Here is a 72,089-nt window from a genome sequence, read left to right on the forward strand (position 1 = left end):
CAATGTAATTGCTCCAGGAAAATAGGTTCCACAGGCTAATCTCGAGGGAGCACCGGTTGCCAATCCAGTCGATATTAGTTCGCATGTTGCTTTAAACGCGGGCCTAGGTGGGTACCCTGAAGGGAGTGTATGCAGAGAAGGCCGATCTAGTGGCCAAGGTACACATGGCAGAGGAGACGAAGGAGTTAGTCTCCAAGTGATATTCAAGATGCTACAGGCTCAACAAGCTGCTATTGCTCAGCTACAAAATCAACATAGAACTCCGAGTGGGGTCGAGACAGAAATCACTCGTCGTACCGACTGATCGTATCGAGCCAGTGCAAGAGAGGTTGAATGGTAATAAATCGGGGATCAATCCTGCAATAATGAAAATGCTCGAGGAGCTCACCAAAAGAATCGAGTCAGGAGAGTAGAAAATCGAAGATAGTGATAAAAAAGTGGAAACATACAACTCCCGAGATAATCACATACCAGGGGCACCACCAATCTTGAAAGAGATGGATTTAAAGAAATTTGTGCAAAAGTCGTTCCCTCCGAGTGTGGCTCCAAAACCCATTCCAAAGAAGTTTCGTATGTCGGACATACCTAAATACAATGGGACCATCGATCCCAATGAGCATGTCACCTCCTACACATGCGCCATCAAGGGTAACGATTTGGAAGATGATGAGATTTAATCTGTTTTATTGAAGAAGTTCGGGGAAACCCTATCGAAGGGAGCAATGATTTGGTACCATAATCTACCACCAAATTCCATTAACTCATTTGCCATGGTGGTGGACTCTTTCATAAAGTCACATGCCGGAGCCATAAAGGTTGCGACAAGGAAATCGGACCTTTTCAAAGTAAGACAGAGGGATAATGAAATGTTGAGGGAGTTTGTATCCCGATTTCAAATAGAACGCATGGAGTTGCCATCGGTCATAGATGATTGGGCCGTTCAAGATTTCACTCAGGGATTGAATGAATGAAATTCGATAGCATCACGTCAGCTGAAGCAAAATTTGATCGAGTATCCGACTGTAACTTGGGCAGATGTACACAATCGGTACCAATCGAAGAATAGGGTCGAGGATGACCAATTAGGAGCTCCTTTCATTCAGTGCACCCAAACAGGTCAACAACCAAAAATCAGAGGGACATCGACATGGATCCAAGATCGAACAAAGATCGATATCAACCGTACACCTCAGATCGCAGGAACAATGGTCCAGGACGCAATTCCGCTCGGAACGATCGAAGAAGCGATCGAGGATAGAATTCTCGGGGACTCATGAGCAAAAGTGGTTTTGATAAGTATGCTAATCCCACAGAGGCACCTCGATTGTCGGAATATAATTTTAGTGTCGATGCGTCATGCATTGTATTGGCAATTGGAAGAATCAAAGATACCAGATGGCCTAGGCCCATACAGACCGATCATTCCCAAAGGAACCCCAATCTAATGTGTAAATATCATGGCACGCATGGTCACAGGACTGAGGATTGCATAAAATTGAGAGAATAGGTAGCCCATTTTAATGAGGGCCACCTTCGAGAATTCCTAAGTGATCGAGCCAAGATTCATTTCAAGGAAAGGGACGCCAACAGGAAAAATGAACAGGAGGAGCTGCAGCATGCAATTCATATGATCGTCGGAGGGGTCAATATTCCACAAGGGCCCGTGTTCAAATGTACTAAGTATCAATTACTAGGGAGAAACAGACCTGGGACTATGTGCCAGAAGGCACCGTATCATTCAATGACGAGGAAGAAGAAGGAATCTCTCAGCCTCACATCGACGCTCTAGTAATTTCTATCTTATTAAATAAAGCTCAAGTTAAGCGTGTTTAAGTGGATCTAGGTAGCTCGACAAATATCATCTGATCAAGGGTCGTGGAACAGCTCGGCCTACAAGATCAGATTGTGCCCATAGCTCGGGTCTTGAATGGTTTCAATATGGCCAGTGAAACAACTAAAGAAGAGATTATCCTACTGGTGAACATGGTTGGAACTATCCAAGATACCAAGTTTCACGTAATCGAGGGCGACATGAGGTACAATGCCCTGCTCGGGAGGCCTTGGATCCAAAATGAGGGCAGTCCCTTCGACTCTCAACCAAATGATAAAATTCCCAACTTCGGACGGGGTAAAAATAGTGTATGGGGAGCAGCATGCTGCAAAAGAAATATTCGTGGTCGATGAGGTAATACCGACATCGGTGCTATCAACTCGGAAGGATCGAGCATCAAGGGTAAATAGGAAGCCAAATAGCAATCACTGCCACCAGCCTCAATCGAATTGGAGAAGCATAAAATGGAAGAGGAAGTGGAAGAGGAAGAGGAAGATTTTTTGACCCCTCGAACTTTTGTTGTTCCCGAAGATTCCGACGCCACCAAATCAACGGTCGAAGAGCTAGAACAAGTTATATTGATCGAGTACCTGCCCGAGTGAAAGGTAAACCTAGGAACGGGGTTAACCCCCCGAACTCAGGAAAAAAACTTATTCAATTTCTTATTGATAACATAGATTGTTTTGCTTGGTCCCACCTAGACATGACAAGGATCCCGCCGGAGATAACAAGACATCGACTAAGCCTGGACCCAAAGTTCAGACTGGTAAAACAAAAGAGAAGGCCTCAGTCTGAGGTAAAGCATGCACTCAGAAAGGACGAGGTAACTAAACTTCTCAAAATAGGGTCCATTCGGGAAGTGAAGTAACCCAAATGGTAAGCCAATATAGTCGGAGTTCCTAAAAAAGGAAACAAACTTAGGATGTATGTAGATTATAAGGATTTAAACAAGGCATGTCCCAAAGATTCTTTTCCACTGCTTAACATCGATCGCATGATCGACGCCACGACCGACCACGAGATCCTTAGTTTTCTTGATGCCTATTTTGGGTACAATCAAATTCAAATAAACCTGGAAGACCAAGAAAAGACTTCATTTATCATCAAGTATGGAACATATTGTTATAATGTAATGCCCTTTGGGCTAAAAAATGCAGGAGCTACCTACCAACACCTAGTAAATAAAATATTCGAAGAACAGATAGGTAAGTCAATGGAAGTATATATTGATGACATGCTAGTTAAATCTTTGCGCGCAGAGAACTATTTGACACATTTGCAGGTAACATTCAAGATACTAAGAAAATACAACATGAAGCTGAACCTCGAGATATGCATTTTTGGGGTCGGTTCGGGCAAGTTCCTTGGTTTCATGGTGTCGAATTGGGGAATCGAGATCAACCCCGATAAAATCAAGGCTATCGAAGACATCACCGTCATGGACAATGTTAAAGCTGTGCAAAGGCTGATAGGGCGGATAGCTGCATTAGGCCGATTCATCTCAAGATCATCAGATTGGAGTCATAGATTCTTCTCTCTACTCAAAAAGAAGAACGGTTTTTCTTGGACCCCGGAATGCCAACAAGCGTTAGAGGAATTGAAGCGATACATCTCGAGCCCACCATTGCTTCATACTCCAAAGGCAGATGAAAAACTCTACTTGTACTTAGTAGTCTCAGAGATCACGGTAAGTGGTGTCCTGGTACGGAGAAGAGCAAGGTATGAGATTTCCTGTTTATTATGTAAGTCGAACTCTAGGAGAAGCAGAAACTAGATATACACACTTAGAGAAATTGGCACTTGCACTTATAAGCGCCTCTAGGAAGCTAAAACTGTATTTTTAATGTCACCCCATATGTGTATTAACCATTTACTCGCTTCGTAATGTTTTGCATAAGCCCAAACTATCGGGTTGATTGGCCAAATGGGCCGTCAAACTCAGTGGGTACGATATCGAATATCAAACCCGAATGGCCATCAAGTCTTAAATTTTACCAGATTTCGTGGTTGATTTCACGCTAACCCTCGTACCCGAAGTCGAGAAGGAACTCTTGTTAAAATCAGGTACATCATGGGGGAGGGGTGGACCCTTTTCAAAGACGGCGCTTCGAATGTGAAGGGGTTCGGGATAGGCATCATTTTGAAGCCGCCCACGGGCAACGCTATTAGACAATCCATCAAAACTTCTAAGTTGACTAACAATGAGGCTGAGTACGAGGACATGATTGCAGGTCTCGAACTAGCTAAAAGCTTGAGGGCGGAAGTCATCGAAGCCAAGTGCGACTCTTTGCTGGTAGTAAACCAAGTAAACAAAACCTTCGAGGTTTGAGAGGATAGAATGCAAAGGTATTTGGACAAGTTACATGTGACTTTACACCATTTTATAGAATGGACCTTGTAGTACGTACCTCACGAGCAGAATAGTGAAGTCGATGCTCTTGCAAATTTGGGGTCATCAGTCGAGGAGGACGAAATCAGCTCGGGGAGTGTTGTTCAACTCTCAAGATCTGTGATCGAAGAAGGTCACACTGAGATAAACTCCACAAGCTTAACTTGGGATTGGAATAACAAATAAATCGAGTACTTGAAAAATGGAAAGCTCTCATCGGACCCTAAAGAATCGAGGGCCCTACGAACAAAAGCTGCTCGATTCACATTGGCTGAAGATGAAACATTGTACAGAAGGACGTTCGACGGACCATTACCAGTATGTTTGGGACCAGGGGACACCTATTATGTTCTACGAGAAGTCCATGAAAGTACTTATGGGAACCACTCCGGTGTCGAATCACTAGTTCACAAAATCATCAGAGCAAGATACTATTGGGATAGTAGGGAAAAAGACGCTAAGGAGTTTGTTTGAAAATGTGATAAATGCAAAAGGTATGCACTAATGATCCATCATCCCGGAGAACTACTTCATTCGGTTTTATCCCTATAGCCATTCATGAAATGGGGGATGGATATCGTCGACCCTCTGCCATCGGCTCCAGGTAAAGCTAAATTCATTTTGTTTATGACTGACTACTTCTATAAATGGATGGAAGTACAGGTCTTCGAGAAAGTTAGAGAAAAAGAAGTTATAGACTTCATCTAGGATCACATCATATGCCGAATGGGGATACCTGCCGAAATCGTATACGACAATCGAAAGCAATTCATTGGCAGCAAGGTAGCGGAGTTTCTCAAAGAACATAAAATAAAAAGGATCTTATCGACACCGTATAATCTAAGTGGAAACAGACAGTCCGAGTCAAAGAACAAAACTATCATTCAGAATCTAAAGAAAAGATTGAACACCGCTAAGGGAAAATGGAGAGAGATTCTACACGAGGTCCTTTGGGCATATCAAACAATATTGAAGTCCAGTATGGGGGCAACCCCGTTCTCTTTAGTATATGGCTCCGAAGCCTTGATTCCAGTCGAAGTCGGGGAACCTAGCGCCCGATTTTGACATACAACAGAAGAATCAAATCACGAGGCTATGATATTAACCTCGAACTATTGGATGAAAAACGAGAAGCCGCACTCATTCGGATGACTGCACAAAAACAACGAATCAAGAAATATTATAATAGAAGAACCAACCTTTGCCACTTTGGAATCGAGGACTTAGTCTTAAGGAAAGTCACCATCAACATTCGAGATCCTAATGAAGGAAAACTCGACCCAAATTGGGAAGGACCCTATCAAGTCCTCGATATTGTTGGAAACGGATCTTACAAGCTTCGCACGATAAACAACGAGCAACTACCAAACATTTGGAACATCTCGTTCCTCAAGCGATACTACTATTAAGGTATGGCCTTCTCCTTTTTCATTTACGTGTTCACTAACTTATTTTCAGGTGTTCGAGCAAAAATATTTGAGTTATCATCAAGCAGGAAGATATCAGGACCCTAAAGCACGCGTTGCACTCTTTTTCCCTTCGACCGATTTTTATCCCAAATGGGTTTTTTCGGCAAGGTTTATATGAGGCAACCATTGTTCGTGCTGGTTTAAAGTATTCGAGGTTGAATAGTATCTGAGGTCTCCTTACATTCAACCTCGAATACTGGGGGGGGCATCACCCTCAGATGATTTATTTTCAAGAGAAAATACTTCGTGTCAAAAGGGCCTCGATAGGAAAACTCTGTAATGGGCTAAACGGTCGAATGAATCGTGTCCATGTAGATTAATCAAGTCTCAATGGCAAAACATGTACGTATGTATAGATTATTCAAAGAAGCATTTTTCCTTATCAAATACCTTGTGCCTCAAAGAAAATTGTCTACTATACAAGCTCTATGCTTATGATTTTTGTGAAAAATGGCTCAAGGGCCAAGTAAGATTACACCTCGAATGGTAAATGGCTCAAGGGCCAGTATAAATACACCTCGAATGGTCGACCCCCCTACTCGGGGACTGCCATCAAAAATCAACATGTTCGAATTATCTAAGACCTCAAAGAGGCACCCCCTCGATTTATAGGCCAAGGCCATCATTCTCGGGGACTAACGCTTCAAACAAGTTCAAAGTGTTGTTGGGAAAATAAGACCAAGAGTCACACCCAAAGGCTATGGCCAAACTAACGCGGCTTGGAGACGTCCGAACCCCGCAATAAAAACAAGCCTCTGAATTCTTTGAAAACTGGTTAAAAAAGGCTACCCTCGGCAACATAATCAAAGGGCTTCGATAAAATCAGCTCTCGAAAAACCTTAAGAGGTATCTAATTATCCAAATACAAACTTGTGCTAAGTCACAAAAAACAAAGGGGTTTCGATCAACACTAAACCCTCAAAAAACCCAATGGGTACAAAAAATACATGCTAAGGCATAACAAAATTTTACTAAGTCTTTGAGTCGAAAGAGGGAAAAAATAGCCATCCTTTGGAGGCCATATTGGCCCAATTCAAAGAACCTAAAGGTCAACACACTTTGAGTTCAAGAACACGTTCTCACTCTATTCGAACCTAAGAGTCCCGCTATCTCAAATTCGAATAAGAACCTACTCGACTACAGATCGAGGAACCGTTGTCATTCAAAACAAACCTAAGGGTTTTTTTGCTTCAAATTCAGGTTTCACTCGAACCTGACTATAAAAGCAATATTATTATTATGGCTTTGATCAAGTCATTTAAAACCAAAGCCTCGAACATATTGTTTGAAGCATAAAAATGTGCTAAAATTTTACAAGGCACGAAATATGTTTGAAGACAAAATTTGAAAAGGCATTCAAAAGAGAATTTTTTTTATATATGGGCAAAAATATGTACAAGGGACTGACAAGGGTCTTACAAAAGAGAAAAGGAAAAATAAAATCCTAACTATGCCCAGGGCTGATTTCTCCCTCGAAGGCAGCTTCTCCTTCGGCCCCCTCGCCGTTATCAGACCCGCCTTGGTTGCCTTCATCATCATCGTCATCATCGGAGGAGTCAAGCAACCTGGCATCGACTTCAAGCACCTTAGCTTGAGCTATCTCCTCGGAGAGGTCAAAACCTCGAGCATGGATTTCCTCGAGGGTCTCCCTCCGAGATTGGCACTTAGCCAAATCATTACACCATCGAGCTCGATCGGCAGCCTCCCTCAGCTGAGCTTGGGCAGCTTCGGCATCAGCCAAGTACACAACTATGGACTTATCAGCTAAGACCTTCGCCTTTCCGACCTCCGCCTTGGCCTCTCAGCAAGCTCGGCCTCGAGCTCTTCGATCCTTTTGGCCTGAGCTGAGCTCTTCTCTTTAGTACTCCAAAGCTGAACTTCGGCTGATAATAGTCACACCGAGGCAGCCTCTTTTACCGCAGCTATGTGGTCCATGTTCTCTTTCAACCGATTGGAGTCAGCTTTAACTTGACCGACTTCCCCCTGGAATAGCTCGATCCTTTCAATATTTTGTTGCAACTGAGACATTGAAGTGTTAGCTTCCACCCTTGGGTCAAGTCCATATTTTTTCAAAAGGGCATTTACCTGCTCGTTCAACCCAGTCTCTTTCTTACGAGCCTGGGCCAAGTATGCTCGAAGATCCCTCATCTCTTCATCCTTTTGACCACAAAGGAACTTTAAAGCATTCCTTTCCTCCGAGATCTTCTAGATCTCAACCTCACATTGGCTCTGGTTGGCCCGAGACTTGGTAAAAGCCTATATGAGAAGAAAGATATAAGTTAGGTTAAAAGGAGAAGAAGGAAAAGAAAATTGCAACAATAGGGATTAGCACTTACTCGAGATAAAAAGCGTTGGACCTCTTCAAAAAGGGAAGACGTATTATTGAGATCAACAACATCATCGACCCCAACAAAGCAATCCCGAAAGGGATCCCCTTCACCGGGGACTCCGCCTATGTCAGGGGTTCGTAGAGCCCGAGCATGCCTTATAGCTTCCTCGGAAAAGGCCGGTAGAAAAGGAGAGTGACCTGCTGTCACAGCCCCGAGCGAATCGCTCGAGGCACTCTGTTTAGCCCTAGGGTTCTTAGAACCGGCCCCCTCCGGTATGTTTGTTGATGGCCGAGGAATAACCTTGACCTTGGGCAATTCGGGGGCTTTGCCCGAATATTTCTTCGAGGACTCCTCATCACGAGGCCGGGTCTCGACAATCGCCTCCGGCTTGAAAGGCTTGACTGCCTTGGCCGACTTCCTTGCTCAAACTACCAGCGCTGAGTCATCGCCCTCATCTTCCTCTTCTTTTTCCCTCAGCTGGCGGACCGACTCTATAGTCAGAGGGATGACATTTCCCCTGCGTCTTCGAGCTGAAGCCTTTTTAGGTTGGGGGTCCTCGAAATTTGAGACCCTCTTCCTCTTGTTATCTTTCCCCAACTTTGGAATCAGGGACTTGGCCTCTTACTTACCATTTGGGTAGGGCTGGGCATAATACCGGTTGAACCGAAAAAATCGGCCGAACCGTGAATTTTGGTTTTTCGATTTCGATTTAATCGGTTATTCGATCGGTGTATGGTTTTTAAATTATTAAATTTCAGTTTTCGGTTAAACTAAACCGAACTTCTCTAAACTTGACTGCAGATTTTCCGCCATCTCGTGGAAATACACTTATTCATCCCTTGGCTGGAAATTTAACAGGGAACAGAACCCCCGCTTATTTTCAGCAATTATCCCCAACGGATGAAAAAAAGAGATTATTTGAACTTTTCGAAGAAAGCTTGAGAAGCGAACAGGACAAAAATGGGCATAATACTGAAGAAAAACAAAATGGTACAAATACTAAAAAATAAACTGCGTCAACTGGTGCTCAACTTCCACCAAGATCCACACCTGGGACACCTTATGCGTTTGTGTGTAGTAGCAAAAGAACACCCAATGGATTGTTAAAATCTGACGTCAAAACGTCAAAGTCAGCATAATGTTGTCTTCCAAGGTTGCTCTCAAGTCGTAGATTTAACGGAAGGACGAGTAGAATGAGTCCTGTGTGTAATGTTGGCTGATGACAAAAGCTGTCTTTCTTAAGGTATCTGTATATATGCATGTTCATCAGGAATTTTAAGACTTTAAGGTAAAGAATGTGACCATTAATGGTCAATAAAACTTAATGGGATTTAAGTCTGGACTTCTAATTTACATTGATTTGTTAACTACTAAGCTGAAAATCCAGGAAAAAGTCAAGATCCATTGTAAATCCAAGATATAAAAATCTTGAACCGTTAATAACCGAAAAAACTAAATCGGAAATAACCGAACTGAACTTTAAAATAATCGCACCAAACCATAAATACTTTGGTTTGATTTGGTTATTAATATTACAAGACCGAAAACCGATAAACCGAACCGCACTTTCATAATAACTGACCGACGCCCACCCCTACATTCGGGGACCTTAGGAATGCGTCTTTATTCAGGCCTGCACGAAAAGAATCTTAGTAAAAAAATGAGAAGTATGGGAAGTACCTTGGATACAAGGAAGAAAACACTCACCATGGTTCTTTGCCTCCCATCTGCCCCTTTCCAAGTCACGCCAACAACGCTCGGCATGGGAGGAAGTCGAGGCCAACTTCCAAAACCAGTCTTCGAGGTCGGGGATCGCAATAGGCATCCAGGAAACCGCTGCATAACAGATAAAAGCATTACATAAAGCAAAAAATGGAGTACAAAGACTAATGGGTAGTATGTTACTTACGATCAGGGTTCCACTTCTCGGGGAATGACAATTTCTCCTCTGGGATGACGTCACAGGTCCTTACCCGCACGAACCAGCTCATACAACCCCGGTCATTGTTGACACGACCCAAACTGATGGGCCACAACAAGCACCTGGTACCTTACTCAACCGAGTACCAACATAACATCTCTTTCTTATTGTACTTTCATTGGCAAATGGGCAAAACGGGCCGTCATGGGCTAGCCAGAATATACATAGGGGAAATACTTGATATAGGATGACCCAACCTAATATATATAAAAAAATTATACGTGTGATATATGGACCTATAAGGCCAACATGATCGCTTGTAAACTCGAAAATAGGCCGGCAAAGCCATACAAGCATCCGTATACATGACATCTGTCTACAAGCCTCTAAGAGTACACACTTAACATAAAGGTCAGGACACAGCCCCACCATACCAAACAATACTCGTCTAAATCATACTGACCAAACAAGCAATGTTGGAGCAAATGGAGCGCACCAACATATTTTGCTGAGCTGATAGCCTACTTGGAGGATTCTCGACCTGTCTATTGGGACCTGCGAGCATAAACATAGCGTCCCCAGGCAAAAGGGACGTCAGTACGAATAATGTACCGAGTATGTAAGGCACATAAATAAGTACATAATAGACATGGAAGCAATATAGAGTAAATGACTCAACCTGTAAGTCTGGATAACTCTGTAAATTATGAAATAATTATGGTGTCATGCATATGCGTATGAATGTCATGTCGTGCATAGGTACATGTTTCATAACATCATCAGGCCTCGGAGGGCATCCCATCATACCATCTAGGCCATTGTGGGCAAAATCATCAATGTATATCGGCTGATCAGGTGGTGGTGCATATATAATGTCGTAACCTTTTCCCATATACCATATATATATTTATTAACATATATACACGTATATAATGCCATCTGATCATGGGCCAGTGTAAATGAATGCAACGTATGATAAGTACGTCAATAAAATCTTTCAGAGTGTCATAAGACCATTTTGCCTCTAATTAATATCATGAAATAGCCTTTATCAACTTTCGTATTTTTTGAGACCCATGAACAGACGATAGAATAATAAGACTTATGGGAGAATAAGAATATACACATCTCTAGCATTTATACGAATAGAGTAATTTATGGAAGTTGTGCATTTTCTCGTTTTGCTTGTGTCGTATAGATCATGCCAAAAAGAAAGAAGGGATAGCCTTAACATATCTTAGTCGATTCTCTTGATAATCCCTCTAGCACACGTTAATTGCAACGAAACACATAACGGCAAGATCGAAATTTGGAATAATCGTATGATATTCTCGTGAAAGATTGTACCGTATTGCTCAATCTCACGTTCTTGACATATTATGAAGTTTTAAACACAAAATTTGAGCCCTCATCCGTAACTTAGCAATCTTGTATCCAATCTTGATAAGGTAAGAAAGTCTCTTAAACTTGTAAGCTTATGGGGCCCACTTTATGTCTAAGTGTTGCCTAAAGGCTTCCTAACTATGCCACATAACCTTAATGAACTAAGAGTCATTATATCTAGGGAATTTGCTGCCACGTTTCAATCCTTTAAAGGTATCCATAACTTTAATTACTTAATTAGCTTAATTATTTAGTTAATCTCCCACTAAAAATTTATAATTATTCATTATCCACATAATTAAGAATTATCTCAAATTACTTAAAATATTACTCACTATTTTAACACGCTTTATACCCCGTACTATCTTAGTCATGTGGTACTTTGTATGGAACTAGTCCATAAAATACGGGATATTATAACTTGGACAGTATTTTACCTCAAAATATCAACTTTGATGAAATTCATTTTCTTTGATTTTCTTACCCTCCCACCTTCACGAATTTACGGATCACTTGTTTGAAATAGCGTAATACTGATAATCTCAAAATAATCTCATTCCCGAGCTTACGTCGATTAACTTACGATGAAACTTTAACGTACGAAAATGCGGGATGTAACATCATTGCCCCTTTTGGAACGTTCGTCCTCGAATGTTGACTGATGCACTTATCATTATCACAACCTATAGCTCTTCCGAATACTTTGGTACTCTTCTTGCCATCTAGGCAACTGTTCTGTGAATAAATCCAAAGGCCAGAGCATTCCCCTTTTAGGCCTCTTGCTCACACCATGACTTGTGGTCGGAATCCTTCCAATCTCGTAACTGTTGCTACCTTCTATCATGCAGCCTGCACGACTCTGACCTTGTACGTGCGCATATGTGATCTCCCCTTCCCCCCCAGTTTTTAGCCAATCTCTAGGCCTCACTTTGTAGATATATACAGAGCTTGATAAAATGTCCCTCTGGGCATCTGTAGGTATATTTAAGTTCTTCGCTCGGTACTTTGTTGAACTTACGAATATTGTTATACCTTATTTCGTAGATCCGTTTATCCATCTGTATGACTTTACTGCATCCAGGTAGGTCATACTATACCATAACTCTTACTTTGATTTATCGTTATTGAGGTCTTATGTAACACTACCGCTAGGACTCACGTCGCATCGAGGAACATTTGAAATAATTAGACTGATCCACCTGGGGGCGATACCATGCTTCCATAACCATATTTCATAACATCCCAATGTGATTTACCTTACATGGGTATATTAATCCTGTACAATTCATGAAATCCCTTCAAATCATCACTCAATCGAAGGCCCTAACGTCATCCTTCATTTATCACAATTACACCCTCATTCTACTATAAGAGCAGTATTCCATCTTTTTTTTAAAATGCTATTACTCTTAGACTCCTTTGGGTTCATTGAGGATATACTGAGCTGATATTTTGATTGTCTTCCCAGTGACACTCTCTTTTATCTCTGTAACCCTCATACGGTACCTTTACTACCCCAACTTCTATCTTAATATTTGTCAAGGTCTCATATATGTGAGACTGAATGCCTCATGTTGGGGTTCACTATATTTATCTTGCACGAAATGTTGATTTGTTTGTATCCTCTTGTCTATCCTTAACTAGGCTTTTCCTAAATCAACTACTGACTACTCGTTGGCCTATTCTCATATCAGTATTCCGTGTAATCATTCTTGGGTTTTTTTTATCTTAACTTACCTCTCGCACTGGCTCCTTATTTATAAAAAACATCCCGGGCCGGAACCCTTACTTTCTCTCCTTGACGTCGTTCTTGCATAATGTTCTGGAATCGTAGTATATCTGTAGGACTTGAATAAGTGCAGTCTCATCCCTTTCCCCCCTTTTATCGCATTCTTCCTTCACCACTCCATGATTACTAGAACCACTTAATTCTGACTTCATGCCACATCACTCCATATTTTCCCCTTTAGGGGAGTACTAAGATTTAGTGTTATGATAACCTATTATAGATATTTTACCTCTTCATTTTCGGCGTCTTTTCACATTATGGATGACCCTTACTCGCCTTGCAATAATCCTTCTGTACCAAGGATAACAAAATTCCTTACTTACGAGGGTGACAATTACTATAACTGGCACATACAGTCTCTTAAGCTTAACTTTGCTCACATTGCTTGCTTTAGGGAAGCGTCTTCCTGAATGACCATTCTCTAAATTTTTCATGAATCTTCTTCTGTTGTCCATTCTATTATCGCCAGAACGAAATCTGAAATTCTCATGAGGCCGACCATTATTAAATCACTCAGTCCCTAATTCATGTTTAGTTTATCTTGTTCACCAATCCATACTGATTTCTACTATTCTGGGGTCTAACTTTTCCTTCTGGTAGTCACGTTGGAGTCACGAATTTATTTCTCAAAATGAGGATGTGACTTTATGACCTATAATCTTTTGTTGCCTCAAGGTCTGTCATCTCTCGTCCTTTCCTTCCCTTGACTATAGATTTTGTAATACTCTACCGTTGTCATCCATGTATCACATCTTACTCATAATGCTTCATTATCTCTCTTATTATTTCTCGCTAACATTTATGTCTATTACTTTATTTTAAAAACTTCAACAAGACATTCTTTTACTTTTAACTCTCCTTGCTCCATCCACTGGCTCTTTGGTGTACCTAAAATCCTTTCTCTACTAGGGACGTGAGCCATACTAAAGTAATATTATCCCTTCAAGGCTTCCAGTGCCTATCTTTGTAGTACTCATATCTAGCTGCACTATTTTAGAGTACACCATTTAGGTGTCTCACAAGGAGATCTATTAGTACATTTGCAATATCCTTCGGAAATGTCAATTAACGCAAATAGTCTATCCACCATTTTGGGTCGCTCTAACCCCAGTCGGATCCTGATATTCGTCCCTCTCTTATACTTTTTTTGTTAGCCCTCATAGGGCATAAATGAGAAGGGTGCGGCCAATTGTACATACCTCTGTTATTGTTGAAGGTAACTTAAAATGCTTATATCTCCCTTCCTGAATTGTATATAATGTTCATCTCTACTAATTAGTTACCTCGTACCCTTCTTCACCTTGCTTCTTTTATTTGTTGAAACTTGTACTTACCTTCTGAATCTCTCATTGCCTTTCACCATAGAGGTGGATAGATATTCCTGCCTTAAGGCTCCTTATCAAAAGGCTTCCACGTCTTAGTACACACATAATCTACTGAAGATCTTACATTTACTCATCATAAGCATTATGCAAAATTGAGTTCCTCTGAATTAATTCTTCCATAGCCACATTCATTCTCTTACCAACTGTCTTTCTGGATATAGGTATTGTCTTATTACGAATAACATAAAGTTTAGGAGTTTGAATTCTTACAACTGAGCTCTACCACACGATCTAGAGTAAGAAGAAAGAGTGATAGTCCTAAATGTACTTTAGCCTCCTGTTTATAAGCATGGTGCACAATAAATAAGTACATAACATACATGAAAGAAATATAGAGTAAATGACTTAACCTGTAAGTCTGGATAACTCTGTAAATCATGAAATAATTATAGTGTCATGCATATGAGTATGAATGTCATGTCGTGCATAGATACATGTTTTATAACATCATCAGGCCTCTAAGGGCATTCCATCATATCATCTCGGCCACTGTGGTCAAAATCATCAACGTATACCAGCTGATCAGGTGGTGGTACGTATATAACGTCGTAACCTTTTCTCATATCCCATATACATATATTGACATATATACGTGTATATAACGCCATCTGGTCATGGGTCAGTGTAAATGAATGCAATGCATGATAAGTACGTCAATAAAATCTTTCAGAGTGTCATAAGACCATTTTGCCTCTGATTAATATCATGAAATAGGCGTTATCAACTTACGTATTTTCTGAGACCCATGAACAGATGATAGAATAATAAGACTTATGGGAGAATAAGAATATACACATTTCTAGCATTTCTACGAATAGAGTAATTTATGGAAGTCGTGCATTTGCTCGTTTCGCTTGTGTCGTACAAATCATGCCAAAAAGAAAGAAGGGATAGCCTTAACATACCTTAGTTGATTCTCTTGACAATACCTCTAGCATACGTTAATTGATACGAAACACGTAACAACGAGATCGAAATTGGGAATAATACGTATGATATTCCTGAGAAAGATTGTCAAGTATTCCCTTATGATGGCCCAATCTCACGTTCTTAAGATGCCAATCTCACGTTATTGACATATTATGAAGTTTTAAACACAAAATTTGAGCCCTCATCCGTAACTTAGCAATCTTGTATCCAATCTTGATAAGGTAGGAAAGTCTCTTAAATTTATAAGCTTATGGGGCCACTTTATGGCTAAGTGTTGCCTAAAGGCTTCCTAAATATGCTACCTAACCTTAATGAACTAAGAGTCATTATTTTCTAGGGAATTTGCTGCTACGTTTAGGTCCTTTAAAGTTATCCATAACTTTAATTACTTAATTAGCTTAATTAATTTAATTATTTAGTTAATCTCTCACTAAAAATTCATAATTATCCAATTATCTACATAATTAAGAATTATCTCAAATTACTTAAAATACTACTCACTTTTAACACACTTTATACCCCTTACTATCATAGTCATGTGGTACCTTGTATGACACTAGTTCATAAATACGGGATATTATAGTTTGGACCGTATTTTACCTCAAAATGTCAACTTCGACGAAACTCATTTTCTTTGATTTTCTTACCCTCGCACCTTTACGAATTTACTTATCACTTTTTTGAAATAGCGTAATATTGATAATCTCAAAATAATCTCATTCCCGAGCTTTCGTCGATTAACTTAAGATGAAACTTTAACTTACGAAAATGCGGGATGTTACACTTGTCCTCATCGACGCTCGCAAACAAGGCCTTCGTTGCTCGGCATTGGAGCTTGATCAACCCTTGAAAAAGTCAAGGTCGATTTGCATGAGGTGGCTGAGAGTGAACTCCAGCCCCTTTGCCTTGCTGGAAAAGAAGCGGATCATGATCACTATATGCCAGAACGAGGGGTGAACCTGGCCGAGGGTGACCTGGTATCTCTTACAAAGACGACGATAACTAGGTCGAGAGGACCCAATATGAAGGGGTATGTGTAGACACTTAGAAACCCCTGCACATGGGTGGTAATACTCTCTTCGGGAATGAGGATTTGTACCACCACCTCAACCCTCGAGTTACAATCTCTCTTCACAGCCTTGAGATGGCCCGCCGTTATCGAGCAGATGTATCTCGACATGTTTTCGCATCAGCCAGGGACCGACGGAGGGTTCTCGACTTGGAAGTCAGATTTTAAGACATAAGGGCCAGGAACATACTCGTGAGGGAGCGACCGGGAACATACTCGTGAGGGAGCGGTTCCACCGGCGTTTTGTCACAGGCCATCCGGGAAGAAAAGGAAGAAGCTTTCTCCTTTTGTGGGACGGTTTTGAGGTTTTCGCCATTAATAATTCAGGTAGAAGGAAACGGAAAGAGGTGAAACTTGGTATTTTTGATACTAACAAAATTGATTCAACGGGTGGTGAAAGAGAAAAGATGGAAAGAGTAAGAGACTTAGAAAACTTGGTGGAGGTGAAAGTAAAATTTTGATTCAACCAAAGGGCCAATATTTATAGATTTACGTCGGCGGTTCGGTGGTGCTAGTGGCCGATCGTCCACTGGCAAGCATTAATGGTTTGGGAAACTGTTCCGACGGGATATTTCGGTCAACTCAATCGCTTACATCACGGGGATGACATCATTATCGGGGTCTCTAAAAAATCGAGGCTCAAGTCGTTTCTTATCATTTTACTGTAAGAAACGAGGGAACTGTATGTATACGGTAGAAATTGGGGTTACCCGATTTCATTCTTTGGTCGAGATAAGAATGTTGCGTCAAAGAGCTAGAACATCGAGTCCGGATCGAAGCCTCTTTTCGGACCGAGGTCGACATCAATCGCGGCCAGAAAGAGACATACTCTGAGTGACATCGGTATAGCTTGATAACGAAAAGGCGAGATATCCACGATTGGTCGAGGATCGTGGCGTGAATCTCGGAACGGATCAATCGACGACGGTTAATCAGATGTTGATATGGTTTCCTACTATAATTAGAAGTGTACTTTATTTAGAACTCTTTTATTATATAAAGAGGGATCTCATTCATTTGTAAGGATCTTTGTTCACTGATAAGAATATATACACTCGTTATTTTTCTGCTATTTCACTTAGTGTTCATCAGAGCTGCTTTATCATTTACTGTTCTTATTATTCCACCTCGAGATTATCCCAAGTTGAAGCTGAGACCTGGCTAGCATACTAGTTTGATTTATTTTATTCTCTAATTTATTCATTTACTTTCTTGCTTATCAATTGGTATCGGACGAAATCACATATCTTTAAAATTAAAATATAAATTTAATTGTTATCCGAATTTGAGGGTAAACAACATATAACTGAGAACACTTCCAAACATGAAACATTAAACTCTGCAATCAAATCCATGCATAAAATTCTTTTGGCAAATCAATAAACCATTAGAATCGAGAATGATCTCAACCCAAAGAAAGTATGCAACGTGTCTAAGTCCTTAATTTTGAACTGCTTAATTAAGTGATATTAAGATTATGAGAAGTGGATTTTGTTTTAATTCCAAGTCGCGATTTTATTACCACTACATATAAATGCAAAAGTTAGTGTTGAGAAGAGGATGTATTTACCTGCACATCGTGTATGTTTTAATAAAATAAACACATGACATGCGTATTTTAAATAAATATTATTTATTCATAATTAGTTAAAATGTAGTCTTATCTTAATTAATTACTGGTCCATGGTAAATTTAACTCGATCTAGTACATACTACATAGATAGAATGCAGATTTTTATCGAGAAAGAGGTGGAGTGGCTGGTTCTGTAGTGTGTATGCTACATTTGTATTGATTCCATAGTGGCAAGCAATCTCTTCTTTTATCTTTTAAGGAAATCTTTATCTAAAAGTACTAACCGTTTCCTAAATCGTGTCTAATTTAACATCTCAATTCTGGTCTAGACAGATACTTAAAATAGTAAAATAGAAGAATTATTCAGTGTTTAATATGAAGATATTAGGTCTTAATTATGTGATAAGTACTATTATTGAATTTGTAGAATATAATAGAAAAATATAAACTAAATATAATGATAGTATTATATAACTTTTTACAAAATATAATATGAGTAAATTTTATAATTTTGGAAAAGGAAGTTATTTTAACAAATAAAGAAAAAAGAAAATAAGGTTGAGTAAATGTGGAGTTTGTTTCAGTTTGCAGTAAAAGGTTAAATTGGTTACCATCAGCAGTGAATGAGACTGTTCTTCTCTTAACCAGAAGTCTCGAGTTCGAGCCCTGAGTATGAAAAAATTCTTGATAGGGAGCACTCCACCTCCCTCCTGAATGAAGCCCTACGCAGTGCGAATCCGGATATAATCGAGCTCCAATGCGGATATCGAACACTGGGTGGGAAACTAAAAAAATAGGTTAAATTGCACGGTGAAATGAGTTCGATACAATCGAAACGGGCCGAGTGACAGTACCGAATGGGACAAATTTAGTATACAGTGTTTCAAGAATCTGATTAAAATATTAAAAACACCACAAAAAAAAGTAAGAGAAAATTAATCTTAAAGAATTTGCAATATACTAGAGTAATAAAAATATCCAAGAAAGGGGTGTCGCAATTGTCACTACCAACCAATCCCGTCATTGTTCAAATTAATTCTCTTATCTCCTACTACATACGTATAATGCTCCCACCTCATCAGCACTTCACTCTTATAAAATGAACTTTCACCCAATCTTCTTTTTTCTTGTCCCTTGCTTATAATAAAATGGAGTGCTGAAATTCTCTAAGGATTTCGTACTAGCTTGAAAATGAGCATGATGCTTCTTAAATCTGCATTCTCTTCTTCTCTTTTGTTAGTTTTCTTCACAGTTTACTGTTTAGCAGCCACTAATTCTAAGTCCAAGCTCCATCCAGCAGAAGGTAATTATAAACTTGTTTAATTATGTCTACATATATATATATATATATTCCTACTTTGTAAAATATTATCTGGCTTTTCAATTCTCCCTTGGGTTCATTTTATATATGCAGTGAAAGCATTGAAAGAGATAGCCAAAAAGCTTGGGAAAAGAGATTGGGATTTTAACAAGGATCCTTGCAGTGGAGAAGGAAATTGGAGTGTTGCAGTTACTGTTAAAGGACTTGAGAGTTCTGTTGCTTGTGATTGCTCTTTTAACAACAATTCTACCTGCCATGTTACCTCCATGTATGTATAACATCCTCTCTATCTAATTTGTTTTTGAACAAACATAATAAAATTTGCACTCTTGGAGTAACGATAAAGTTTTATTCATGAGACCTATGATTCACGAGTTCGAGTTTGTAATCACTCATTGATGCTTGTATTAGGGTATGATGATTATCATCACACTCCCTTCTCTGAATCCTGCATGAACGCAGGATACACCGGACTGCTTTTTTTGTTGGCAAAATGAGAAGATTGAGATTAAGGGAGTTGTTCTTGATTAAGTTTGAAAGATTGAGACTTTGAATCTGTACATTTGTTTTGATCCTTCTAATTCTACAGTGGCAGACCTTTTGCGAATAGGAAATGAAATGAATGTGTTCGCTTTAAGTAACACTTACTTCTATGGTTCACTGAAAATTGAGTCACCGTCTTATTTGGCTGTCCAGTCCAGCCAGTAGTGAGGTGTCAGTGGACCCCATGAGCTTAAATAGCACTCCCTCCATTTTAAAAATTAGATAAGTATTTTTTCTTTTTAGTCTGTTTCAAAATAAATAATATATTTTTAAATTTGGAAATAATTCAACTTTAAACTCTTCATTTTACTCATTTTACCCTTAATGAGAAATTTTTATAACCACACAAATGTCATGGCCCCACAAAGCTTTTACCACTTAAGTTTTTAAGACTACAAGTGTCAAAAGTCTTTTTTTTTTCTTAAACTCCGTGTCGAGTCAAATTACCTCATCTAAATTGAAAGGAAGGGTGTAGTAAAGTTTTCAAAAACTTAGATATATTTCAATTTTTCAATTTTTTTTTTCAATAAGTGTATTAAAAAATACTATTTCGAGAAAAATTTAATTTATATACATTAATACTGTAAAAATTATTTAGAGTTCCAGGCTTTGTAATTCAGATTACCAATTTAATTATTATGGACAATTATATTTTAGATGATGTGAAAATGCACGAGTATTCTTCCACACTGGTAGTTTGGTATAAGAGATTAGCATAATAATTCCAAGATAAAATTTGGGATTAGCTATTTCATGTTTGGTATTAGCTAATTTCAGAATAAATTTCACACTAAAATTATGGTGGGATTAATTATACAATATAGAATGCGAGATAGTTAATTCCATGAGATATCTAAGTCATACCAGTTTATCCCGCCATTCTACCAAACCACCCTAGCGTATTGAAGTTGAACTTTCTCAAAAACCTACCAAATAAACAACATCCTCTTTGTCTCGATTAATAGCCCGTTTGGTCAAGCCGTAAAAAATCAGCTTATTTTGAGAAGTGTTTTTTTTCAAAAGTGCTTTTCTCAAAAGTACTTTTGGTGAGAAGTAGTTTGTGTTTGACTAATTAGTTTGAAAACACTTCTGAGCAGCAATTAGTGTTTGGCCAAGCTTTAAAAAACTGTTTCTAAGTGTATTTTTCTCAAAAGTGTTTCTTAAAAAAGTGCTTTTGAAGAGAAACTACTTTTTTCTGTTTCTCCAAAACTGCTTTTGATTCTCCTCAAAAACACTTTTTTTCCTTCCAGACACCAAAAGTGCTTTTGGCAAACAAAAAAAAAACACTTTTGACCAAAAATAAGCTTGACCAAACAGGCTATAAGTTATGTAAAATTTCATTTAGCCCATCTATGTTGAACTTACATGCAATGCAATGTCACTAGTCGAAAGCTAAACACCAAAATTTATTTATATGCCACAGAGCTCTGAAAGCACAGAATATTTCAGCAAATGTTCCACCAGAATTCGCTCAACTTCGGCATCTTAAGCAGTTGTAAGTCCTCATTACAACATTACTCAATAGAATTTATCCTTTGATATATATATTTAAATGTTCAAAACTTAGAATCTGCACTAATCCAACAAAATTATGATTATGCAGGGACCTCAGTCGTAATTATCTCAATGGTTCAATCCCGTCTCAGTGGGCGTCACTGCGCTTGCTTGGCCTGTATTAGCTATTTCTCACCTTAAATATTTTCATTACTGCTTAATTTTTCTATTCTGGTTTAGAATAGGCTATTTGGCATGTAAACACTTGTTATTTAAATTTGCAGCTCTGTTATGGGAAACCACTTGTCTGGTCCATTTCCAAAAGTTCTCACCAAAATCCCTACGCTTAGGAACCTGTAAGATCAAATCTTTTTTGATTCCTACTTGTCATTTCTACCGTTGCATTTAATTTGTGCTGAAATGTGTTATTTCAATCTTTTTTACATTGAGTTTAAGTTCTACTACTTGCTAACTGTATAAAGTATTTACACAATTAGGTCATATAAGGTAATTACAAGTAAATTTTTCTGATAAATATAATTAGTAACTTGGCACCCAAAGGTGTAGTGTAGCCTAGTGGTCGATGAAGTGACCGGAGAACCATGGGGTCTCTGGTTCAAATCTCAATGGAGACAAAAATATTAGGTTTCCTCTCACCTCATCTGTATAAGCCGTGGTGGACAGAGTTACCTGATACCTTGTACTAGTGAGAGGTAGAAAATTAATTGAGGTGCGCACAAATTGTTATACAATCGGTGTATATTGTTTAAATCCTTTACTATTTGAGTCAAGTGATTCCTAGATTGAACATCTTAAACTATAATGTGATACTGAAGTGATAGTCATGATATGGTGGTGTAAAAAAAAAGATCCCTATATGTCATGTCTCTGTGTGTGTATTTCTTTTAAATTTCTTTTCCTAAAGCATTTTATTTCAAAAGCAAACTGCTGCTCTGACAAGAAGTTATGATCACCTGTATTCGGTTCTGTGAGAGTTAAAGCACTTCTTCTATGATTGTCATCAATACAGGAGTATTGAAGGAAACAGATTTTCAGGATCAATTCCTCCAGAAATTGGCAACTTGGTTCATATGGAAAAGCTGTAATTATTTTATCTCCTATTTTATTTATGCACGTTTTTTTTCCGTTCTGGATTTCCTTAGTCGTTTTCACCTTTTATTAATGCATCTCTGCCTTAATTTTCAGCGTGTTGTCGTCAAATGAGTTCACCGGAGCTTTGCCACCCACATTGGACAAGCTAACCAACTTAACTGATTTGTGAGTTCACACTTCAAAATCTCTCTCATTTGCTCATTCTTTCTTTCTTTTGTGATGGATGATCACATAATTAACTTTCTTATTTTTCAGTTTTCTTTTGGTTGCGGTTATAGCACTAGCTTCTATTACTAACTGTCCCTGATTCCGCTATAATATCCTTGAGGATCTTAAGTTGACATTTCATTTTATAACTATTTTTGTTCTGGTATTTGTTCCTTTGTAATCAAATTCAACAACTAACTCATTATATGCTATGTTGTTTGGCGATATTAGGAGGATAAGTGACAACAATTTCACTGGAAAGATACCAAAATTTATCAGCAACTGGACAAAAATTGAGAAACTGTAAACTCTCTGAACTCCAGTTTCTAGCTTCTCAGGAATGTTAGGAGGCAAAACTCCAAATTTTGCTGCATATTTCAGTTGTTGTTCTGATTTCATGAACCTTCAATGTTACTCTAATTTTTGCAGGCATATACAAGGCTGTTCTCTGGAGGGTCCTATCCCTTCTGCTATATCTTCCCTTACCAGCTTAATTGATTTGTAAGTCAATGTGAAACTCCTGTTCAGCTTTGGTTGCTTTGAGAAGTAAACTAATTATTGTTTTTTTTCTTTGATGAATTTCAGAAGGATCAGTGACCTAAAAAGTGGAAAATCTGGTTTTCCACCATTAGATAATCTAGAATCCATGAAAGTACTGTGAGTTTCTTTACTTCTTCTTCCTCTAATGGACTGCTTGGAGGACATTCCATTTCAATAATTTGGAAGCAATTCCCGATAAAAGATTCTTAATTGCTCTTGTGCAATGCAGAATACTAAGGAAGTGCTTAATTCATGGTGAGATTCCTGAATATATAGGGGACATGAAGAAATTGAAGACACTGTAAGTTTTAAGAATTTCACTAACTTTTTTTCGATTGAGTTCTCCTGCTTATTGAAACCTTTTCTTTGGGGAAGGGGGTTGTTTCTGGCAGCGCCCTGAAGAGGCAAATGCTGAAGATACCGAACCTCACTATTCTTTGTGTATGGAGGAAACATGTTGTGATTAGTCAAAAATTAATAACAGCAATCAAAGATGTTTTTTCCCAGGAAATCGACTGGGGTAGCAGAGTATCTTAAATGTCTAACTATTAGGATATTGTCACACTGACAACTTTTCTATTGATGATTATACATTTGAAATGAAGGAAGTATCTTTTCCTCCTTTGAACCAATGAGTTATTCTATGAAAAGTCTTACAAAGATCGAATGAGGTGCACAAAGTAATGACTGTGGCCTTATTTTAATTTTAACTGTGACAACATCTTTTGATTAGTATCTTCAGGGAAAGAAAAATGTCTTATCTGTTTTCATGATATATACACATTCTTTAAGATTCTGACATTTTTCAGCTGAGATTTGTTTTGCCATGGAACTTACTATTATTTGCTTTGTGAATTTAGGGACCTTAGTTTTAACAGCTTGTCTGGTGAGATCCCGTCATCTTTTGTACACCTATCCAAAGTAGATTTTATGTAAGTGGATATTCTTCAGATATCCTTGTTTCTTTCTAGCCATATGCTTGCTTATCAATGTTAGGCTTACATTTTTCTCTTCTTTTATTCTTCTGGTAAATTGCAGGTATTTGACAGGAAACAAACTTACTGGACCTGTTCCTGGGTGGATTTTATCAAGAAATAAGAATGTGTATGCTGTTTTCTCAACTTATTTCCTATAAACTTGCAATCAGTTCCCAATTGGCAATTGCTGTATAAAATTTTGTTTATGAACTGCATGCCTTTTGTCCAAATAGTGGCTTAGATTGAGTATATCATTGCCAAAGAAGAATCGCAAAAAAAAATAAATAGTTAGAATAGATTATTGCCAAGCGTCAAACCCGATTGAGGAAGAAGTTATTATCGTCGACTTCCTAAACTTTCGTTTTAATTTGGTCGTTTGTTTGCCTCACAGAGACGTTTCGTATAACAATTTTACATGGGAAACCACAGCACCTATTGAATGTCCGCGTGGAAGTGTGTAAGTTATCTGATAAAATTGGTTATTTTTCATCTGGCTTATTTGTCTGCAGTAGTTTCTAACAGTAAAACAATTTATCCAGAAACTTGGTGGAGAGCTACTCTGCGTTGGGACAAGAATCGTAAGACCAATGTGCCTATGTCTCATTTATCTGTTGCAGTGATCCTTCAGAGGAAACTATTGTTTTCTCGAGTTTTCCTATAACATTTGATATATGATATAGAACTTTTCTAAGCACACTAACGACTTTTTGTTTTGTCTTCTGTATAGCAGAAACAAAGTTCATCCTTGCCTGAAGCATGATTTCCCTTGTTCGGAACCAACAAATAAGCGTAAGTAGAGTTTTACGAGTTCATTTCCTGATTGATAGCAGAACAAAACCTTTGTCTCCTGTCAGATAAATAGGTGGACTTGTAGTATGAGGTCAGCTGTTGGTAGAAAATATAAAAGTGAAACAACATTGACATTTATGAGTTTTACACAAGTTTGACTAGTAGGCTGAAGGGAGGCAAGCTTATGGCTGTTGGATCAATAGAGAAGTATCTTCTTTTGTGAATTGAAAAAGATCTATGTATAATAACTTTCCATTTGCTTACAATTTATCTACTTAGGCGTGTGAAAAAACAAGGGAACTAATCATAGCGTTATCCAGTTACATAAATTCAGGAATTCTAATACTGAGAATCCAATAACCGTATTACTGTCTTCTGATCTGTCCATATGATTTTCTGCTGATCTTCCATTAAGAATTCCATTGTTTACTGGTGAGCAGAAGAGTATTCTTTGTACATCAATTGTGGAGGCAAGGAAGTATCAATCAAGAATGGTACAAGCCGCAAAACATATGAAGCTGATTTAGAAGCCAGAGGTGCTTCTATGTATTATTCAAGACATAACTGGGCATTTAGCAGCACAGGAAATTTCATGGATAATGACGTTGATTCTGATGTCTATATCGACACCAATGTCTCTGCCCTGCTTAATGTCAAGGCTCCAGAAGTTGAACTATACAAAACTGCACGTGCATCTCCCCTCTCCCTCACATATTATGGACAGTGTCTAATGAATGGAAACTATACTGTCAAGCTCCATTTTGCGGAGATAATATTCACAAATGATACTTCATTCAACAGTCTTGGAGAGCGGATATTTGATGTCTACTTGCAGGTAAATTTCATAGACAGGAGGGAAATGAAATGAGTATGAATTTCATGTTTGCTGCTACCAGAGTATTTATTTTGTCTTCTTGAGACAGGAAAAATTGGTGTTGAAGGATTTTAACATTGCAAAAGAAGCTGGTGGGCCGGCTAAGCCCATTGTGAAGACTTTCAGTGCAGCTGTGACAAGCCACACGCTGAAGATCCATTTTTACTGGGCAGGAAAGGGGACTACAGGAATTCCCGTTAGAGGGGTTTATGGTCCTCTAATTTCAGCTATATCAGTGGATCCTAGTATGTACCCTTACTCTCTTCATGTTTACAGTTATCTTGCTCACAGTTGCATATACGAATCCTATTTACTGAATGCCATAGGGGGCATATATCAAGGCTTATAAAAGGTTTTAAGGCTGTTTTGAATGGAATAACCAATTCACACACGGGTAAAATTTCATCTTGTTATGTGCTTTTTTATTAGAAAGCATAAAGCTTATCATTTTAAGGGTCTGTAACCATCTAATTGTCATACTGCTACTTTTTACTGAGGCATAAGTATTTACGCTGGAACCTAAAAGGGTTGTCTTATACCCTTAATTTGCATGATGCATTTACAATGAGGGGGCCTCTTATACGTCCCCAATTCAGTTCCTTAATCTTGTTTGGTAGTGGAAGCATCCGGATTTATACTATGATTTACTAGAAAAATGTTTCAAATTGCATATGCAAGTCAGACTGGCTTGCAAAAATCGTCAAAGTTCTGGAGATGTCACATTCTTTTTCCTTCTCCATGCAGATTTTACACCTCCTTTGCCTGCCACTCAACGGAGTAAAATTCATGTTGGCATATTGGCCGGGGCAATAGCTGGATCGCTGTTTCTTTTCCTTCTGATCATTGGTATCTTGTATAAGACAGGCTGTCTTGGAGAAAAAGTATCTGCTGATAAAGGTAAATAACTATTGGAATTTTACTTTGAAATTTCTATCATAATATCAATTACATCCCGTTTTATTTGACCTTCCTATTGTAGGGTCAACAAAAATATTCTTTAACCTTCTCTGTACCAGGAATGTCATTCATATTAAATCATTTGATTACAACCTTCTTTTATAGACTGTTAACCTACCGCAACTCTACTCCATTATCCTCCTTTGATAATTTGACCATAATCCTGTTAACTTTGTTTATCAAATCATTCTGAGTTCAGTGGTTGTTTATCTTGTGTCCAGATACTTTCAAAATACAATTGACTGTTACATTCTTGGGTACACAACCAAAATAAATATGGATATGTGATGGCTAGATAGCCAGACATGCACCCACTGGCACATACAACAAAGAATATAATGCTTTTGTACAATATTTTAAGTTAAATACTGAGCTAGATGAATACGTTCTAGCTATTATTTTACTTCTTACCAAAGTATATCACCTTAAATACGTGAAGTTATACTTTACATTCTTTTGACTCGTTCATCTCATCAACCAATTTAGGCTTTCAAAATCATTAATGGTCTGAAGAACTTGACCAGGTCCTATATGAACCTCGAAAGAAATATAGTAGTGTTATAGCCATTACCTCCCACTGAGATACTTTTCCTCTTGAACAGAACTTCAAGGACTGGATCTACAAGCTGGACTATTTACTCTCAGACAGATTAAAGCCGCGACAAAGAATTTTGACCCAGCAAACAAGATAGGGGAAGGTGGTTTCGGTTCAGTTTATAAGGTAATCATCTTTCCCAGAACATATTAGATCACCATATATAACTATAAATATCAGCATCATAATGGCATAGTGAACATGCCTCTTAGAAGAGAAAATGAAAGCCTAAAAGTCTATAATTCCAGAGACCTTCAATGGATGTGTAAACTTTTTCTGTAATAGGAGTCTTCACACTTCTATCACCATATATATTGCTATAGCCAAGTCACGTGGAATTTACTGATCATTTTCCTTCAATAGAGATGCAGATTTCTTGTTGTTATGAGTAAAATATGTGGGGTTCATTTCAATCAAGGTGTACTATCTCCAGTAACTTAGCATGTCACAGCTTATTGTCAATTTGTCATCTTGCCAGCTTAAGTTGACCATAAGCTGCTCAACTGTGAACTGCATTTTGAATCATGATTCTTTTATACAGGGTCTATTATCTGATGGAACATTAATAGCAGTGAAGCAACTTTCTTCAAAGTCAAAACAAGGAACTAGAGAATTTTTGAATGAAGTAGGTATGATATCTGCAGTACAGCATCCGAATCTCGTAAAGCTTTATGGATGTTGCATTCAAGGAAATCAATTATTATTAGTGTACGAGTACATGGAAAATAACTGTGTATCTCGTGCTCTTTTTGGTAAATACTTCCATCCTGTGATCACCCAAAATATGTCTGCTGCTTATGCACTTGACATTGTTTATCTTACTGAGCTGATCTATTCTTGCTTTTCTTTTCTTTTCTTTTCTTTTATCTTTCTCGTACATTAGGCAAAGGACCAATCTGCAAAATGAAATTAGACTGGCCGACACGAAGGAAAATTTGCCTAGGAATTGCAAGAGGTTTAGCGTACCTTCATGAGGAGTCAAGCATGAAGATAGTCCACAGAGATATCAAGACCAGTAATATTTTGCTTGACAAGGACTTCAATCCTAAAATATCAGATTTTGGCTTGGCGAAGCTCCATGAGGATGATAATACCCATATTAGTACACGGATTGCAGGAACTGTGTAAGTATGATGAAACTAGTTCCTCTTGTTCCAATACCATTAGAACGATCTTTGGTTGATACGTACTTAGAGAAAATGGTTTGACATTTAATCCTCTCATGTATTTTGAAACAATCATGGTACTGTTCTCATCACACAGCAATTTTGCAGGTATAATCTGCTAAAAAGTAAACAAGCCAAGAACTTCTTACTTACCTAGAGAAATATAGCTTTTTCCAGATATTAAACAGCCATTATAGAGTAGTAATATAAAACTTTATTTATCAGTGTAAATCCACCTCTCTTTCCCTACCATGTAACTCCTTGGTTTACTAATTATTAGCGCCATGACATCTCACTTAGTTTAATCATAATTTCCTATTTTGGAATTCAAAAGAGCTATTAGTGAACCAGATATCTTATTGCTACTTCAAATCTTAAGAAATGTGGAGGTTGCTTAAGTCAGAAAACTCTTTAAATTAGCAAGTAACTGTATTAATGGCGAGGAACCCAAGATCTGATATGTTGGAACTTCTTCGGTTATTTGATGATACAGGGGTTACATGGCTCCAGAATATGCAATGCGCGGCTACTTAACTAGTAAAGCAGATATTTACAGCTATGGAGTTGTTGCATTGGAGATTGTTAGTGGGAAAAGCAATACAAATTATAGGCCAGCGGAAGATTGTGTTTATCTTCTTGACTGGGTAACTGTTTTTTCCCTCTTAAGATTGAGTATTTTTTGCTTCCATCATCCTTAAGGACATCCCCTTCTACTTTCATGTTAAACCAGAACATGTTAATTAAAACTGAGTAATGACATATTATTATTGTTCCCTACATCAACTTGAACGTTCAGACTCAAAAGAACTTCTCAAAATTTGCTTAGCATGTCATATTTTCCCAGTACATTAACTGTTATATATTTTGATCTATTTGGGTTAGGCTTATGTTATGCAAGAGCGCGGAAGTATATTGGAATTGGTTGATCCAGACTTAGGTTCCAACTACTCAGCACAAGAAGCAATGGTGGTACTAAATGTTGCACTTTCATGCACTAATGCATCTCCAACACTTAGACCAACAATGTCTCAAGTGGTAAGCATGCTTGAAGGCCAAACTCTCGTTCAAGATGTCCTTTCTGATCCAGGGATTTCAACAACCGGTTCAGGATTCAGATCGATGAGAAGTCACTTCTGGCAGACTCAAAGCCTGTCAACTGATGGTACGCGTACTGATTCCACTGTCTCAATTGGAGATGGAGAAGAAACTGTTATACTTCAAAGAGTTGAATCTTCTGTACTATCCAATAAGTAAACAAAATGTCCGCTAACACATGTAAGTGTACATATGAACATTTAAATGTAGAATGAATCATAACTTTATCCAAAGAGCTGCAGCTTGAATTTTCATACCAGTCTTAAACAACTACTAATAGAATCTTTACTAAACTGAAGGGGCCTCCAAAAGCAACATATTAAAAAAAATGGCATTATGTCATGGTAATGAACATAATTCAAAAAACTAAAGAGGCCTTTATTTAGATCAAAGTGTTAACGAAAATCGTACAACAAATAGGAAAACAAATTTATTTGAATTGCGAAACGAATTGATGAAATGAGTTGAACATCTAATCTAAACCTTACTGAAGTGACATATAAAGCAGCTCTTTATCTTTTGTAAGATAGAAAGCTGAATCACTAAGAAAGGAATTCATAAGATATATTATTCCTGTTTTGAAATTCCAAAAAGAATATGTTGGATATGGTTTACTAATTTGAAGATTAAATATTGCATGATTATTGGCAAAGGACCTTATGATAGGTTCACCCCTGTAATATGAGACGGGCCGCTTACAACTACCAAGTACCAACCTCATCCTAATAATTGCCTATGATAATTTTGGACATCATCATTTATAGTTCTATTTTTTTTTCTTTTTTTGATACGTTAGGAAATACTAAATAGAAATATCAAAATCTCATGTAAGTTACATTGCTTAAATCTACCAGAAACAAAAACTCCACCTCTTTTTTCGCCTCTTCTCATACTAGTAGATCTTCTTTATGTCTGTGATCTTCATTTGCGAGAAAGTCAGTATATTTGGTTGTCTCTCTCTTGATGTGTATGATATTTTTCTTGTTGGCTTCAAACCCATTGTATCTGCAATCTAGCCCTAAGATCATGATATTGTATGTCATCTTCTTTGATAAGCTTAACAACAAATAGATAGTCCTTTTTCACTCCTTCAAATGAGTTAAGTGGCTTACTAATCAGTTATAACTTGGATGTCCCTTTTTTTCCACTTGTGTCCAACACTCTCCATGTCGCCGATACCATATAGACAACCAACTACATCTACAATATCAATTGAAAGAAAGTCATTTTATAATTATATTGGTATAACGAAAATGTAGCAACAAACATTGATCGTAATCAGTATACCTGATAACACGGTGTATGTTCAACCTTGAGACGATCATTTCTGGTTTTATAAATTGAAATCCATTCATAGGAATATTAACAATATCTTCTCGCTGTTTCTGGAGCGCATTTTTTCAGGAAGAAAGAAATTTTAACAGTACTTGTCACTGCGCTAACTTGGTTCGACTTTTCAGTGAGTACTTTATGTTACCTGTTGCTCATCCTTTTGCTGGATAAATTGCTATTTGATGCAATGATGGACTGATGTATTGGATTCTCTATTTGTGTGCAACTCTCAACACTTGGAACTGTCATTTATTTACAATTAAATTGCGGAATGATCTTTGTTAAGATTGACCGAAAAAAAGATTAACAAATAGTACTACTTTAGTATAAATTGGTAACTATTAACGAACTTAGTCTGGTAAAGTTTCCGTGGAAAAATTGACGGAATACATTCTGATAAAAATAGCACGGGCTAGCCAGTTTTCGAACTGGTAATTGAAAAATAGTCATCGTTTGCAAAGTCATTGAAAAATAGTGGAAAATCCTAACATAATATACGGAGATTGGAGCACCTGTGTTCTTCGATATGTTTTTTCATAGAAAAAAATTAGGAGCACTGATGAGCGGAATTTATTTGTAGTATAAGCAGGACCTTATAGTTTTTGATCAATCTGCCTCAGATGCAGTTTTAACTATCCGTTTTCGCTTGAAATCTCATGTACCTATCCTCGTTACCGAGCTAGCACAGTTATTTTATCTTGCTTGTAAACTTCCAAATCGTCAGCACAAAGCACAATGAATTTAATTATTCTATTCTCACTCGGAAAAGGCAACACTATCTCATGGTCTGCTGAGCTTACTTCTCTGCCCAGATTCACATTAAAGAAAGAAAAATTACCAGGACAACCATAAACATTGATTTAACAATAACACTTGCATAGAATATGTACGGTTTCACCGCATCAATATCCATCGAAAGCCCATACTGCCATTAACATTCAACAACTGAAGCTCGAAGTCGCTCAAAGAATAAGCACGGATGATATCCTTAATGCAAAGCTCAGGCGCCGATGTTTTCAATCACAACACCTTTGTCCATCCTCTTCACAATACCGGCAATAACCTGAAACATAAGATTCCAAAACAAGCACTTGCTGAAGATTACACCATTGGTTATAAAGCCATAAGCTGCCTCTCTGACCATAGTGATTTTTAAATCAAAGTCGCCTAATCAGGTATAGCAGTTAACTGAAGATTTCTGAGTGTTATAGGTCTCACCTTTCCAGGTCCTAATTCATAGCTCTTCTTTAGCCCTTTTGTTAGGAGGGTTTTCACTGTGGTCTCCCATTGAACTGGTGAAGTCACCTGCATAACTCAAACACGGCAAATCAACATTCATAGATAGATTGTGTCCATCCATAATTAATTAACTTAATGCTGTGGATATACTGTTTGTATTCTTACCTGGCGAGCTAATATTTTCTTAATTGTGTCTGGATCTGCATGTGGTTGCGCGTCAACATTTGATATTACTGGTATTCTGGGAGTTCTGATCTCTGTTGCACCTAGAGCAGCTTCTAGTCTTGAGACAGCTGGATTCATAAAACTTGTATGGAAAGCACCAGCAACAGCTAGACGTACCTGGAACAATCAAAATCCAATGTTAAGATGCGAACACCATTGGCAGTTGGCAGCCAAAACTACAGCATTTGGAGAGAAAGGAAATACCGTCATTCGAGCTTTGAATGATTTTGCTTTTGCTTCTACCACTTCCACTCCTTTAAGACCTCCGGAGACTGCATAATTTCCCTACAAAAATATACAATGTCAACAACAAAACAGGAAAATGCTTAGCCAGGTGCAATATTGCAAAATGTATATTAAATATGGAATTTAGTCTGGTTACAGAGCATTTGAAAAAACTCACAGTGCACAAGAAATTTGCAATCTGAACTTTGTTTGCTTCATCAACTTCCTCATTAGCTGCATCACACAGTTTTTGTACCTTCTCAGAGTCCAGTCCAATTATACTAACCATTGCACTTTTTGCAGCATCAGCAGCGTCCTGAAGGTAAGGGAAAGAGTAGATATTTTTAGAGTTCCATGCAAGATATATATTTTTTTGTCATTGGATTGTTGAGCATTACCTGCATAGCTTCTCCTCTTAGCTTGACCAGCTTAAGCCCATCCTCGAAACTGGCAGAGGCAATAGATCAATGGGGACAATAATGAAATTTAAGTACTTGCATTTAAAAGAGTGGTAAACACTGAAGGATTAAAAAAGTAACATCTAATACATAAGCAACTCCTAATGTATGTCTTTCCATAAGGTTATGCAGGGTAGCAACCTGAAAGCTCCTGCAAACGCCAGAGCAGTGTATTCGCCCAAGCTTAGACCACACGTCACATCAACAGAATCAATTATTTGCTGACCGCCCTCACGAGCACGGAGTATCTCTACTGCAGCTAAGCTAGTGACATAGATAGCTGGCTGGGAATAAGTAAGTTATGAGCTAGTCAAAAATTGATGTTAAAGTTATATCCTATTGTCATCACAAAGAACATCCATAAAATCATCTCTGGGAGGAGCAAAGCAAAAAACAAAGGCATGCATTAACAGCAAAATGTGCATATATTACAGAAGCCTTCTACTTTCCTTTTCTGCATATTGTTTATTAATCAATATGTTGTAACTATTAGGAAGTCATTCTATAAGACCCCAATACCAAACAGGATATGTGGAGCAAACCAAAAGGAAAATGATGAAATGATTAATGAAAGAATACCTGACTTAAAACAGTGGAGTCTAACTTCTCTTTAGGACCATTAATACATATATCCAAAAGGTCAAACCTGTAAACCAAGAATAAAGGAATATTAAAATAAAATGCTTGATTATCAATGAACACATCTAGACTAGAGAAAGTCAGAAATGACCACATTTCAAGAAGGTTCAAGTAGTACACATCAAGGATAAAATGAGAGTTCGCTTGACAAGGTATGGTCATGTCCTGCGTCACCACCAGATACACCGTCCAGTAAATGTGAAATCATTGGTGAGTGGAAGTGTTAAAAGGGTATGAGGTAGACCTAAAATCACTCGGAAGGAAGTTGTACCAAAGGACATATAATTTCTTGGGATCCATGCAGACTTACCAAAATATAAGACACAAGGAAAGAAAAAGATCTATACAGGACATACCTTGTAGTTGAAAATATGTTTTGGTTATGTTAGAGCTTTTACTTTATGCGTATGCTTTTCTAGGAATTGTTTAGCCTTTCAGAGATATATACGTTATAGAAAATATAAAGAACTTCTAGTACTTTTTGACTTTATTTTTATTTTCAATTTATGTAATATTGGCCTGAGATGAGTTTAAATTGAGTAACATGGTCAGTGAGGACTCAGATAAACGACCCCGACTTCACGACTTATTTGGGACTGAGGCATAGTCATTGTTGTTTGTATCAATCAAAACATCATTAACCAGCTACGCCTCAATCCTGAATATTAGAAAAACACAATATGAAGATTTTTTAGGGGAAAAAAGAAGAAGATAAACTGCAGATGCATTTGTGCGATTAAGCAACCTTCTGAGAATGTTGACTAACGAATTTTAGGAGACTTGAACCAATGTATTTACCCCATAATTTCATTTGCTCTCTTGTATAATTCAGCTGCAGCAGGCACCTTCTGAGCCTCTGCACCCATTCCAACAGATTGTGCCCCCTGCAGAAGTATAGTGCAGATAAAATAGTTTTCTACGAACTTTACGGAAGCTCCACTAATCGGATAATTGTGATCTTAGTGACACGACTGTTCTAGAAATTAGTCATCTACAGTAATGACCAAGAGCTACTTAACCAAAGACCCGATATTCACTAAATTAACAATGGGTAGATAGGTTTGAACTATAGCTGCTTGAAGGTAGCCGGAGTAATTGAACCTGGTCAAAGTTGAAGCATGATGGCACTAATTTACTGCATATTATCTGGAAATACTAAAATGATAATATTCCTAGCTTCAGTCAATGTCTGCCTTTCTCTGGTTACATTACACCATGTTGAAGAAAACATTATTCTAGCATTCTTAGGCACAAATACTTATCAAGTGATTATGATCATTTTGATTCAGCAAGAATGCTAATCAAGTAACTAGACAAAATGAATTAGCACAAATCGCACATAAAATGAATCTAAAGCAAGCAAATTTTCCAACATATTTTCAAAAATCAGTTGATGCAACAAAGCAATTATACAACGTATTTAAGATGAAGAGACAGAAAATTTATTAAATAATTATCGTCATTTAAATCGGCAAGAAGCACCAATCAAGTGACTAGACAACTGAATATAGAATTAACATAAATTCCACACAAAATGATCTCAAAGCTAGCAAACTTTCAACCTAACTTCGAATCACTTGAAGAAGTAAAGCAATTGTACAACATAGACTTTCCTTTTTCCATTCAAAATCTAATCAAGTAGCAGAAATGTAAGATAAAGAAGAGACGAAATACTTATCAAGTACCGTCTCCGTTGTTTGACTTAAAAAATAAAGAAAGGCTCTTGAAACTTGGGGTCTAAAACACGTCTTAGACTAAAATGGTAAAATGATAATTTTTTTAAAGTTAAATTGTTCCTAAATATAGAAAATTGTTGTTCTTTTGGGGACAAACAAAAAAGTAAAGTGTGACACTTAATATGGGACAAAGGGAGTAATTATCATGTTGGAGAAAAAGAGAGGGAGTAATTATCAAAATTTCAGATTCTGCAACAAATGCTAATCAAGTAATTAGACTAGTGAACAACAGAATTAGGCATAAAAGGCACCCAAAATCATCACAAAAGCTAGCAAATTTTCAAACCAGTAAAGCAATTATACAACACAAACATTTTTCTTCTTCTCAATCCAATCCAGTACGAGACATAAAAAAATACAAAAACGAAATTGAAACCTGTCCAGGGAAGAGAAAAGCATTGGTGGGCTTATAGTCAGCGAACAAGGCATCATCGACGGCAGTTCGAGATCCAACGGAAACGCTCATGAAAACCCTAGACTTATCCAAATGTATACGGCTAAATCTTCGGATGCCATTGCTTGAAAGGAAGCAATTCGAGCTGGAGAGGGAGAGCGGGGCGCGGTTATGGAGAGAAATGGAAGGAAGAAGTAAGGAGGAGGATGAGCTCATTGTGAAGATGGATTGAGCGTGAGACTGAGTTGATGGAAGAGGGAGTCGACTAAGTGGATGGTGTTGATGTTGGCGGAGGAATGCATGCATTTGGGACTAGAGAGACGATTTATACTATGAGAAACTTATATATCGTGCTGCAATGGCGGAGTTAACGAAGTGCTTTGCTCTGGAATCCCGGGAAAAGGTTAGTCCAATAGAGTAGCCAAGCATAAACTCCGATTAATTAAAAAATGACCACAATTTCAAAACTAATCAAATTTTAGTCATTTTTTATGTAAAAATAAAATCTGAATAAAAATACTCTTAAAAATTTAAAAAAATTCCAGCATAATATGCTAGAGATTTAATCTTTTACATATGAAATTACAGCATAATGTGCTGGAAGTTTATACGCACGTAGGGAGACAATGAGGTGATGCGGGTGCGGGGCGAGGCGGGTTACAACGTTTACGGGGGCGGGGCGGGTTCTAATTTTTTTTTTTAGTGTGGGGCTGGGCGGGGGCGCGAGTTGGGATTTTAATTTTTTAAAATAAAATCTAAAACGCTATTTCGTTACTCTCTGCTCGCAACTAAAAGCTCATTTTTTCTCAGAGGGTTTCTTTATGCAGTCACGCACAATTTCAAATCTTTCTCCACTCTCTTTGTCTCTCAATCTATTCAAACTTTAATTTCTTCTCCTCCCTCACCTCATTTTAAATCTCATTTTAGATTTTCATATACCATCAAAACAACATATATCAATAAATGAGTTGCTTGACTTGCTTCCTATAATATATGATTCAACAAACTTAAGTACTGGTGCAAAATTGAAAGCAACTGACAATAGGTAATCGATAAGTCATTGTGAGCAGATAGTCTGATTCCACCTAAACTGAAGTCTAATCTTTCTAAGGGCAGTAGAACATCATCCATGCTAATCTTTGCATTAGGTGTCCTCCCAACCAAACTTTCAATGGTCAACATATTCCTTTTCTATCATTCCAATAAAACATATTTGTAAAATAAAATAATAGAAAATGATGGGCAACCAGTCTAATCAATTTTATAAGAAATGAAGTTGTAGTATTTTAAATTAGTTAACTAAGATTCAAAAAAATCCAATATGTTTTAAGTAAAATGAGTTATAGACGAAGAAAAGAGACAAATAAAAAAATTGAATATGCGGGGCGGAAGGATGCGGGTGTAGACACAGTTTTAAATGTTACGCAGGGTGGGGCGGGTTGAAATTTTGCGGGTTAAAACAACAATCGCCTTGCTGTATGAGTTAAAATATGTCTTTACAATATTTGAGCCGAGAAAGTATTAAGGGAAAAGTTCTCAAGTCGTCGTTCATCTAAATGACCCAAGAAGCAGCGAAGTTTGTGGTCGAAGAGTCAATGAGAGTCGTAGTCGAGGTATCAACAAGGGTCGAGGTCGAGTACCGTTGACAGAGCTGTAACGGTTAGTTTTCAGGATAGGATATTAAAGACAATAAGAATATTCTCTGCACTTTGTATTGTTAGGTTTTTTTATGAATATGTCCCATATAAATAGGAAAAGAGGCAATGATAGGGGACATGTGATATTCATTTATAAAGAACACACTTTGACTTAAAGAATTGGCTCTCACTTGCTAAGATACAAACATCACCTTTTCACTGAGATTCTTGTCCATGCTTTTCCATCAGATCCAAGAATAACTCGAATATTCAAAAATTTGTCTATCATTCATCATTGTGAGGATGAATACTTATTCCTTCCTTTCTTGGGTAACCCATTCACTCTATTTACTTAAAAGCTATTTATTATTGTTCTTTATCATTAAATGTTATTTTATTATACCTAATTTCTAAAGTATTTATTGCATGTTATTGCCATTATTCGACCAGATCTACGTTATATCTGTTGCTTCTATAAAAACTCCATCTAGGGACATTATTATTAGCTAAGATTAACCCTTATTTCTATAAATTTAATTATTGAACTAAAATTTATATTTTTTGGTTAAACAATTTGGCTCTGTCTGTGGAGATTTCTTTGTTAAATATTTAGTTTCCTCTAGATCTACAACTAACACAGGTCACTAACGTCAAAAAATCCAAAATCTCCTTTCTTTGTGTATACAAAACCCTACATGGTAGGTAACCGAGAAGAAAAGATGAGAATAATAAGTGACTGCCCAACCAACCTCATGAATGTCATCAACGAATGGTGTGAAACAGTAGGCAAGGACACAATGCCTAATGCATCTCATAGGCGAGATAGGTTACCGCCCCCACACTGCAACATAACAAAACCCCGTGGTAAAGGGGCCTCCACGTCTATAGAGGAAGAGACGCCCCCAGTTGTGAAAAAACTCCTCGAGGTGTGGCTAACCGACACGCTAACAACCGTCCTCAACAAACCCGCTCCAGGCATGACTACAAAAACCGCAATGACTTGCACGATGCAACAAACAGAGGAGCAGTGCAACCAACCCCTCCCTCCAACGACAGGTAAAACTCACAGTGTCATTGATAGTGCAGGTGACAACGCCCTCACTGCCATTCTAAAAAGGATGGAGGAAATAGAGAATGAAAACAAGGTGCTCCGAGACAAGATGAAAGAACACCAAGATCGGGTTGACAAGATACCGGCCACTCCTAAGCTGTTGTCGAAAAGGGACGTATACGATGGCACGATCGATCCCGAAGATCATGTGACTCACTATGTCACCGCCGTGATAGGCAACGACCTCGCCAAGGAACAAGTCTCCTCTATTTTGCTGAAAAAGTTTGGCGAAACCCTCATGGAAGGAGCATTGACATAGTATTCACAACTACCAGCCCGCTCTATAGAAACTTTTGAAGAAATGGCTGATAAATTCGTAACTGCTCATGCCGGAGCCAAGAAGGCCGAGGCGATAGTAAACGACATATTTGCTATCGGGCAGTCCTTGGGAGAGGGGCTAAGGGACTTCCTCGCGCGGTTCAACCGAGTAAGGAAGACTCTGCCCAACGTATCTGAAGGGATGACGGTCACAACCTTTCAGAACTGGCTGAGTATAGATGGTTCAAGAGCAGCTAGAAAACTGTTGAGTCGGTTGATGAAATATTCCCCAACCACTTAGGGTGAAATCCACAATTCTTATTGCGTCGAGGTCCGAGCAGATGAGTACAACCTCAACAGGCCAACTCACCGACTAACCTCGGTACAAGCTGAATCTACAAAAGATCGAAGAGACAACGCCAGAAGAGATCATCCAATTTCGCGACCTAACAGGGAACGACATCAACCATATATCAGGACGTCCATTGCACCATCCCCCCGTTACGAAGAAGGCTTGTCCAGACCAAGGATGGAAACTCATCAGAACGAAAGAGGTATGCCTCCCTTATTATCTACTCATAATTTTTGTGTGTTACCCACAGAGATAGTCTACGCTCAGGAGAAGCTCGGACCAAAGGTGAAGTGGCCGCTGAAGATGATATCGGACTTGAACGCCAGAAAATTCGATGTCATCTATAAGTTCCCCCTGTCACTTAGCAACTCTTTGAGGTGCCCTTGTCGGAACATGTTTGCCTATAAGAGAATGCCATTTGGTCTATGCAACGCCCCTGCTACATTTTAGCGTTGCATGACAGCAAAAATTGCTAACATGACTGAAAAAAATCTGAAATTTTTATGGATGATTTTACACTCTTTGGCAAAATATTTGAGAATTGTCTTCACTACTTGACCTTAGTTCTTAAGAGATGTGAAGAGACAAACTTAATTCTTAATTGGGAAAATATCATTTTATGGTTACTAGGGGAATTGTTTTAGGACATAAAATCACTGCTAAAGGGATAGAAGTTGATAAGGCTAAAATTGATCTTATAGCAGGATTACCCTCTCCCACAACTATTAAAGGCATTAGAAGCTTTCTAGGTCATGCAGGTTTTTACAGAAGGTTCATAAAAGACTTTTCAAAGATTTCAAAACCGTTGACTAACCTCTTGATGAAAGATATTAAGTTTGATTTTTAAGTGATTGTTTGAAAGCATTTGAGACCCTTAAGGAAAAGTTATCAACTGCCCCTATAGTTGTGTCCCCAGACTGAAGCAACCTTTTGAGGTCATGTGTGATGCTAGTAATACAACAGTTGGAGCTATTTTAGGCCAGAGAAAGGATAAGATCTTTCGTCCTATTTACTTTGCCAGTAGAATAATGAATGAGGCTCAACTAAATTATGCCACAACAAAAAAAGAGTCACTGCTAGTAGTGTTTGCTTTTGATAAATTTCGCTCTTATTTGATAGGAACTAAGGTCACTGTTTTTACTAATCATGCAGCTTTAAAATGCCTCTTAGCAAAGAAAGATGCTCGACCTAGATTTTTTTTATGGATTTTACTTCTACAAGAATTTGACCTTGAGATAAAAGATAAAAAAAGTGGCTGACCATTTGTCTAGATTAGAAAATTCCGCCCTTGAATTTAGTGAGATAAAAGAAGACTTTCCTGATAAACATATTTTCTCAGTTAACTCAATTGTGACTCAACCACCCTGGTTTGCAGCTATTGCAAACTACTTGGTTGGAAAGTGGACACCCCAAAGTCTCTCTTACCAGCAAAGAAAAAAGCTTATATCTGATGCAAAGTATTATCTGTGAAATGAATCTTACTTGTTTAAAAATTGTGCAGTTAATATCATTAGAAGATATGTGCCTGAAGAAGAGATGAACAAAATTTTATATCACTGTCATGATGGAGAAATTGGAGGTCATTATGCAGCAAATTGAACAGCCTTTAAAGTTTTGAAAGCCGGATTTTTCTAGCTGAATCTTTTTAAAGATGCCCGAGCATACGTTGCACAATGTGACATGTGTCAGAGAATAGGTAACATCATTAAGAAAGATGATATGCCATTGCAATCAATACAGGTATGTGAAATATTTGATGTTTGGAGAATAGATTTCATGAGTCCTTTTTCTTCTGCTCATTCTTTTGAATATATACTTGTGGATATGGATTATGTGTCAAGATGGTTGGAACCATCCCCACAAGGAAAAATGATGCTTGAACTGTGTGCAATTTACCCAAAAAAAATATTTTTACCAGATTTGGCATACCACGAGTCATCATTAGTGACCAAGGGACTTATTTATGAATAGACAATTTTCTGCTTTGCTGACAAAATATGGTGTGATATCTTATCCTCACATATTTTATAACAAATCTTGTAGGAAGAAGATATTATGAAAAAGAAGGAAAGAGGCTAAAAAATAAGAGAATGAAGCAAAGTCACAGTTGCACACATCATCTTCATATTCGCAAATGTGAAATATACATATGGGCTTATGGGAAGAGACAATTAGAGATGAAAAGGAGAATAATTGCATATGTGAAATCTATATACGCAAAGTCACATTCGCATACATGGAACCTACATTTGCAAGTCTAACCTATGAAGTCAAGAATGGAAGCAAAAGAGTTATAGATACATATGTGGAATCTATATACGCAAAGATCACATTTACATATATAGAACCTGCATTTGCAAATCTAACTCATGAAGTCAAGAATGAAAGTAAAAGATTCATAAATACATATGTGGAATCTATATTTGCAAAGGTCACATTCGCATACATGGAACCTACATTTGCAAGACTAACTCATGAAGTCAAGAGTGAAGCACAAGTGCCATAGTTGCATATATGGGATCTACGTACACAAAGGTCACATTCGCTGTAACGACCCGACCGGTCGTTTTGAGCTCTAGCGTATCATTCGGCGGTTTGAGGCTATGAGCAGCTTCACTTCAAGTGTTTTGACTTGTACGCGTGGTCAGAATCGAATTTTGGGAGGTTCGGAGTTGAATTGGAAAGAAAAATTCTTATTTCGAAAGCTTTAAGTTGGAAGAATCGACTAAGATTGGATTTTTTGAGTAAACGGCCTTGGAATTGGGATTTGAAGGTTCCAGCAGGTTCGTATGATGATTTCGGACTTGAGCGTATGTTCGGATCGGGTTTTAAATGACCTGGGAGCATTTCAGCGCCTATTGTGGAAGTTAGCATTTTTGAAGAATTTCATAAATTTGGGTTAAAGTGCATTTCAAAGTTATTGTCACGACCCAAAATCCACTAGTCGTGATGGCACCTAACCCAACCCGCTAGGTAAGCCAACTAATATATATCCAGTTTCAATGATATTTTACAGGACAATTAATCAAAGAAATTATCTAAATCTTATACATTTCCAAGAACTGATAGTACAAATCACGAGCTTCTAATAATAGAGTTTACAAAGCTTATATGAAGTAAATACATCTTCTGTTTGAAAAGTACATAAATAGAGTTTTATAAATCTAAGGCTACCATGAACAAGGGCAGCTGAGTCTGGATCGCAGGTGCACCTTCAATGCTAGCTCCTGCCATGCACAGTAACATCGGTATCCGAAATCTGCATGCAATGTGTAGGAAGTGTAGTATGAGTACAACCGACCTCATGTACTCAATAAGTAACAAACCTAACCTTAGGTTAAAAGTAGTGACAAGCTGGAATATAGGTCGGGTCAAACACCAATAACTGACAACATTTCATAACAATGTAAAGCAAGTAAATAAAGAAGTAGCTCAGAGATAACATGCTCAACCTTTTCATAATTTTTCAAAAAACAGTTCCACTTTTCAAGTATATCAGTGAAAACTTAAAATAATATGAGATAGTTTTAAAACTGTAATTTTTCCCAAAAATCCTTTCCACAATAAATAAGATGTTTCATTTCTTCTTTCCAGATAACAAGTGCGAAATACCTCACTATGCCTACATATCAATATGTGTGAAAAGTCATGAATAACGTGATACCGTACAGTATAAGGAAAATTGCATCTATATGCCGGTATGTCATGTATGAATGTCAATGCCATATATCTCAGAGATGAATCATGTACTCACACTCTCAGAGTACTCAACCTCACTGTCTCGCATTATCTCTTACCATACTCAATACTCAGCTGTCATGACCCGGATTCCCCATCGTCGGAACCGTGATGGCGCCTAACATCGCACTTGCTAGGGAAGCCAACGTTAGAGTTATATTCACCTTTTACTTTACATTTTCATAATTTAAAATTAACAGAACTAATTCGAACAGAATTAAAGGGGGAAGTACATATAAAACCAGTTTTACAAAAGCTATTAACAACTCCGAAACTGTTACCACCCAGAAACTTGTGTCACAACTCACGAACATTCTATGAATAACTATAAGTATGGGTTTGAAAGAAGAAAATACATCCATTTCGAAAAGGAACAAACAGAAGTAAGGAAAATATGAGGGGACGCCAGGGCCTGCGGATGCCAGCAGGACTTCCTTGGGTCTCCTGGATGAAGTATCAGCAACCGACCTCTCGATCAGCCTTTACCAGCTCCAAAATCTGCACAGGAAGTGCGGAGTGCAGTATCAGTACAACCGACCCCATGTACTGGTAAGTGTCGAGCCTAACCTCGACGAGGCAGTGACGAGGCTACGGCGGGGCATATATAATATAACCTGCAGTAGTATATAATAAAGCAAAAGTAAATGTAATGGAACAGTAACTTGCATCAAATAAATACGGAATCAAAATAATTTGCCAGCACTCAGCTATAACCAATCGTTAAGAGAGTTTCAATAGTATGGAATAAAATCACAATAGAGAAAGAGTACAAAATCAACAAAATGATGCAGCGCGCATCCCGATCCCACCATATAACAAGTAACAATATGAACATTCACCCTTATTACTCCTTGTTGTGGAGTGCAACCCGATCCCACCTGTCCACTATTATTACTCCTCAATATATCACCCTTATTCCTCCTATTGCGGCGTGCAACCCGATCCCACCTGTCCACCCTTATTACTCCTTGTTGCGGCACGCAACCCGATCCCACCAGACAATTACAATTCACCGTTATTCCTCATGTTGCGGCGTGCAACCCGATCCCAACATATCAATACCAATCACAAAATAAGAGTAAGTATTTCACAATCTAGCTCAAAACCCTCCACAACATTTATACCTCAAACCAACACAACGGGAAGTCTATACAATTATGAAGCTTCGTTAGTTACTACTACACAGCGAGACCAACCATAGTGTACCATGAAGCACCGATAACCAACTTAATCCAACAATGTAATATAATAAAACTACAGAACAATTAATACCTTCAATAGAGAAAACAATATTTAACGAGAAGCAAGTAGACATGGAAGCATCAATAAGCAAGTAGCAGTTAAGACAGAAAAAACAATATACTAGGAACGGGAAGGGAACATGCTAAACAGATAATTTGGCAGCACATAGGTACTCGTCACCACACCTATACGCCACACACATAAATTTTCACATAGTAATTAGGTCGGGGATCCCTAATCCCTCGAGTCAAGATTAGACCAAACACTTACCTCAATCCAATGGGCAATTCAAAGCTCAATTACCGCTTTACCTCTCGATTCCACCTCCAATCCACTCGTATCTAGTCATAATTAACTTAATAACATTAATTATTGCTAAAGAAATCAATTCCAATGCATAATTATAGATTTTCCAATATTTTTCCGAAAAATCAAAAACCGACCCCGGACCAAAACACATTCACCCACGAGTCCAAATATATAATTGGTTTTGGAATCCGACCCCAAATTGAGGTCTAAATCCCCAATTTACCAAAAGCCCTAATTCTACCCAATCCCCCAATTTCCACCATAGAAATCTTAGATTTTTGGTTGGAAATTCATGAAATGTGATGGGAAATTGAAAGAAAGTGGGTTAAGATCACTTACCAAAGTTTTGGGGAAGAATTGGTCTTGGGAGAATCGCCTCTAGGGTTCTAGGATTTAAAAAATGTGGAGAATGGGATTAACTTATGTTTTGAACAGCTGCAGATGTTGCATTTGTGACCTGAGCTTCGCATTTGCGAAGCTTGTAAATGCGAGAAAGGTATCGCAAATGCGAACCCCTCGTATTTCTTTTGCCTTCGCAAATGCGAAGGATAGTTTGCAAATGCAAACATGCTCCTCCACAAATGCAATGAAATGATCGCATTTGCGATCCTTGCCGTTTCCCAGTTCACTTCGCAAATGCGAAGAAGTACTCGCAATTGTGGTAACTATTGGCCAAGCCTTCTTTCGCATTTGCGATGAAGGCCTCGCAAATTCGACCTCAAGAGTGATCGCAAATGCGAACCCTGATCTTGCATTTGCGAGGCCTGAGGCTTGCAACACAGTTAAAGCACACCAACTATTTTCTAAGTTCCAAATCACTCTGTAGCCTATCCAAAACTCACCCGAGCCCACGGGGCTCCAAATCAATCATGCACGCAAGTCTTAAAAAATCATGCGAACTTGTTCGTGCGATCAAATCACCAAAATAACATCCAAAACTACGAATTTAGCACCAAATTGCATGAAATTTTTAAGATAGTTTCAAAACTTCTATTTTCTCAACCCAATGTCCGAATCACGTCAAATAAACTCCGTTTTTTACCAAATTTCACATACATGACTTAAATACCATATTAAACTTGTACCAGGCTCCAAAACCAAAATATGGGCCCGATACCAACAAGATCAACTATTAACCATTTTCACAAAACCATTATAATTTCAGTTTAACAATTTTCATCAAAAATTCATTTCTCGGGTTGGGACCTCAGAATTCGATTTCGGGCACACGCCCAGGTCCCATATTTTACTACGAACCCTCCGGTACTGCTGGAACACGGGTCCGGGTCCGTTTACCTAAAACGTTGACCAAAGTCAACAAATATCAACTTTTTAGGTCAAAAATCATCATTCCTAAATTTTTCACATAAGGGCTTTTCGGATACTTGCCCGAACTGCGCACGCAAATCAAGGAAAGATAAAATGAGGTTTTTAAGGCTTCAAAAAATGGATTCGAGTTCTAAAACAAAAGATGACCCTTTGGGTCATCACATCAGCACACTCAGTCACTCAACACTGTACAATACTCGTTGCAGCATACAACCCGATCCACAGACATATACATAGTCAACTACGCTCACTAGGGGTGTGCAGACTCTAGAGGGGCTCCTTCAACCAAAGCGCTATAATCCGCACGGACAACTCACATGTTGCACAGACAACTCACGTGCTATAATATCAAATCAAGATCCTCACGGACAACTCATGTGTTGGACGGACAACTCACGTGTCATAGTATCAATATCAGGATCTGCAGGGACAACTCACGTGCTGCACAGACAACTCACGTGCCATAGTAATAATATCTCAAATCAGGCCCTCGGCCTCACTCAGTCATCAATCTCTCCAATCTCTCTCTCTCTCGGACTCATAATGTAATGAAACTAGCCAAAAAATGATGATATGAGGTATTAGTAAATAACAACAAAGACTGGGATATGATATGCATATGTATGAGTGAGTATATAAAGCAATGAAAGCAAATAACTCAACAGCAGAAATGACCTCAGTGGGTCCCAACAGGATAAGCACGTATCCTAGACATGGTGTTTAACATGGATCACAGCTCAATTACTTTATCACATGGTAAAGATACAGATATCACCAAAATAAGGCCATTATTCAGTGCCTTGGAAACAATGGAGTCACAATTTACAGGGTGCACGCCCGTCACCTCAACATCAATCACATAACACGTAATTCAGGGTTTCATACCCTCAGCACTAAATTTAGAAGAGTTACTTATCTCAAACAAGCCAATTCTGAACGCCGAATAAGCCAAGTGATGCTCCAAGAGTGCCATCTCATGCGTAGCGACCTCCAAATGGCACAAAACTAGCCAAAAGATAAGTCAAATACATCAACCAATGCTAAAGGAACCAATACCAATCGAAAAAGGCCGAATCTTTAATCAAAAATCCAAAATCGACCAAAAAGCCCAACTCGGGCCCGCACCTCGGAACCCGACAAAATTTATAAAATTTGACAACCCATTCAATTACGAGTCTAACCATACTAGTTTCACTCAAAACCGACTCCAAATTATGTTCAAAACTCAAAAATTCACTTTATGAAATTTTAGACAAAACTCCCAAATTTCACTTTGAAATCATCAATCAAATGCCAAAAATGAATCATCGAGTTGGTGTAGTCGACGGGCGGAGTCTTATTTTTCTCTCTCTAGAAAAACCCACAACGGCTAATTAATCACGGGAGTATCCTCCATGCTCTGCCGTATGGACCCGCCGGATGGCATCATTTCGGCGCGTCTAGATGGGCAAATGACAACCCACCACACGGCGAAACCATCTCTAAAAGGAATTGACGGGAAATTTTTATACGCCACCAAAGTCATTACTCTTCCAAACTCACCTTCGACGGCTATTTGTCAGAAGTGGGAATCGGTAATAGCTACTCACTTTACTCACAACGGGATGCTGGCTGTGCTCTTTAAAGCATCTGATTACTATGGTGTAATGGCAGCTGAATGCAAACTCACTATCGTTGGCAGGTTCCTAAGACCAAGACCCCAAATTGTTTGAATTAGGTCAAAATTCAAGGAACTAATTTCTCTCAAGGGATCAACTAAATTGGGGTCTACGACAATTTTAATGTCTTCCTGGACTTCACTAACGAGGAAGACTTTAACACAGTATAGTATAAAAGAGTCATCGAAATTGAGGGCCAGCAAATGTGGTTGCAGAAATGGTCGCCGGACTTTAAACTTGAAGAAGACTTACCAATTGCTCCGGTACGGGTCCTGCTTCATGGTCTTCCTTTTCATATGCATACTTGGCATTATGTAAAACAAGTTGTTAGCTCTATTGGCATCCCGCTTGAAATGGATTTGGCGACTAGGGGAAGGACTAGACCGAGTATAACTAAGGATAGAATTGAAATCGATTTGCTTAAGCCTTAACTAGAAAGTGTTTATGTGGGCTACATTCTTGATAATTCACCTCAGATAGGTTTTGTACAAAAGTTGGAATACGAGGGTGTACCTAAGTACTGTAGGTTCTGCAAGAAACTTGGTCACAACATAATCAATTGTCCTGCTCTAGAAAGGAAGAAGGCAGCTGAGGCTAGAGAAGAGGAAGCAGAACAGGGAAAGGATAAGATGGAAATTGATAACGCAGAGGAGAAAGAAGAAGGGAGCAAGCAAAAAACAAATGACAATGAACAGAAAAATGTAGAACAAACTTTGGTGAACCAGAGCAACAATATTGAAACAATGGGAAACAATCTTAATAGCAACAACCAAAGCGTTTTGAACAGTGAAGAATAGAACGTACAGCAACAACATCAAACCATCAATGCAAGGACTTCTAAAAAGAAGAAGGCGATCAAGAAAAAGTGGTTCCCTAAGAAAAAATCCAAAGTGGTATTCAAGCCCATCATCTAGAACCAGCGGGTAAAAAGAAAGAGGGACAAAGTAATCTGGCAAGAGTTATAGAGCAGGATCGTTAACAAGAGATTGTAAAGAAACAAGTAAGGAACCTTAAGAATGATTCCAATGAAGATATAGATGTTAATAGCCGACAGGAAAACACTACTGAAAGCATGTGTTCAGAGAAGGATACAACCTACAGCTCCAATGAGGTCGTCCAAGACTCTATCAATAATCATGAAAATGAGGCAAACGTAGAGGGGCAAAGGCAAGGTAACACAGCCCAAGTCAATTCAGAGGGGTCCTCAAGTATACCATCTGAGATTAAGACCATATTAGGGCTTAACTTGGTGGTTGATCTTAATTAGGATCCAACACAAAAACAACAAAGGGAAGAACATGAAAGGAAGGGAGTGGAGCAATATATTGAGGTTACCTCTCCAAATCGAGTCACAGTTACTATCCCTGAACAGTTTCTTCAAATAGAAAAAAAAATCAGGCTAATGAAGATGGCTTTTCTCCTATTAAAAATGGCCTGGACAGAAACAAAAAAATGGGAAGAAGAACAAAGCCAAGGCTAGCCTTCTAGGTGATGGAAGGAACAAAAACTAATCCCCCTAATGGTTTTTCTTTCATGATTAACACCATCTTCTAGAATATCAGAGGTATGGACTCTAAAAATGACATTAAAAGGCTAAAAAGTCTTATAATCATTAACAAGGTGGAACTCGTTGCTATCCTAGAACCTTTCATCACCATGAACAAAATTGAAAGGTACATGAAGTATATTGGCTTACAACATTGTATCTCCAACACTAATGGTCAAATTTGGTTTATGTGGTCTGGTAATTATCAGACTAGTGTTATTGCTAATGACGACCAATAGATTACTATCTAGATTAATCATGCCAATACCAATTGCAATCTCTTTCTTACTGCAGTCTATGCAAAATGCACTGTAATTGAAAGGAAAAATTTGTGGTGTAGTCTGGAATTGGTTCACGGTCAGATTACTGGGCCATGGTGCATCGGTGGTGATTTTTATATTATTTTGGACCCTGGTGAGAAGAAAGGGGGTAGACCTCATAGAATGTATAAAAGTCTTGATTTTAGCAATTGTATGGCTGAATGTGAAGTTGTAGAATTGGGGTATGTTAGCCCTAAGTTCACATGGTATAAAAATTGGGAGTCGAGAAAAAGAATTTGGAATAGACTTGATAGGGTTCATTAACGATCAATGGTCTCAACCTTTTCAACATAACATGGTAAGGCATCTAGCTAGAACTGGCTCCGACCATCGACCTCTTCTTGTTAAAAGCTATAATAGCCAACATGGGATCAAATATTTTGAATTCCTTGATTTTTGGTCAGATGAACCAGATTTCTTGCAGTTGGTAGAAGAAGTATGGCGCACTCAGATTACTGGAAATCCTATGTGGAAGCTACAACAGAAATTGAAGCTCTTAAGTAGGAAGCTTACCTACTGGTCTAAAGAAGTCATTGGTAATATTTTCGATCAAGTCAACATCTGGGAAGTAAACATGCAAGAACTGGATGAACTTGACCTTCTCAACAATAATACTCAATCCAGAGAAGAGTTGAACAAAGGGCATGCCGAGTATATCAGGTGGCTAGGAATGCAAGACACCTTGCTGAAACAGAAAGCTAAAATCAGATTGTTTGAGGATGGAGACTCCAATGGCACTTATTTTTATAGTGTGATCAGAGATAGGACAAGAAAACTTCAGCTTCATCGAATTAAGAAATATAGAGACAACTGGATCCAAGGGGAAGATAACATTGCTAAAGCTGCGGTCCATCACTTCCAACACCTTTCAACTTGCATCATGTTTTGAGAGATCAAGACATTCTTAACTACATCCCCAACTACATTACTGAGGAGGACAATGCCAACCTTAGTACCATACCTGAATATGAGGAGATCAAGGAAGCTGTGTTTAGAATGAGTTCTTCTAGCTCAGCAGGGCCAGATGGCTACAATGGGACCTTTTATCACAAATGTTGGAATATTATCAAAGATGATGTGCAGGATTTTGTCCAGAATTTTAGAAGGCTTACCAAAGTTTATTCACATACTTGTTTGGTTCTTATACCAAAAGTGGAATCGCCTATGGTTTTCTCTGACCTCAGGCCAATTAGTCTGAGTAATTTCTCCTGCAAAATTGTTTCTAAAATTCTATCTAGAAGGCTCAACCCCTTGCTTAACAAGATCATATCTGAGTATCAAAGCGGCTTCATCAAAGGGAGAATTATTACTGAAAATGTTCTGCTTGCTCAAGAGATTGTCTAGAATATTAAACAGGTTAACATTGGTGGAAACATCATTATGAAATTCGACATGGCAAAAGCATACGACAGAATGTCATGGAACTTTCTTATGGCAGTTATGAGGAAGTTTGGTTTTAATGAAGAATGGATTGACCTAATCTTTAGACTGGTTGATGATGTATGGTATTCTATCATTATTAACGGTGCTAGAAAAGACTTTTACACCTCTTCTCAAGGGCTCAAAAAAGGGGATCCTTTATCCCCATCTCTTTTCATTATTGGAGCTGAAATTTTATCCAAATCTCTTAACAGTCTCATTGGTATGACCAACTTCACTCCTTTCACTATGGACCGTAAAGGCCCCATTATTAACCACCTAGCTTATGCCGATGATATTGTTATATTTAGTGGAGGGGACAATAAGACCATTAAGCTTATCAAGAATGTGACTAGGAGGTATGAGAATGCGTCCAGAAAGTTAATAAAGCAAAAAGGTTTTTCATCACTGCTCCTAACACCTCAGCTAACAAGATTAACAGGATCAGAAATGCTTCAGGATTTATGGATAAAAGCTTCCCTTTCAACTACCTGGGGTGTCCTATTTATCAAGGAAGGAAAAATACTACTTTGTTCGATGGTATGTTGTCTAATACTGTGGGGGCAAGCTTATCCTTACTAAACGTGTTCTGCAATTGCTTCCCATATATAATTTATCTTTTTTGAATCCCCCTAAAAGTGTAACCAAACTCATGGAGAAGCATTTTTCTAATTTCTTCTGGGGTACTTCCGAAGGAAAAAATAGCTATCACTGGAGTGCCTGGTGTCGCGCCCCCTTTTTCCTTTGCAGAGTCCGGGTTTCGACATTCATGGGGATCAACTCGTTTCCTTTTGAAAATTGGGTATTTGAAGAGTTACCACCTAACGGATTAAGATGTGTTAGGGCACCTAGAGCAATTAACTCATTTAATCAGTTTGCATTACCAGAGATTAGGGTAAGGGCTCAAAATAACCTTGATGGAAAGGTGTTAGGCACCTCTCGCGGTCCACAACGGTGGGTCCCGGCCGAACTTAGTTATGTGAATTAATAGGCAAGTAGTCTAAGCACGCATTTGCAAATAAAGGAAGCTTATGCAGTTTGAACACATATATGTAAATAAAAGGAGTTTAGGCAGTTTAAACACATATATATAAGTAAAAGAAGTTTAGGCAGTTTAAACACACATATGTAAGTAAAAGAAGTTTACGCAGTGTGAACACATATGCGTAAATAAAAGAAGGGAAGTCCTAAGTTGGTTAGCCTATAGGATCAATCTGTGCAATGTCCGGTAATCCTCCTCAACTAGAGGGGCTACACATGACATTAGCACACAAGTCATCATATCCTTTTACTACTCATTACCCTCCCCTTAGGGAATTATGGAGGTCGAGCATTAAGGTTGTAGGTTAGGGGAAACTTGTGAATATTTCTATAGCACAATAGAGTGAGACTAGCCAGTTAGGAGTTAGACTAAGAATGGCATTGGTCGTCTATTGATGCAGGGCTTTACCTGCTAGTTTTACTATACCAGCCATTTATTTCGTATTTCGTATTCTATATTTTATATCTCTTATATTGCTGTTATTTTATTATGCATTTTTATGGTACTAATATATCGGCTCATGTTGCTTTTTTGAGCCGAGGTTCTCCTGAAAACAGCCTCTCTACCCTTCGGAATAGGGGTAAGGTCTGCGTACATATTAACCTCCCCAGACCCCACTTGTGGGATTATACTAGGTCGTTGTTGTTGTTGTTGTTGTTGTTGTTGTACCCTCCTCTTAGTGGTTATATAAGCAAGTTTAATTAATGAACTCTAAGCATGCTTTACCCACCCATTCCTTATGGTCCCAAAGGCGTTTAGGACCTCTATACTTAGGCAGTTCTAGACACTCCTAAGATACTTAAAAGGTAAAATCTAAGCGACAACAAAGAACATGTAGGACTGTCAGATAGGGAAGCAATTAGGGGCTCATGTTTGCCTCCACACATAAACAGATACATAGCACGTCTCAAACAACTGATTTTAAGGAAATTCAGAAAGCCCTAGAACATGATATGAACATCACAATCATAGAATATGCAGCATTACTTAAAACGAAGTGATATAACCTGATCAATTGCCTACTGATTTTTAAAATCTGTTGAACCTGAGCAATTTTACAAATAAGTAGAATATAACTTTACAGTTTTAGACCATTAATTACCTAAGGCTTGCCTAGGCATAGGCTGTGTGCAATCATAATTCTGAGAACAACTTGAAGTTATCCAATCCTATGGGCATGCTAATCTAGATGATTAATATTACAAAACTGATTTCATGCATGTTTACACTAAGACATGATATCTATGTGTTGGACTATTTTTAAAACCTTTATATAGATAGTTATTCGTTTAGGCGGCGTAGACATGATTTAGAGCCAATGCAAATAGAGTCCTAAAGCAGGATTTCTAGATGGTCATTTTATCAAGCGTGATTACAGCAGTAGTTTAATAACAGGATTTGCAGGTGATAACAACTTATGCAGAATCAAAAATGAAGTGATGAACTATAACATATTTTCTAATATGCAAAGGCAATAAACGTGAACATCCTAAGGCAGGATTTCTAATGCAAAGAACATGTTTATGACATGTTTTTGATGCAAGTAACATGGCATATAGACCTAAAGCATGATTTTTATCACAATATCAACCCAAAGCAGGAAATTCATATATATAAACCTAAGAGCATGATTTCTACTGCAGATCACATATATGAACCTAAAAGCATGATTTTTACCCGGTTTCCACAAAAATCATGTATGAACCCCACCCTTTTTTACTAATTGCCCCAATATCTGTTTACAAATAATATTATTATAGACCAGAATCAAATAAATTACATAAGTAAATGAAACTATACTATATGGAGCCTAAATCAGGCCCAAAGTAAACCTGGGGATGCCAGGCCTTCAGTACAGTCTTAGAAGCCAAAGATCTCACAACCAATAGTGTGTCTTGGTGTGTTAGAGTTCCCTAAGGACCTCATGAATTTCGAGCAGTGCTCATACCAAGACCTATCTTAAGTAGATGATTGATTATGTACAGTGGAAAGGTCAGCCCTGGTATACCAAAGTTCAGAGGGATCTCAAGGATCCATATGCAGTACACACACCATAGGGGAAGAACTTAAATAATTTAAGAGTAGAAGTGAGAGTACTTGACATAAAACAGTGTTGAAATAAACTTTCAGGAGTGGAAAAGGTTTTCAGGAATAGACACAGTTTAGAGAAAATACTAAGAGTAAAAAATAGTTTTGAAATCAATTTTGAGAAGAGCAAGCACACAGACTTAGAATTCTTAGAATCACAACATTCAGCAATCAGCTTTAAAAATAGAGGTCAATGGGGTTAGGACATAGAGAGTTCAAACATACAACAGGGTCTAGGGGGGCATATGGAGCAACAACTGTACAGAACAAACAGGAGTCTAATAGTTCAGAGACTCAACAAACTAGTCATGATAAGAAGCAATTAAGGCATAATCATGTTGAAGACAAAGTGCGTGCTCATTAGGAACAACCAAGTACACTAGACAACTAAATTATCAACATGATTACACCACTTAAAGAGAGTAAACAGGGGCTGAATAAACATGCTGGTAGAATATCAAACAGTCAAGCGAGACTTAGGCATGCTGACTACACATTTAACAAGATAAGGCAGAATTTAAACATGCTAACTAAAGCTGTAAACATGGAAACAAATTGAATAACTAGTACAGGAACAAGCATGGATGTATAGACATGGAACACATAAGGTTGAGTTTCGAAATTTAACTAGAGACTTTCCAGTTAAAGAAGAGAAGGCAGAATGTAAAAAACAGGTGCAATTCCACTATCTAGCATTGACTTTCAACCGGCTAGACCAACAGTTAGCACAAGTAGCAAAGAAAAAAGAGAGAGTTGGAATGTATGTGTGTGTATTTTGAACTGTGTATTCGTGTGTTGAAGGAGCAGAATGAGAGTGCTTATATAGCAGTTCAAAAGTAGAGCCAATAAGGTAAGAGAATCAGAAATCAGCAATTAAGGGCAATCGGAATCCAATCACGTAAGGAGTTCAGAATAGACACCTTTAATTAGGGGCAATTAGCCAAACGGTAACAACTGGGGTTTAGTTAAGGCAAAAAAGACCAAACCATACCAAATAAAGAATCAGTAAGAATCCCAAAGTTATATGGGCAAGCAATTAAGGCAGAGATGACCAATTAAAGTTATAAACAAGGAAATAAATAAAGTCTATGCATACAAATCTTTAACGGAATAATCAATTAGCCAGAATTTCAAAGTAATACTGATTTCTGGAAACAATATATCAATTCCCATAAATTGAAAATAAACTAAGTAAAACTTCACAGAAACATATAACTTAATCGAAAAAATTAGGTTAAAACCCTAATAGGGCTCAGTTAGGGAAAAATTACAGAACACTGGATTTGACAAAGGAAAATTGTGTAAGTCAAAGATACAGGATGAGTTAATACGATTGATAACACTGAAAGACTCAAAATTGAATAAAAAATTGGAGAAACCAGTATATCGTATAGAATCAGTTAGGGTTTGAACACTCATGCAAATAATCGGTCGAGGTAAAGGAGAAATGACTCACTAAACATTAATAACTTAGAAAAATCTTTAAAAAAACCGTTTCAAATGAACCCTAATTTGAGAAGGATAATTAAGAAGCGAGATAATCAAGTAAAGTAAGGGGGTTTTGTTGAAAAACATGTGATAATACTCAAATCATCTCAGATCTATGAAGATCTGAGAAGAGTTGACAACAATGAACTAAAGTTTCAGAAAAAAATAGCAGAGATGAGAGAATAGGTCGAGAACCCAAATATCCGTAACAAAATAAAGAGAAGTTCTCACTCACAGTCGAACAAATGGCCTGAGATAGGCCAACGAGCAAAGTTTCGAACCAAAACCAACTAGGCTCTTCGAGATCTTCTCAAGATCCACAAAACGGATGAACCCTAGTTTGAGAAGGGTGATTAAGAAGCGAGATAATCAAGTAAAGTAAGGGGTTTTTGGAGAAAAACATATGACGATACTCAAATCATCTCAGATCTTAGAAGAGTTGACAGCAATGAACCAGAGTTTTCAGAAAAAAATAGCAGAGATGAGAGAATAGGTCGAGAACCCAAAGATCAGTAACAAAATAAAGAGAAGTTCTCACTCGCAGTCGAACAAATGACCTTAGATAGGCCAACGAGCGAAGTTTCGAACCAAAACCAACTAGGTTCTTCGAGATCTTCTCAAGATCCACAAAATCAAGGAACCATGGCGTGTGGAAGGTCAAGGCTAGCTGGAGAAGACAAGGAAACATCATCAGACTGAGATGTACGCCGGTGACGGCACCTGAGAGCTAGGGTTTAGTGGAGAGAGTTGAGAGAGAAAAGGAGATGATGACAGCGAGTGATGGAGAGAAATGAGAGGGTTTGGGGGGGTCTTTAGATTTAATTATGGTAAGGGGATTGCGGACCGTTGATCAAAACGATCAATGGTCAGGATTAGATAGGGGTATTGGGTCGGGCGGATATGTATTGGGCTTAAGGGGATTGGGCCAATTTTGGAGGGGTATTTGGGCTGGTTTGAGGGGTTAGGTCCGAAAAATATTAAGGATCAAATAGGCTATTTGTTAAATACCCCCAAAAATTTATAAAAAAATATTTTATAAATTAATTAACAGATTATAAAAATAATTTTCATGCATAGAAATGTTTTAAAACAATTACTACATATTTAGAAAATACAATGAGCTATTTTCTATTAAAATAATGTCATAATGTATACATGGGCTATAATTGCAAAATTATTGCAATTGTAGCCAAAAGGTATAAATCGGGCCATTTGTGAAATAATTTGAACTTAATATAACTATGAATAGCAAAATTAAATCAATAAAATATTATAGAGCCATTTGTGATACAATTTTGTAATTACATTTTGTAATTATTTATATAAACAAAATACAAGAATAAATTAATTTAAAAATATAGAAATTATGGAAAAATATCAATTGATGCTAATGCATAGTTTTGAAGGTATATATGCACTTTAAAAATATTATATGGAAAAATTGGGTATCAACAGCTGCCCCTCTTTACCCGGGAAGGATGAAAGAGTTTTCGGGTAAAGAAATGATGGCCAATTTTGACCGAATGGGATTTTTTTATAGAAAAAATAGAGGCCGAACTCTGGTCTCTGAGCTGCCTACATACCTCTGGTTTTACAAGAATCAGGCCATGTGTAGTTCCGGGTCCACCGATGAATGAAGCCGATGGAGTTGTTATAGGAATGGTAGCTAATTTCAGTAAAAGTTCTTTTGTGAATGGTGAGGTCAGATGGAGTTATGACTATGGGTCTACAGTGTATCAGATGTATTATAGGGCAGATAGCTGGATATCACGAGGTAAGATGGATAGTTGATGAGAATCGGTTATGAATGGCGAAACGAAAATGGTATGAGCGGAAACCGGAGCGAAGGTTGCTCCTGTTTGAAAAACGGTTACCTTCGAGATCACCTGCAAACCAAAATACGATGCATGCAAGTACGTAGATTACTGCAAAAATTTAAACGTGATGCAAATTCCCTTTGGACCATGAAAGATTGCATTTGGACGATGCTGATGTTGTCCTGGGCCATGAATTGTGAGATAGGAGATTCGCCGGCCATGAAATGATGTTCTCGGGCCATGAAAATGGTGCCTCCGAACCATGACGCCTTTGAATACTGATATGCGATTTTGAGAGATCCTCAAGTCATGGCATGGTGTCTTCTAGCTATGAGGATGATGGCTTTAGACAATGATGCCTTTGGACAAGTTGGCGATATTTCAGCCCATGAGATGTAACAATATGATGCAAAAATTAACAAGACAAGGCTTAGTCTTGTGAGGTTGAGGGCAGAGCTTAGCCCGAAAGAGGAGCAAATAGATAGTGCTGGAATAGAGCAACATTTATGCAAGGAGGGATAATGCTTAGTCCCATGGAAGGAAGAGCTTAGCCTTATGCAAATATGGAGGCAGGGCTTAGCCTCGTGCAAGGTGCGGGACAAGGCTTAGTCCCATGCAAATGAAAGGCAGAGCTTAGCCTTATGCAAATATAGAGGCAGGGTTTAGCCTCATGCAGGTTCGGGGCATGGCTTAGTCCCATGCAAATGGAAGGCAGGGATTAGCCTTATGTAAATATGGAGGCAGGGCATAGCCTCATGCAAGTTTCGGGACAAGGCTTAGTGATCGCTGCCAACTCCACACTACTAAAAGGTAGGAAGAGAGGGTCGCAATAGCTTTTACCCGATATGAGGGTCGGGATCGATTTCCACAGGGAGCTAGGAATGGAGTCGAGTATCTATCTAGACTAAAGTTGTGTAATTGTTCCAAATGTCACTTCCATACATTTTTGAGTTTTTTGTTATTATAAGCTACTATTATCAAACTATTAATTGAGACTAGATTATGCTACGAGATAATTGCTAAGTCGTATCTAATGGGAAGAAGGGCACTAGGGTCGTGACATTACCTAGGTGGATAATTGACAGGTAGATGTTATTAAGGTTCGATTGACATAATTGAGGCTTATGCTATAACCGTTGCACAATTTTACCCACTCTCACACCCTTCGGTAGAGAGAGTGATTTTGCCTAATTGACTCTCTCGAGACCAAATGGGTAGGCAAATTAGCTCAAGCAACTAGGGTTCAAGTTGGGTAATTACTCTCTCGAGGTTTAACCTTTTAATTGGGACTATCAATTCTCTTGAGTCCATCCCAATTCCTTGTTGGGTCAATTTTGGAGACTTAGGCTCTCTTTCTCAAGAAGAGCCAAGTCAACTTAGCACAAACCAGTGTTTGCAACCACCAATTCATAGATTAAACCATAAAATTGACCCACATAACAAACACCCATAGTCAATCTAACAATAGATGGCAATATTCATCAATTACCCACACTAGGGTTGAGCCACAACCCTAGCTAATGGGTTTAGCTACTCATGCTTGAAGGAGAAAATAGAGAAATAGATGAAGAACAAGACATATTAATTAAATGCTAAATTAAAATACAAGAATCTATTGTTAATTTGAATCTAAGATGCAAAAAAATGGCTAAAGATGAAGTTCCCACGAGCGCAGCTAAGTTCGGGATATAACTGATGACCTAAAAATGGTAAAATATTCTATTTATACTAGTCTGGAAAAACTGGACAAAAATACCCCTGCGGGGTTAGCACGGGCCACATAAAATGGACCGCGGATGCGCTAGGCTCTTGGACTTCAATTCTGGGCTCTCTGAACTTGGGCTCCGCGGACCGCGTAGAATGGACAGCGGCCGCGGAGGCAGCTGTCGCGGTGCGCACAACCATGACCGCGGACCATATTGGCCTTTCCATCTCTCTGAATATCTCTTCCGCGGACCGCACAAAAAGGTAGTGCGGCCACAGAACCTTCATTGCGGAGCGCGCAATGTGTACTGTGGCCGCGGTGCCTGAAGCCTGGTTTTGCCATCTCTCTAAATCACCTAGTGCGGCCGCATTCAACTTTGTGCGGTCCGCACTAGGCTTGTTTGCCCTCAGTTTACTTTGTCTTTGATACTTGAGCAAGTTTCACTCCTTTTGAGCCGATTTTTGACATTTCGTCACTTTTTCGATCAAACCTGCAATCAAGCACAACTTATGAGCCTTTTGGGACTATTTTGTAATGATTTATAATAAAAGCATAGGCAAGAAGGAGCATGAAACTCGTTAAAATCCCTACTTATCAACTCCCCCAAACTTAAGCTTTTGCTTGTCCTCAAACAAACAAAATAAGACTCACCCCTTAAGGGAAAATCCAAGTATTTCCAACTATCCTAAAGTAACCTCAACAAGCATCAATTGGGACTAACAATTGCCCTCAATACGAATGAATCATTCACAACATTTAAACTTTGAAAAACTATGGATCAAGTGTGACACAAGAGCATCAAGAGTTGACTCATTACATCAAAAAACTCTCTCAATTATGTTGGTCATTATGGAATCCAAACTCACACATCCTCAACTCTCCCTAAGCAAACCTCACCTTTTAGAGTATTAGCACACACACCGAGGTTAATGGGAATTCACTTATCTCTCTCAAGGAAAGGCCACAAATCCGACTCTAAGTACCATATGCTTGCCCCTCATGTAAGTATCCACTAATGTAAGCGTCATTCAACGCAAGATCATATAGGGCTTTTGAGGAGTCAATGTGAAGGCTTTTGGTTTAGGGTAGGAAAAGTTTTTGGTCTAAATGGGTTCCATCTTCCCTTAAGCACTTCTTTTGATTCATTTTGCACAATTCTCTTGACTCTTTGACTATCTCACATCTTTTTAAGGAGTTAGAGAGACATAATGTCACTCTTTCTTATGCATTTCAAAGCGTTTCTCCTTTTTTCAACTTTTTCCACACCCCTTTTTTTTTCTTTTGTTTTTTCTTGAATCCCTTTTTATTCCTTTTCACATTGGCCTTTCTTTTTGTCTTTTTCTTTTCTTTTCTTTTTCATTGCCTTACTTTTCTTCGCTTTAGTACCTTTTACCACTTTGTTCCCTCTCTCGTCTCTCCCCCCAAACTTAGACTTTTGTCATAGCTCAAGGGAAGATCGGGTGCCAAAAGAGGGTATATTTTAGAACGGATATAGGCTTATAGTATTGGTTTTTGAAAGAAAAAGGTTTAAGGCTCAAAAGAGTTAACTAGGGATTATATCATTGGTGAGCTATGGAATTGTTCAACTATCATTTGGATCAAGGAGAGCCTATAATCACTTCTCAAGCCAAATTTCACACAAGATTTCGCCTCAACAGACATTCAGGGCAAGTTCAGACCATTGGCTCGGGACTTGGACTCACAGTTCGATTTCTCACCACACAAGCTCAAGGATTGCTAAAGATATAGAGTCGGGGGCCCACAACAACCTTAGACACGATTGAGCACACAATAGCCCCGAAAGACCACATGATGATTGTTTGGTCAACACAAGAGTCTCAAGGTCACGACTTTCACCATCCTAAACACAACAACTTGTCTTTGATCATGGGATCAAAGGCAAATATTTTAGGCCCAAGTGAAGATTTGCTTGAGGTACCCTTAACTATAAGCTACCAAAATTAAAAACAAAAACGGACTCAAACCCTTAAGAAGGTTGTCACGCCATCCATCATCGGGAAGAGCCACCCGATTCACACAATACTCCACCTTTGGAAAGAACCGTGGCATTAAGAAAACCAAAGGCTTATTGAAGCGCCAAAAACGAAACAGAAAGCTACGAGCCTATCTAAGAAGCTAAAAACGAACATTTTTTCTTACGAAAGTAGAAAATAGAATGAATATGTACAATAGGGGATTTGAAGCACCGTCAACTCCAACAAAGCCCTTTTTCGCTTTTGAAGCACCGTCAAAGTGGCCTCAACCTTGCATGTTAGTAAGGCAAGAAGAAAGAATAACTGGTAAAGTAGAATTTGAACCCAAGAATTCATACCTGAGGTGTGGAGGAAGTGGCTTCAACTCCAACACCGGTGGCTCCTCAATTGATGGCTTTGTTGGTGGAGTTTTCCGATTTTCAAGATCCAAAGATACCTTCCTCGGCTCATAAGAATAAGAGCCCATCCCATGTAGGGCATTGACACATTCCACTCTACTAGCATTATCATTGACATCCATGTTCAAGAGCACTGCTTCAAGAGGATCTTCCACGTTGATCATAGCACTGGTATCATCCACAATCACTGCTATGAGAAGGTCTATAAATGAGCACACCTCGGTGCTATTGGGCTGCTTCATAGATTTCCAAACATGGAAAACGACCTTTTCATCTCCCACTCGGAAAGTGAGCTCACCCGCTTCAACATCAACCAATGTCTTCCCCATTGCAAGGAAAGGTCTTCCCAAGATAATAGGAACCTCATAGTCCACCTCACAATCCAAAATCACAAAGTCGGCCAGCAATATGAATTTGTCCACCCAGGCAAGCACATCATCAATAATGCCCAAAGGTCACTTCATCGATCGATCCGCCATTTGAAGTCTCATTGAAGTTGCCCTAGGTTGCCCGATACCCAAAGTTTTGAAAACCGAGTAGGGCATCAAATTGATACTAGCTCCCAAGTCACAAAGAGCTTTGGCAAAATTCGCACTTCCAATGGTGCAAGGAATGGTGAAAGCACCAGGATCTTCAAGCTTCGGGGCCATTGAATGAACTATAGCACTAACTTGGAGAGTTATTTTTATAGTTTCACAGTCCGTAGAATGCTTCTTTGTAACCAAGTCTTTCATGAATTTTGCATAACCCGTCATTTGTTTAAGTGCCTCCACCAGAGGCACATTAATAGATAAGCTCTTCATCATGTAAATGAACTTTTTAAACTGATTATCATTCTTCGGCTTTGCGAGCCTTTGAGGATAAGGTGGAGGCGGTCTAGGCAAAAGATACCTGGCTTTTGGCACAACCGGCTCCAGCATGTCAATTATGTGTTCCCTAGACGGGTTCACATCATTTTGGGTTTCCACCTCGACTTCTTGAATATCAATCCTCACTTCACTGTTCACATTTTCATCAACCACATCTTCAACTACCAAAGGGACTTCGTCATCTTGCAACTCAACATCATCATCCATGACTTGTTTTTGCTTAGAGGCATTAACATTACCGCCTCTCCCACTTCTTGTTGTGACCGCCATAACATGATTGTTCCCACCCTTTGGGTTCACTACCGTATCACTTGGTAGAGCAACCTTTGGGCGAGTATTCAATGACTGAGAGATTTGGCCTAATTGCACCTCCAAGTTTCGGATAGAGGTGTTGTGAGAGGCTAACTATGCATCCGAATCCACATTCCTCTTCATCATCTTCTCGAACATCATTTCTATTCTACCCATATCATTACTAGAAGAACTAGGTCCTTGAGAAGGGAAAGGGGGTGGATTGTTCGGTTGTTGGTACATTGGGTTGAAAGCATTGCCCCCGGTTGCCTTGGTTTCCATTGTTGTTCCACCCGCCTTGATTGTTGTTATTGCTCCCGTTGTTGTTATTTCCATTCCAATTGCCTTGGTTGTTGTTCTGATTACCCCAATTGTTGTTTTGGTTGTTGTTCCAATTGCCACCACTTTGTTGTTGATTGCCCCAATTTCCTTGGGGACACCATTGTTGGTTTGAAGAGTTGCCTCTATTGCCTTGATAGTTGTTGACATATTGTACCTTTTCACTTTGGTCATCATAACCATCATTTGGACACCCATCATATTCATCAACAAATTGCTCAGAATTTCCTTGATTTTGTTGCCTCCTTTGCCTTCTCTTGCTGACAAGCATACTAACACCCTCCATGGCATTCACTTGGCGAGGATTCTGAACTTGTTGCAACTGTACCTTAGCCAATTGATTCATCGTAGTAGTAAGCTCAGCTATTGCTTGCTCGTGATCATGTAATTCCTTATGCAAATGGATAACCGTAGGGTCACCTTGAGGCACATTTGCTCTACTCTGCCATGCTGAAGAAGTGTCCGCCATTTCATCAAGTACATCACATGCCTCCTCATAAGAAAGCTTCATAAAATTGCCCCCGGCCAATTGGTTGACAATGCATTGATTTGTAGTACTTATGCCCCGGTAGAAGGTTTGTTAGATCATGGCCTCGGTCATATCATTATTTGGGCAATCCTTCACCATCGTTCTATACTGCTCCCAAATATTATGCAAAGGTTTCGTTGGCTATTGCTTGAAGGCTAAAATTTCATCTCGAAGTGCCGCCATATGACGAGGAGAGAAGAATTTGGCAATAAACTTATCCTCCAACTCATCCCAAGTTGTGATGGAATGGTTGGGGAGTCTCTCGAGCCAATCCAATGCCTTTCCCCGAAGTGAGAACGGGAAAAGTCTCAATCTCAATGCATCCTCGGATACATTCATCTGTTTGCTCCCCCAGCATGTATCTATGAACCCCTTGAGATGTTTGTAGGCATTCTGATTTGCAGCGCCCGTGAAGTACTCACGCTGCTCAAGTAAGGTCAACATTACATTGGTTATCTGAAAGTTGCTCGCCCGGATTCGGGGTGGGACAATAGCACTTGCGTAGCCCTGGTTCGATAATACTCTGGGAGCCACTCTTGGAGGAACTGGGGGAGGGTCTGGAATATTATCATTTGGATTAGCATTGACATTCCTGCCTCTCCGTTGACCTTGAGGTGCAAGAGGCATATCATCTTGCTCAAGATCATCTATATCATCCCTCGCTATCACGTTTCCAAGAGGATTATTAGCGTTGTTTAAAGCCATGTTGGTACCTGAGTAATGACACAAACAAGTAAGTAACAAAGAAGGAAAGAAGAACATTACACAAAACTAACTAAATAGATAGCCAAAACCGTTAGCTCCCCGGCAACGACGCCAAAAAGTGATCGCTGCCAACTCTACACTACTAAAAGTTAGGAAGAGAGGGTCGCAATAGATTTTACCCGATATGAGGGTTGGGATCGATTTCCACAGGGAGCTAGGAATGGAGTCGAGTATCTATCTAGACTAAAGTTGTGTAATTGTTCCAAATGTCACTTCCACATATTTTTTTTTAATTATAAGCTACTATAATCAAACTATTAATTGAGACTAGATTATGCTACGAGATAATTGCTAAGTTGTATCTAATGGGAAGAAGGGCACTAGGGTCATGACATTACCTAGGTGACTAATTGACAGGTAGATGTTACTAAGGTTCGATTGACATAATTGAGGCTTATGCTATAACCGTTGCACAATTTTACCCACTCTCACCTCTCGGTAGAGAGAGTGATTTTGCCCAATTGACTCTCTCGAGACCAAATGGGTAGGCAAATTAGCTCAAGCAACTAGGGTCCAAGTTGGGTAATTACTCTCTCGAGGTTTAACCTTTTAATTGGGACTATCAATTCTCTTGAGTCCATCCCAATTCCTTGTTGGGTTAATTTTAGAGACTTAGGCTCTCTTTCTCAAGAAGAGCCAAGTCAACTTAGCACAAACCAGTGTTTGTAACCACCAATTCATAGATTAAACTATAAAATCGACCCAAATAACAAACACTCATAGTCAATCTAACAATAAATTGCAACACCCATCAATTACCCACACTAGGGTTGAGCCACAACCCTAGCTAATGGGTTTAGCTACTCATGCTTGAAGGAGAAAATAGAGAAATAGATGAAGAACAAGACATATTAATTAAATGCTAAATTAAAATACAAGAATCTATCGTTAATTTGAAGCTAAGATGCCAAAAAATGGCTACAGATGAAGTTCCCACGATCGCAACTAAGTTCTGGATATAACTGATGACTTAAAAATGGTAAAATATTTTCTTTATACTAGGCTGGAAAAACTGGACAAAAAAACCCCTGCGGGGTCAGCGCGGGCCGCATAAAATGGACCGCGGCCGCGCTAGGCTCTTGGACTTCAATTCTGGGCTCTCTGAACTTGGGCTCCGCGGATCGCGTAGAATGGACCACGACCGCGGAGGCAGCTGTCGCGGTCCGCACAACCATGACCGCAGACCGCATTAACATTTTCCATCTCTCTGAATATCTCTTCTGCGGACCGCACAAAAAGGTAGTGCGGCCACAGAACCTTTACCGCGGACCGTGTAATGTGTATTGCGGTTGCCGTGCCTGAAGCCTGGTTTTGCCCTCTCTCTGAATCACCTAGTGTGGCCGCATTCGACTTTGTGCGGTCCGTACTAGGCTTGTTTGCCCTCAGTTTACTTTGTCTTTGATACTTGAGCAGGTTTCACTTCTTTTGAGCCGATCTTTGACATTTCGTCACTTTGCCGATCAAACCTGCAACAAGTACAACTTATGAGCCTTTTGGGACTATTTTGTAACGATTTATAATAAAAGCATAGGCAAGAAGGAGCATGAAACTCGTTAAAATCCATACTTATCACTTAGTCCCATGCAAATGGAAGGCAGAGCTTAGCCTTATACAAATATGGAGGCAGGGCTTAGCCTCATGCAAGGTTCAGGACAGGGCTTAGTCCCATGTAAATGGAAGGCAGGGCTTAGCCTTATGCAAATATGGAGGCAGGGCTTAGCCTCATGCAAGGTTTGGGACAGGGCTTAGTCCCATGCAAATGGAAAGCACGGCTTAGCCTTATGCAAATATGGAGGCAAGGCTTAGCCTCATGCAAGATTCGGGACAGGGCTTAGTCCCATGCAAATGGAAGGCAGAGCTTAGCCTTATGCAAATATGGAGGCAGGGCTTAGCCTCATGCAAGGTTCGGGACAGGGCTTAGTCCCATGCAAATGGAAGGTAGGGCTTAGCCTTATGCAAATATGGAGGCAGGTCTTAGCCTTATGCAAATATGGAGGCAGGGCTTAGCCTCATGCAAGGTTCAGGACAGGGCTTAGTCCCATGCAAATGGAAGGCATGGTTTAGCCTTATGCAATATGGAGGCAGTGCTTAGCTCCATGCAAGGAACAGGTAGCAAATAAGAGTAGAGTATTTCTTAGCTGGAGATATATTCGGTGTCTGGTAGCCCGATTGATATTGATTTTTCTCCATGTACATATATTTGCAAATGCTACTGCTACGTCAGATATGCCTGCGCTCAAAGAAAAATTGTAAGTTTCGTAAGGGGAGGTTGGTTCGTGCCTTCGTCTGCTGACCTTGCTCCTCCGCTCTGGATGCCTTGTTTGAGTTTCCCTGGGTAACACCTGGCTGTTACGGAAATAGAGTTTTCGAAAATATGCAATTATTGAGGAAAAATAGAGTTATTTTTAGAAACATGGTGAAATATCAAGTAATTTTAGATGAACTAGTGGCAGTAACACATTTCAGAGACATTGCAACTTTCCTCCTCAAAATTCTGCCCTAGTTTGGTAGATGATCCTTTGGCCGTTTGCGAGTAACGAAACTTGTTAAACCTTCTTCGGAATTTTGGGAACCCTTCTCAAAATTCTGCCCCAGTTTCTTAACCAATTTCTGACTTTCTGGCATGCAATGGCATTGGCTGGACTTGCTCTGGAATTTTCAGGGTCCTCCTCAAAATTCTGCCCCAGTTTCTGGTTCTCGGGTAAATGGAAATTTTATTATGATATGACCGAACCCACAGGGCTGCCTATGTATCCCCTCTTAAATGGGAATCAGGTCAAGCGTAGTTCAATTATATCAGATGAAGAAATATAAACAATCTAAACATAGTATCTCTTGACTGCGTCTGAATTGATTGGTTTCGGCCAAACTTCTCCATCCTTTTCTGCAAGTATGAGTGCTCCTCCTGTTAGCATCCTATGAACCATGTAGGGATCTTTTCAGTTGGGAGAGAGTTTCCCTTTGGCTTCATCTTGATGCGGGAAGATTTTCTTCATTACCAACTGTCCTGGTGCAAACTGCCTCGGTTTGACTCTTTTGTTGAAAACTCTGGAAATTGTGTTCTGATAAAGTTGACCATGACATAATGCGTTCATTCTTTTCCCATCTATAAGGGCCAATTGCTCATAGCGGCTCCTTATCCATTCTGCATCGCTGAGTTCAGCTTCTTGTATGATTCTTAAAGAAGGAATCTCTACCTCAGATGACAGCTTCAGTACCATAAACCGGTAAGTAAGGAGTTGCCCTAGTTTATGTGCGGACTATAGTACGGTACCTTAATAAGGCAAAGGGTAACTTCTCGTGCCATTGTTTGTGGTTTTCTACCATTTTCCTTAGTATCTTCTTGATGTTCTTGTTGGCGGCTTCTACGGCTCCATTCATCTGAGGTTTGTATGATGTGGAGTTCTTGTGCTTGATTTTGAAAGTCTCACACATGGTCTTCATCGGATCACTGTTGAGATTGGAGGCGTTGTCGGTGATGATTGATTCTGGAACTCCAAACTGGTAAATAATCCGGTCGCGGACAAAATCTGCCATGACTTTCTTAGTTACTGTCTTGTAGGATGCGACCTCTACCCATTTTGTGAAGTAGTCAATAGCCACCAAGATAAACTTGTGCCCGTTTGAAGTAGTGGGCCCGATCGGACCGATGACATTCATTCCCCATGCGGCGAATGGCCAAAGTGAGCTTATTTCATTGAGCTCATTTGCCGGCACTTTTATCACATCGGCATGCACTTGACATTGGTAGCATTTTCGGACATACTGGACATAATCTATCTCCATAGTCAACCAAAAGCAACCGGCCCTAAGTATCTTCTTGGCCAAGACAAAACCATTCATATGCGGGCCACAGGTCCCAGCATGTATTTTCACAAGTAGCTTAGAAGCCTCTTTTGCGTCGACACATCTTAGCAATCCCAAATCATGAGTTCTTCTGTACAAGTTTCCTCCGATGTGGAAGAAGTGATTGGACAATCTCCGTAGTGTGCGTTTTTTAGTATGGTTCGCATACTCCGGGTATTCTCCTTTCGCCAAATACTCCTTGATGTCATGGAACCAAGGTTTTACATCTGTCTCCTCCTCGACATGAGTACAGTAAGCTGGTTGATTATGGATTCTCACACGGATGGGATCAATGAAATTCTTGTCTGGATGTTGTATCATGGATGACAAGGTGGCCAAAGCATCGGCAAACTCGTTCTGAATTCTGGGAATATGCCGAAAGTCTATCTTCGTGAACCTCTTTCTCAATTCCTGTACACGGTGCAGATATGGCAATATCTTGGAATTCTTGGTGGTCCATTCTCCTTGTACCTGGTGCAGAAGCAGATCTGAATTACTGATTACCAGCAGCTCCTGAATATTCTTGTCGATTGCCATGTTGAGCCCTAGTATGCAGGCTTCATACTCTGCCATGTTGTTGGTGTAGGGAAATTTGAGTTTAGCAGACACGGATAATATTGGCCAGTCTCCGATACCAAGATAACTCCAATGCCCACTCCTTTGAAATTTGCAGCTCCATCAAAGAACATCCTCCAACCGTCGTACACTTCAGTAATGTCCTCTCCTACGAATAACACTTCTTCATCAGGGAAATATGTTTTCAAGGGTTCATATTCTCCTCCTACAGGATTTTTAGCAAGATGGTCTGCCAATGCTTGTCCTTTGACCGCCTTCTGAGTTACATAGATGATGTCGAACTCACTTAGCAGTATCTGCCACTTGGCTAATTTTCATGTCGGCATGGGCTTCTAAAAGATGTACTTTAGGGGGTCCATCCTGGACATGAGATACGTGGTATAGGCACAGAAGTAATGCCTTAATTTATGGGTCGTCCAGGTCAAAGCACAACAAGTGTGTTCTAACAGAGAGTATCGTGCCTCGTAAGGTGTGAATTTCTTACTCAGGTAGTATATATATTGCTCCTTTCTCCCTGTCCCATCATGTTGTCCTAGAACACATTCGAAGGCTCCATCTAATATAGAAAGATAGAGTAACAAAGGCCGTCCCAGTTCCGGCGAGACCAAGACTGGTGGTGTGGATAGGTACTCCTTGATTTTGTCGAAAGCTTCCTGACAATCTTCGGTCCAACTTGTTTCAACATCTTTCCTCAATATCTTGAAGATGGGTTCACATATAACTATGGACTACGCTATGAAGCGACTGATATAGTTGAGACATTCTAGGAAGCTCATCACGTCCTTTTTGCTCCTAGGTGGCGGTAACTCTTGAATAGCCTTAACTTTGGATGGATCCAGATCGATCCCTCGACGGCTGACAATGAATCCCAATAACTTTCCTGTAGGAACCCCGAATGCACATTTTGTTGGGTTCAATTTTAAGTTGTACCTCCTCAATCTGTCACAGAACTTTCTCAAGTCCGCTATGTGATCTGCGGCCCTCTTGGATTTGATAATGACGTCGTCAAGATACACTTCTATTTCTTTGTGTATCATATCATGTAAGATGGTTGTCATGGCTCTCATGTAAGTAGCCCCAGTGTTCTTTAGACCGAATGGCATCATCTTGTAGCAGTACACCCCCCACGGTGTAATAAAAGCTATTTTCTTTGAGTATTCTTCATCCATCCAGATCTGGTGATAACCCACGAAGCAATCTACAGAGGATTGGAGCTCATGCTTGGCGCAATTATCGATCAAGATGTGTATGTTTGGCAGTGGGAAGTCATCCTTGGGACTTACTCTGTTTAAGTCTCGATATTCAACGCATATTCTGACTTTTCCATCTTTCTTCGGAACTGGCACGATGTTGGCTATCCAGGTGAGGTACTCGACCACCCTGAGAACTTTGTCTTTGATCTGCTTAGTAACTTTCTCCTTAATTTTTAAGCTCATATCTGGTTTGAACATTCTGAGTTTCTACTTTACTGGAGGACACATCGGATTGGTAGGCAACTTGTGAGCTACTATGGATGTGTTCAACCCGGCCATGTCATCATATGACCATGCAAAGATATCCTCATACTCCTTCAGAAAACGAATGTACTCTTTCTTCTCTGTCTGTGATGAGTGAATGCTTATGCGATCTCCTTGACGGCTTCGGCGTCTCCCAAATTTACTATTTTAGTTTCATCCAGGTTGGACTTAGGCTTATTCTCGAAGTTCTCAACCTCTCTGACAACTTCCTCAGGTATTTCATCTTCTTCCTCTGAGTCACTATCCTTATATTGCATTTTCTCATTACATGTCACAGTCACCGGTTCATCAGGAAAGTAATAATAATGCAGGGACTCGGGGGGGCCGGGATGGTGTGGTAGTCCAGTTCCTGAGAATAGCTCCCTTCTCTACAATCTGAATAGTGAGGCCTTCTTCCTCCTCCTTCTCAATTATCGCACTGCAATCCATGTCTTCATCCTCTAGGAACAGATTCCCTAGACCAGCTAATGCTTCTTCTTCTGCAGTTCCCTATATTGTATCAATTTGGTAAAAAGTCTGACCCAGACGTGGCATTAGTTGCTCGAGAGGGTAATAAGGTCCTCGCCATGAAGGCGACCAATCACCATACTCTTGCCATGTATACTGGTATCCGAGCCCAAAGGTAGCCAGGACATTTCAGCTGTATTGGTTTGGTGATGCCTTGGAGATTCTTCCCAAGCCCTTTGCCGGGTTCATACCCAGACCATGTTAGTATGCTTTCTATTTTGTTACTCCACCATTTGTCTTCTCAACGGCACTGACACATTTGATGTGATGATAGGTTTCCCCTCCTATCCTTCTTCTGTTCCTGATAACCGGGATAGTTTGACTGGTGTAAATGGGGTTACTACCGTCTCCATGAATGATCACTTCCTGATGGTTCGATTCAAACTTCACGGTCTGGTGTAGTGTGGAAACCACAGCCCCAACGGCTTGTATCCAAGATCAGCCCAACAGAAGATTGTATGAAGTTGATATGTCAAGTACTTGGAATTCAACATCGAATCAAGTTGGCCCCATCTGCAGCAAAGATTAATCTCTCCAATCGTGGCCCTTTGAGACCCATCGAAGGGCTTCACATTCATGTTTCCTGCCCGTATTTCATAGAAGCCCTTCCCCAATCTTTTTAGAGTATCCAACAGACAAATGTTGAGGCTTGAACCTCCATCGATCAGGACTCTAGCAATGAATTTGTCTTCAAATTGTACTGTGATATGCAATGCTCGGTTATGATTCAACCCTTCAGGCGGTAGTTCATCCTCGTGGAAGATTATCTTATGACTTTCCAGCACCTGCCCTACTATGTTGGCCATCTCTCCGCAGGTGATATTGTTAGGTACGTAAGCTTCACTTAACACCTTCATCAAAGCATTCTTATGCGCCTCTAAATTTTGCAATAGTGACAGGATGGAGATCTGGGCGGGGGTTTTGTTCAAATGATCAACGATGGAGTATTCCCTCACCTGTACTTTCCTCCAAAGGTCATCTGGCCCTGTTTCAATGACAGGCTGCTTGGTAGTGGCATCCTTACTTGGTCCTCCCAAGTGTTCAGGTGTATAGACCCTTCCGGTTCTGTGTCATTCCTTGTGCAACATCAAATTCTTCCATCTTTGCCTTTCCTTTTCGCCTAGCTTCGGCAACGTAATCCCAAGGTATTGCTTTTGAATCGAATGGATGTGTGGTTGATACTGTCACTATGAAAGGTATGGCCACTTCTACTTCAAATTGAACAAGGATGGTTGCAGGCAGAGCTACCTCTACCTCAAATGGAACTGATGTGGCTACCTCAACCTCAGTTGGTGACTGCATCTATATATAATAGGAGTAAGTGTGATTGTAGTTTTAAAGTCATCGCCTTCTCGAATAAGCCCGATTGACCCCTTAGGATCCCATTCTTCATCTATCTCTATCACATGTA

At 39.0% G+C, this 72,089-nt stretch overlaps 3 protein-coding genes across 6 annotated transcripts; 2 read left to right on the forward strand and 1 right to left on the reverse strand.

Annotated features, from left to right (window-relative positions):
• Nucleotides 1-19,159: 19,159 nt before the first annotated feature.
• LOC107762637 (putative LRR receptor-like serine/threonine-protein kinase At1g07650) lies at nucleotides 19,160-29,992 on the forward strand. Of its 4 annotated transcripts, none has more exons than XM_016581026.2 (24): nucleotides 19,160-19,372; nucleotides 19,484-19,658; nucleotides 21,357-21,428; nucleotides 21,537-21,605; nucleotides 21,712-21,783; nucleotides 22,458-22,529; nucleotides 22,634-22,705; nucleotides 22,979-23,050; nucleotides 23,177-23,248; nucleotides 23,333-23,404; nucleotides 23,517-23,588; nucleotides 24,148-24,219; nucleotides 24,326-24,391; nucleotides 24,656-24,721; nucleotides 24,804-24,842; nucleotides 24,992-25,053; nucleotides 25,494-25,888; nucleotides 25,977-26,172; nucleotides 26,672-26,824; nucleotides 27,487-27,605; nucleotides 28,021-28,108; nucleotides 28,363-28,603; nucleotides 29,139-29,289; nucleotides 29,528-29,992. In XM_016581026.2, exons 1-24 carry the CDS (start codon nucleotides 19,261-19,263, stop codon nucleotides 29,897-29,899), a joined length of 2,952 nt encoding a protein of 983 aa, XP_016436512.1. In that variant the 5' UTR covers nucleotides 19,160-19,260; the 3' UTR covers nucleotides 29,900-29,992. The 4 variants fall into 4 exon arrangements, with proteins under 4 accessions (XP_016436512.1, XP_075079412.1, XP_016436498.1 ...); XM_075223311.1 differs by having other exon boundaries at nucleotides 24,995-25,053; XM_016581012.2 differs by having other exon boundaries at nucleotides 19,161-19,372; nucleotides 28,021-28,231.
• A 2,003-nt stretch (nucleotides 29,993-31,995) lies between these two features.
• Nucleotides 31,996-36,320, reverse strand: LOC107762659 (malonyl CoA-acyl carrier protein transacylase-like). Its single transcript, NM_001324761.1, is given in 10 exon segments — nucleotides 31,996-32,135; nucleotides 32,291-32,377; nucleotides 32,477-32,653; nucleotides 32,741-32,821; nucleotides 32,940-33,077; nucleotides 33,160-33,208; nucleotides 33,361-33,503; nucleotides 33,799-33,865; nucleotides 34,657-34,742; nucleotides 35,971-36,320. Coding segments are annotated over 10 exon segments (1,215 nt in total). The 5' UTR covers nucleotides 36,295-36,320; the 3' UTR covers nucleotides 31,996-32,072.
• Nucleotides 36,321-49,783: 13,463 nt separating this feature from the next.
• Nucleotides 49,784-50,832, forward strand: LOC107762629 (uncharacterized). Its single transcript, XM_075223957.1, has 2 exons — nucleotides 49,784-50,335; nucleotides 50,422-50,832. The coding sequence occupies exons 1-2, from the start codon at nucleotides 49,784-49,786 to the stop codon at nucleotides 50,830-50,832; spliced, it is 963 nt and encodes a 320-aa protein (XP_075080058.1).
• The last annotated feature ends 21,257 nt before the right edge of the window (nucleotides 50,833-72,089 follow it).

This window comes from Nicotiana tabacum, chromosome 10 (assembly GCF_000715075.1).
Source record: "Nicotiana tabacum cultivar K326 chromosome 10, ASM71507v2, whole genome shotgun sequence".
Classification (NCBI taxonomy): domain Eukaryota; kingdom Viridiplantae; phylum Streptophyta; class Magnoliopsida; order Solanales; family Solanaceae; genus Nicotiana; species Nicotiana tabacum.

Excerpts from the sequence above, each read along its gene's own strand:
- LOC107762637 (XM_016581012.2), top strand. The coding sequence starts at position 19,261 with ATGAGCATGATGCTTCTTAAATCTGCATTCTCTTCTTCTCTTTTGTTA. Across the intron at positions 19,659-21,356 it reads ACCTGCCATGTTACCTCCAT|AGCTCTGAAAGCACAGAATA; the intron begins GTATGTATAACA and ends TATATGCCACAG. Across the intron at positions 24,722-24,803 it reads GAATGTCCGCGTGGAAGTGT|AAACTTGGTGGAGAGCTACT; the intron begins GTAAGTTATCTG and ends CAATTTATCCAG.
- LOC107762629 (XM_075223957.1), top strand. The coding sequence starts at position 49,784 with ATGGTAAGGCATCTAGCTAGAACTGGCTCCGACCATCGACCTCTTCTT. Across the intron at positions 50,336-50,421 it reads ATAACATTGCTAAAGCTGCG|GAGGACAATGCCAACCTTAG; the intron begins GTCCATCACTTC and ends TACATTACTGAG.